Below are 71,878 nucleotides of genomic sequence, written 5' to 3' on the forward strand. Positions count from 1 at the left end.
ACCGGTCCAGCAATCATATTACCAAACTTGTTGATACACTCTAAATGTGTAGCTTAGTTGTGAAACAATAGCTTTCCTCCTCTCCAAAGTTGCTTTAATCTCAGTGAGTCTGCTAAATATACCGCGTACCTGGGAGTGAGCATGGGTTTCATAATGGTTTCATAACACAGACAAAGTGTCTTTGGTTTGTATTACTGTTACTTGTATAACTGTTACCAATACTACATCTGTTTCTAATCTATATCTGTGACGACAGCAAGAAATAAAAAATATTTATGTAACACAGTAACAAAGTGCTTTACTGTAAAACTAGAATCAAAAACTGAAGCAGGTCTACTGCCAAGTAGGTTTTCACGTACGAGGAATTTGCCTTGGCGATGTGGTGCATGACAATCAAAATAAGCAGGACAAAACGCAAATACTGCAAAAAAAGTGATCTAAGACCAAAAATAGAAATGTACAAATATGTGCAATATATATATATTGTATAGCATAAAGAGCTGCACAGTGATTTAAACCAAAGATGTGGCATGTACACAATTTTGAGTAAGGAATGTGCAAAGTTCATAGTATAAAGAATATGTGCAACAGGTGGCGATACACGTGTACTGAATTAAGTTTTACATGATGAGAAATGTTTGCTATGGATGGAAAAAAGATGTGCAATAATAATAGTAATAATAGGAATTCGAGTAATACGGATGTTAAGTCAATGTGTGTAGTAGACACTAAACCAAAATGAGGAGAAAGCAACATCATCTTTTTACAGACTGTCTGGTAAATGCTCATGTCGTCCTCTCCTCCCTTCTCAGAATCTCTTATGTTGTCTCCAAGTCCAAGCTGATATTACTCGTTCAATTAATTCCAGATAAGATCACTTGACGAACAGACTTACTAAAGCTTCTCTAGAGTTTCCACAGGCTGGTAACTTCCTGAACTTTATTTGTAAAACTCCCCTCTATTTACTGACATCCCGTATTATTTTCTTATGTTCGATCAACTTTAGAAGTGAAACATTCCCTTCAAGAGAGACTGATATGCAGTGTTTATCACGTGTTGAAATAAAATCAAGGGCCACGTCAGCTAATCTTTTCAGTCTGAGCTGTGTGTGGTAGAATATTAACAAAACAGTTTAAGACCACCAGCGTTGGATTCTGCATGAAGACACATCTGTATTCCTGTCGTGCACAACATGTAGCCAAACATTTTGGTTTAATTTGACGTTTGAATTGTTAGTTCTCCTGAACTAAACCTGCAGTCAAGCATAGCTGTAATTTCAGGAAATACTACATTCTCTGGAAACGTGCCAAGCTGCAACTTGAGCAAGGACGACCCAGATTGAAATCTGTAATGCAGGAGGACTCCAGGATAGGTCAGCCATGATGTGACCATACTACAAGCTGCTGTATTAATCCATACCTGTGTCCTAGCTGCTTTTACACTAAAATGCTCTTGTAAACATTTCTGAGTTTAAACTGAGAGCATGCGCCTTAACCTACATACATGAAGAGAACAGGTCAGTGCCACAGACCTGTGATTTGAAGTGGAATCCTGCCAGAGTACCGAACATGAAGCACGTGCGATGGCAGCAGAGCGGGACAGAGCTGGCAGAACACTGTACAACTAAAAACACTGACTTTTAACCTCAAGCGTGAAATCAAATTTGGATCAGTGAACTTTGTTAACCACTCTTTCACACGTCTACACTGCAACACGCTTTTACAAACTGAAACTATTGTTTATGTGTAGATGGTGTGGGTCTTTTTTTAATGGGGTCTCCCACACAAAGACACCTGCTGTGGGTTGGGGATGACTCAATTACAAAGTATCTCAAGCTATGAGTCAAGGGTAAAATGGGCCATGGCCCTACTCGGATAACAGGGGTAGATCACTCGGACACATATGCATTTGCTTTCTTTACAAGGTTTATGCACAAACAAACAAAGATACTGTACAAAGAAAACACCTCTTCATTTCTTATTGTTTTGACTTACAATATTAAAGAGGAGGATTGTGCAATTGACTGACAGATTCAATCCCCTCCTACTCTTTTTCCAAATTAGTAAATACACCCACCCCACTCCCACATGAAGGAAAACGAATTCACTTTCTTCCCGTGTCATGAATTGCATTGATTGTCGTATCTCTGCTTCTGCTGTCTTGAGTGAGTAACTTTGACAAAATCAGCTGCTCCGTTGCCTCATGTGACAACTTTATGTATTCACAGCGGCCTGGTATAACAATGTGAATTCATGCAGTGCTGTTCACAGAAAGACCTGTCCAGTTTTAAGGCAGTCCACAGAGGACAGCACAGCTACAGCAGAATGGACAGGGGGCATAACGCTGGCCTTGGCTCTGTAAAGACCTGGTCTAAAGTGCAAGAGCATTGAGTTTGCGGAGAGTCGGCTTGGTTTTGGCAGGCCTCCAGAATCTGTTCATCTGGCATTGTGACAAAGGTACAATTTTTTTTCTGTCTTAAATCTGGATGTTAATAACAGCAGCAGTCAGAATTATGAGCTCAGAGGTGATTGTCAGCCTTACTGGCCTTAAATGCTTTGACTGCTCTCAGAGACAGATATGGGTCCTTATAGACTTCTGAAAAAAACAGTGCAGGCAGTGTACAACCATAACTTCTCTACATAAAGTATTCATGCATTCATTATGTGCTTGATGAGAGAGCCAGTCACTGCTATCTAAGTGAACTGCATGAGCAAGCTATGTCGGGGACATCGGTACAAGATCAAGGATCAAAAGCCAAGTTAATTTGCATTAATTTTGCAGGTATTCATTCAAAACCAAAGGATAAATTAAAAGGTTGACTTGATCGTGGAGTTCGATGAAAAGTTAAGGCATCACCAATGTCATAAAATTCCTCACCTGGGGACCATGAATGGACCTCTTTGGAGTGACATTTAACAGTTCAAAAAGAAAAAAATGGTAAATTAAGTGACATCTGCTGTAGGTCACCGTTCTTTTTCTGATTTCCGGAAACATAGTCATGGGCCTCAGTTGACGTCTACAAAGGAAATATTGTTTTGTTAAGCAGCAGATTCAATAAAAAACTACTCTGTCTCTCTCTCTTGAATTTCCCATGAAGCAAGACCACAGATGCAAAGGAAGTCCCATTATGACTTCTTCTTAAACATGTCAAGAAGTGCTCACTTGTGGTCTCTCTTAACCTCTGTATCCCACAATGCATCTTGTTCTGTACAGCATGTAGGTCACTGGAAACCCGACTCTCACAGAAACATGACTGATTAACCCTGACTGACACAGCAGAGTCAGAGCTATTAAACTGCCATCAGGCTTTAACCTGTCTTTTATTATCTGCTGCACACGTTGCATCAGAGAGTCACTAAATGTCATTTAAAGTTAAAAGTCTCTGGGAACAAAATGCAAGGTCAGCAGGTTACATCAGGTGGAGTTCCAACTGCGTGACAGAAAAGGAAAAGAGACATAAAGAGAAAAAACGAATATTGATACCATATATATATTCATGCAGGTATACAATCCTGAGGTATACAGCGCGTACTGTCAACCAACACTTTGCATTGCGACTGTATTTGAAAAGGTAGCCTATGACAGAAACATAGACACACACACACACACACACACACACACACACACACACACACACATACACACATGCACACACAGTAGAAAATCAGTGCCTTATCCAGCCCAAACCAGTTTCTGTGAGCCCTGAGATTTGGCTTCTCAGCACGCAGGCAGAAAAAAAAAGAACAAAAGCATCATTGCATTAACCTGCTTTTGAGCACTAATACTTGTCAATGAGCAGCCATGAAGAAAAAAAGTCCATGACTGTTCACCGATCAGGGGAACAAACAAGAACAGCTAGACCCATCCAGAGGCTGAAGGAGAGCTTCACTTCTCTTTAAAATGTGTAGTGGAATGCATTGAAGACGCAAAGCTGGATTGAAGTGTGGTAAATATTACTTTACACCTTTAGCTACTGTAAGCACACGATTATGTGTCAGCAAGCAAGCAGCACAGAAAACTATGAAAAAGACAAGAATATCTTGAGGTTAGATGCCTGCTTAAAGTAATTATTTTGGGCTGATTTTGGTTAATTCGATTTAAGATCACAGGTTTGTATTATATAATTCACATGATGCAGCAGGACACTCAAGATGATACACTTTCACCTGTAACCTGTGTGTGAACTCACTGCTGTGGCCATGCTCTCTGAATTGATTGACAAATGTTCAGTCCTGTTTTATTATCATTTAGACACGTACGCTGTTGACTGCATGCACGTACACCCACACATAAACAGATGAGGATTATTTATGTATAAATACACACTCACCAAATCTAAGCAGGCATGCTCCCACAAGACACACACACACAGCCAGACACATACACGCTGTATAGTCATGCATGCGATTTGTGATTTTCAGTGAAAACCCCCAGTGGACTTTGGGAAAGGCACAAATCAATGTCTGAGCAGGGTTCAACTTGTGGTCATGTCACTTTGAATGACCTCTGCCTGCAGAAACACACGAAACTAAAGATTAAAGAAAAGATTGAGACTTACAGACTAATACAATCTATGTAGTGAAGAAAGAATTTAATAAAAGGCATTAAGTGTATTTTTTGGTGCAATGGAAGTCATCATTATATTGACATGTATGGTTCCAGTGAATCATTTCCAGTGAGAAACAAGCTGTCTTCACTTAGAGACTATGTTCACAGAGGAGCACAGAGGACTGATAGAGAGCTTCATCACATGGAGCAACGACCATCACCTGAAGCTCAGTATCAGCAGAACCAATGAGCTTGTGGTGAACTACAATGCTTCAAACATGGATGTTGCTGTCTAAAAGCTAATAATTGTAAAAGTTGGATGCTTCACACACATGTTCAACCCAGCAGCAAAGAAGATCTACACAGTCAACACAGCTTCAAGTGGACCCCCAAGATTAGTGTCACCAATTCAGTATCTGACCAAATGATATGGTCTTCTGTTCCCGAGTTATGTTGTTGAATAATGACCAGAAAAGTGTTTTTTATAAAACATTAAGATGTCACCGTCAAGCTGACCTTTGACCTTTTGGATTTAAAATATCATCACTTCATCATTTCATCCAATGAGACATTTGTGTGAATTGTGAATATGTGAATTTTGTGACAATTAGTGTATGAATTCTATTCTATTCTATTCTATTCTATTCTATTTGATTCTATTCTACTGGTGCTGCAGAGGCACACTTATATACTAACCAGTCGAGGCTACAGAATGATCAAACTTGCATCTATAACTCGCACACAACCTTCCAGGCTGCAAAAACCAAGCTTGCTGGAGTAAACAAGACCTAATATGTCAGCCTGCAGATTTACTAAAAGAAATTCGCCTCTGCGATATCACATGACTCAAATCTCGTTAATTGTGTACGGTGGCCCTGAGAGCTCAACTCACTGCAACATAAGAAAGCACATGGAAATAGACAGAACAGAAGGAAAAGCTACAACTGAGAAAAGCACAAATACAGAAAATGCAACCACATTATCTGCAAATAGCACAGATGACAACAGGAATGGTTTCCAGTGTGTCCCAGCCATGTTCATTACTTCTTTGTGTCTAATGGAAACAGTCTCCACGGTTGTCTGTGCGGCTTGTTTCTGCATTTAATTGTCTTTTCTCACTTTTTTCTAAACGCTGCCTGTGTTGTCAGAGGGGTGAAGATATATTCTTACTTTGCTCGCGTTTTGTCTGTTTCATTTTCTTCAGTTGCAGTGCATTGAGCTCTCAACGTGTAATTATGGTTATTGTTTATGGTATCTTTTTCTAAAATCTTAAAATGACACATTTCCTCATTATTATCACATTGCAATTTATTCAATTTAACTTTTCTAATCACACTTAAGTTAGTCTGTCATTACAGCAGGATAGGATTCCATATGGTTTAACACAGGCCATATGTTTTATTGAGAAAAAGACAATTCTAACAAAACAATCTACATTCTCCTTGTCTTCGAATTCAGAACAACTTTCCATTTCCATTTTTTTGGTTTATATTGAAGAATTCAATTTTCTTTACCAATTGGCCGCAGAAAGGGGACCCTTTATGTTCCTCTCACAGCAAAGTTGGGTTGGTGAGTTACTCTGAACTACAGGCTCACAAGCTTATTTATAGCAGAGACCAATCCTTTACTGGCAACAGCATCCTATAAATTATCATTATACCCTTCTCTGTCACCATTGGCCAGCTCTTTATGTATTTTATGTTTATTCATGGAGTATATTTGGTGGTATGGTAAGAATGGGTGCTTCATTCAAGTTTTCTAAATTTTGAAGCAATTAATTCAAAATCAACATTATTCATCTTTTTGTGTGTGTTGCATCAGCAGCGGGAGGAAACATCAGCCGCAGACAAACAGTGATGAGCTCTTCCGTTTTCATGCTGTCTTTATATCTCTAAATAGCTCCAGCTCTCCCGTCAAACCACAAAGGTGACAAACAATGCAAATGACTGTACTTAACACACCACAGACACAGAGGCATTTTGTTATGTCCTCTGTTACAGTGGGACCCATGAGGTAACAAAACAATGGCTCAGTCTTTGGATTTATCTCCCAGTGATAATCAGCCGGGCAATAGATTTCTGAAAAGCCAGCTTACTCAGGCTACTGGTGCTGCAGAGGCACACTTATACACTGACCAGTCGAGGCTACAGAATGACCAAACTTGCATCTATAACTCGCACACAACCTTCCAGGCGGCAAAAACCAAGCTTGCTGGAGTAAACAAGACCTAATATGTCAGCCTGCAGATTTGTTTATGTGTGTGTTTGCCTGCATGTCTGATTACCCTGTGTGTGTGTGTGTGTGTGTACCCAAGGAAATGAGCATGCTGGCTCATAGAGGTTTTTGCCTGCATGCTTGATTACCGTGTGTGTGCGCGCGTGTGTATGTGTGTGTGTGTGTGTGTGTGTGCCTGCATGCCTAATTTGCGTGTGTGTCTGTGTGTACCCAAGGAAATGAGCATGCTGGCTCATAGCGGTTTTTCCCATGTCTGGTTGGAAACAGCATGGAGAGGATTTACAGGAATTGGAGAAGAGGTGAAGCAACAACGGTTCTGCAACAACTGATGCCACACCTACAGCCACCTGGTGCCAAGAAAATTAGGAAGCTGTATTGTATGTGTGTTTGTGTGAGGGTGTGTGCTTGTACTGTGCACACACATCACAGCCTCTGGGAAGGCAAACAAACAATATCTTATGGTCTGTGCACATTCATAAAGAAAACACTTTTCCTTGGACACTCTTGTTTGAAGGTACAGTGGAAGGAATTTGCCACATTTATCAACATGACCGATTATCTCCTTGTCCCTTTGTCTCACTATCCTGCCTCAACAGGAGAGAGATTATAAACCAATTGTGCTGTACTCACAAATACTATGGTTCTCATCAAAATTGAGTCATGTGAAATGCTTCATTTTGAATTTTTTCCTCACAAATCCTAAATTAAATAAGAAAAAGAGCATCTGCACAGCTATGTGAACTCATGAGGCAAAAATAATAAAGAATGATTAAATATAAACACATATTTCCCTCTGTGATTTACAGATGTAGAAACTGTACGACATCAAGACAAACAAGAAAAAAAGATAAGAGTATATAACTTTATTTAAGTATTCAATATTTTGGTATATATATTTATTTTAGGATTGGCCTTTTTTTTCTATAACTCAAACTGCAAAACATTTCTCATTTTCTTTCAGTTCAGTTTCAGCAGCAAAATATTTTCTTGCTCGCTTTGATGTCTGGAAACCATGCACGTGTGGCGCAGTTTTGTTGTAACAACATTTTAGTGGGAACCAAAACCTTCTCATGTGAGCAGTTCAATCACCCATGCATGCAGGTGTCATTCACTGAACAGGCAAAGCCCGCAGCTCTCCTGCTGATAAAGTACATTGACTGAAGCTGAAGGCAAAGTGCTCCAGGATCGGCCAGGTGAAAAGTTCTTCTGCATAAAGTGTGTGCACGTGTGCAGGAGTGCCACGTATGCATGCATCTGATGTGCATATATGAGTGCGGGCGCATGCATGTCTGCTGGTCTTTGCACATACTTTATGCATGTATACATCTGTCTTTTTAAGTGTGCATATCTGTATATCTGTGTTCCTGTGTGTTTACCTATTGATCTTGTCTGTGTGTCAGACCGGACACTGTCTCAAATTGATCTCCTTCATGATATTTCTCTTGTGTAAGAGCATCTTGACTGATTGTTGACCCCAGAGTGTCCATATTGTAATCTCCTGAACTGATATTGGAACATGAACAAACCTGTGTTTGAACACTGGAACAGCTATCATTTTGTAATTTAGAAAAATATAATCCTGTCATTGTAATTTATGTAACTTTGAAGATGTTGTATGTGCCCGTTTGCTGTACATATCCTGAATCAATGTGATACAGTTCATCACATTCCTTCATAAAGTGAGTCCTGATTAATATGTGCTGAAGAAGAAGAAGAAGACTGTAGAAAGACCTGGTCATAAAAGTAAAGAAATTCAGAAATAACAGGTTCACAGCTGCTCTCACAAATAGGATTACTGTTACAACAGCTCGGCATGTTCAGATGAGCTGGTCCACTGAGATGTGTGTTTGTGTTAAGCACATAATTCCAGTGACCACAGACAGAAGAAGCAGACAACTCAGTGATTCTGTCTGAGCATTACTGGGGAGAGACAATAGCCAGCACTAGAAATTGATCAAGTTTGAATGGCTGGTATTCAACATTGATTATTTATGAATGGTCAACAGTGCAATCAAGGTTTGCTGCTTTGATTAACTCTTGATGTGAAGGCTTGAGGCTGAGACTAATCATGACAGAGTGGATACGGTTAAGATAAAGGCCTCAAATGACAGTTGGAGGGGGACAGAGTTTCGCTGAGTTTTTAGAATCATCCGTGTCATTGTGTACACTGAAACCCACTATCTGAAAACACAAAACACACGTACACACACACCTATATACAGTATAGACACAATGAATATGAACAGTAGTTATTCTGCTCTGTATTAAGGCAGCGCATCCCCATCAAAGGTGATGCAACAGCAGAGTATGTATCATCAAAACTTCCTGATGTTGCATAATCCCAAAACTCCCAAGTTTTTTTCGACCCTTGCTTTATGCTTGGTCTTTAATACAAACCACAACCATTCCTTCATACGCTGGTCACTGTTCTCTGAGAAACTGACATTTTAGACCGGCCAAACAAACTGTTGATCCCTGCCACTTTTGGATGATTCAGTGGAAACCTGAGAGTGAAAGAGTGGCAGGCAGGCTGCAAGAGAGAGAGAAAGAATCAAGAGAATGTGAGAGAGATAAATGTGTTGGAATGTGGAAGAATGAGTACCCTCAGCCTTTGAGTACAAGTACCATTACCACAGTCTGAAATACTCAGTTAGAACCTCTATCCCAAAAAAAGTTGGGACGCCGTGTAAAGCATAAATAAAACAGAATGTGATCATTTGGAAAAACCCTTTCTGACATATACTTAACTGAAAACAATAGGGTTAGCACAACAATAGTTGTGGAATGTTCCAAAAACACCTGTTTGGAACATTCCACAGGTAAACAGGTCGATTGGTAACAGGTGATAGCATCATGATTGGGTATGAAAGGAGCTTCCCGGAAAGGCTCAGTCATTCACAAGCGAGGATGGACTGAGGTTCACCACTTTGTAAACACATGATTGGATGAAGGAGTTCCCCGGGTTGGGCAGGGCCTTTCTGTGTGAAGTTTGCAGGTTCTTCTCTCTTCTCTCTTCTCTCTTCTTCTCTCTGGGCACTCCGGCTTCCTCCCACAGACCAAAAACATGCTCATTAGGTTAATTGGTGACACTAAAATTGTCCATAGGTGTGAGTGTGAGTGTGAATGGTTGTCTGTCTGTGTGTCTGTCTATGTTGCCCTGCGATCAGCTGGCGACTGGTTCAGGGTGTACCCAGCCTCTCGCCCATTGCTAGCTGGGATAGGCTCCAGCCCCCCGCAACCCCGAAAGGGATACGCGGGTATAGAAGATGAATGAATGAATGAATGAATGTCTGTGCTACAGGTCTAAATATGAAGGTACAGACAACAGCCAGTTAGTTCAGCTCAAACTCTGAAGAAAGAAGAAAAATCTGCACTGCCTTTTATTAGCAGTTTCACTTCCCCTCATTCACTTCCCCTCAGCCCTTGGTATTATGTAACAGCATATGTTGCACAGATGCTACTTGGAGAGCAGAGGGAAAGTGGGCAGTCGGGGAGCAGGTGTTTAGATCAAACATACCTGCCCTTGTATACTTTCAACCCGAACTAGCATGGATCGACCACCAGTCGTGGGCTTAGCACTGTGCTGCTTTTTACAAATACCTGTAGAGTCATTTAAGTGAGGCGAAGGCATCTTCTGCCGATAATTGCAATATGTCAACACTTGGTAATTAGCTGACTTGTAATGTGTATCATGATTATCAAGTATTATGGGCTTATGGTCTTGCAAAACAAGAATTTTTCCACGCATTTATAGGTCGCGTTGGGAATAAAGAAATCACACAAGTTGTACCACAATGTACGTAAATATTAACTTGACTTAGTTGACATTTTTTAGTAAAATATCAAGCTAATAATGAGATTAGTTTAGTTTTTATTAGTTTTAGCATAACTGCAATGCACTGTGGGTGAAGTAGAGCTCTGGAGTGACCATCATTGTTGACTCGCTCCCCTCCGATTGAGCTCTGCAAGTTAACACCAGTTTTTTAGACAAATGGAATGACACTTATGATGGCGGTAGGGATTCCAGTCAGTGAGGGCGTGTTGAACGGCTAATGAAAAGCAACACCAACCTGGCTCTGTTCAAAACGAACCACCTACCAGCACCTCTAAATCTCACTGATTAATGCATTACATCTTGTTTGTACAAAAACCACAGCGAAAATAACAGAGTTATGTACAAGGTGAGCTGTTGGTTGTACGCACTGACTTCCTGAAGACTTAATTTGGGCAGAGTCAGGTTAGCTGTTTCCCCTGTTTCCAGTCTTTATGCAAACCTAAGCTAACAGATTGCCGGCTTCATATTCACCATACAGTTTTCACATATTCTCATCTAACTCGCACCAAGATGAACTAGTGAATAATCATTATTTCCCAAAATGTCAAAATACAAGCATAAAAGTATTATTAACACAGAGAGAGTAACAAAATGGTATTGAGACATCAGGTTTATGGTAATTTATTCATCAGTCCCAAAAACCCCAAATGTTAATGCCAACTTGCTATGGGTACTGGAGAACAAGATAAAACTTGGTCATGCACCGCTACCTGAACACAACAATAGCACAACGAAACCACACAATAGTGCTGGGGCTGAAAGTGCTTACAGTTATCACATTACACCACCACATGCAGTGAAGGGGAGCGGGGCGCCAACAGTACACCACCCTGTTCGTCTGACGGGAGCGCCAGGGAAAAAGGGACAGAAGGTAAGAGGGCTGAGGTCTGATCATTCAATAAAGGGAAAACACCTAAGAAATATTAGTGAATAGCAGTTGGCACAAATATTCCCATGATCCATTCACCTATTAGGTGAGACTAGTACAAATCCATGCACAAAATCAGATAGCAGAGAAGTAGCTATGAGCCAAAACAAATGACAAAAATTAGAAAAGCCAGTTAGTGCAGTTTGGCTCAAAATGTACTAAGTAACTTAGAGTTTAGATTATTTATCTGGCAGTATCTGGAAACCCAGATCTGGCTCCACAGAGAACTGCTACCTCAAGCAACTGCAGCATGTTCAAGGCAACTGCAGTATAATGTCACCAATGCTACACGTCACGGACAAATACACACACCCACACGTAAAGCTAAATGACTAAAGGGTAACTTTTACCTCAGTGGGGTATCAACTCCCACTGCAGTGTCTGTGGTGAGGTTCAGAACAGATGATCGTGCAGAGGCTGGGCAACAGGTTGCTTCAGTGCCTGTAACAAACAGGTAAAGCTGATCAATGAAAGTCTTTAAAAGTGGTCAGCATGATTGAAACAATGCCAGCATATTCATAAAATGGAAAGGAATTAGTAACTGTAGCTATAAGATGAATGTACTGTAAAAAGTGCAACATTCACCCATAAAATGCAGTGGAGTGGCAGAAAATGGAGATACACCAGTGACCTACAAGTAGCTCAGAACTCACTTAGATGGAAATATAATTGATTTACTTTTCACCACTGATGGGATGGGAACGAGACCAGATATCCGGGAAGACTGAAAGACAGAAACACAGACAGGAAGGCACAATGAAAAGACAGTCAACCTGACAGACAGACAGACCGATAGTCCTTTACCTCTCTGTCAAGCCATATCATTCAGTCACTGAGCCACTACCTTGACACACTAACTGCCTGAACTCGAGCCAAGCTTAAGGACAGGGACCTGGAGCAGGTCAAGTTAATGTGTCACCACATTTGGCTTTCGGGCCCCATTGTGAAATCCTTGTGTGAGTATGTGCAGGCCGTGTAGCACTGTCAGGGGAGAAAGGGAGGGTTTATGGTCAAAGGGGCTTATCTCAGCGATTGATCCTCTGGTATAAAATGCTGCCGATGGCAGAGACTCAGTGTGGACATGCTGCTTCAGCACTGAGGAACCAAACCACCACCCCTCTCCTTCTCCTTACACTTTACCATCAACGCTTTCCTCCTCAGTCAGCCATGGGAGTTGCATACAGCGTCGGAGAGTAAGTGAAAAGAACCATCAAGATGTCTGTGAACACTGTTACGCTGGCTCCTGAAATCTGGAGTTATCTGAGGTTGAAATAGACAGTTTTTTGCCTTGCTTGTTTCAACTATTTAAAGCAAGACAATGCAAACTTAGACTTGTAAAGACCATTTAATCATGAGAAGATGTATGTCAAATCCAGTTTTCTAAATGTATACGTGCAAAAGAAGCAGGTTATTGTCATTCCGTGCAGAGCAGGCTGATATATGTAGGCCAAAGAGTTGAAGATTGTGTGTGTCCGCATGTGCGTGTGCATGTGCGTGTGTGGAAGGAAGAGAGGGAGAAAGGGAGGGGAAGAAAAAGAGAGAGAGGGCGGGAGCGAGAGAGAGCGAGAGACACTCAATTGAGGTTAAGCATCCCGAAATTCAAAGTGGGTTCAAACTGACTTCCAGTAATTCAGCACTGAATTACCCTGAAGAGGTTCTCTTTGGAGAAACTGTGAAATGAAGCAGAATCCAATATAAAAAATAACTCCAAAAAAGGGGCTCCTAATTTTCACTGACGTTCTCCCATATCCTCAGTCTAGCATGATTAATGCCTTCAACATTCAAAGCATGCAGCACTTTCCTGCTATTCATGCCCAGGCGTGTCTCAACAGATATTAGAGTATGTCAGTGGCATTTCTTCATCTTTTTGTGTGTGTGTTTTTTTTCTCTCACGGGAAATAGAGGTTTGGCCAACTGTCATTTATACTTGCTGCAGCAACATTACATGCCAATGATGTATAAATCAAGACTTATTTACAGTATTCTGGTTAAGATAATGCAACTTACAGTGGCTCTGCTTTAATTTAATTAGTTTCTTGGGTTTTCTAACATTGCGTAATTGTAACTTTATTCTGGTGTTTGAATATAGAAATACTTTGCTTTTCATATTCAAAGCTATTCATTTCTATAGCAGGCCTTTGAATAAACCCTATCCATTTAAATCCAATATTTGATGATTATCTGTAAGTTAAAAAAATGTACTTTGTCCTTTTGCTTCTGCAGGGTTGACCACCTCTACACCTTCTTTGTGCAGTGGTCACCAGAAATCTACACTAAGGGCAACAAGAAGCACCACCACGCCGACTATCCTCAGAAGCGTCAGAAGCGCTATCTGGTAGTGGAGAAGAACAAGGCGACTGTGATCAACAAGCTCCTCAGTAACCCTACCAACCCCCCTGCTAACAACTGGGAGGTAAGAACGCAACTTAAGATGAAACAATAGCCTCTGTGACTCTTCAACTGCAGCTAACATTAAGTCAAGACATGAAGCTCTACACAGTTCAAGCATTAGACAAAAATCATCAAGTATCCCTGACTTACAGTAAATGAGGCACCAGAGTGCTTGGCAGTTATCCCAGAGGTTGTGGGAAATCCAGCTGTCTCTATATATGGACATCCTTTCTCTCTCCCTCCCCTCACTTTCCTGTTTAGACAGAAAAGAAACTGTTCAGTGTCAGAGCTAACCAATGAGAAGCCCCTTCATTCAAGCCTTCAACCAATGGCATCTCAGACAACAGAGAGTGAAAGTAAACCGGAGGATACAAAAGTGATGAACGCTGCCCGGTGTAGTTAACAGACATGTGGTATTGCAGAGTGCAGAGCTTGACAGATAAATCAGGAGCTATGAAGCTGCTGCCAGAGAATATCAAAGTGCTTTACTTTGCCAGTGTGGAGCCGTATGTTGAGGTAGGACTACTATGCCGCATGTATTCATGTTGGGAGTATTCGGGGTATGGGAGAAATATCTTTAACTTTGGGGTAAAAAATGTTTTTGTCATCCATCCACCCTCCATCCTTCCTAGCCTGCTCGTCACTTGCTGCTGTGCTGCATCTTCAACTTACTGGTGCAATAACATGTTTGTGATTCAGATTTTACCTGTGCATTGTGTGTAAATGAGTCACTCAACCGCAAACCACAGACCCGCATGTAACGCAAAGGGAAACGTCGGTAAAGCAATAGTAGGATGCGTGTAGAAAGGAAGAGTGTGAACATGTTTGATTTTGAACTGACTTATTGCATCTTGCGCCCTCCTCCAGATTATCACAGTAAAGGACCCCAAGCGGCGCTTGAGTCTGTGCAGTTCCGAGGACTCTGAGGTAGAGGAGCCCGAGTACCAGGAGGAAGATGATAATGCTCCTGTCCTGGGAAACCACAGCCTGCTGCTGGATGACCACCACCTAAAGAGAGTAAGTGGATGACTGGCAACGATTACAGCCATCAACAAATGCCGGCCTTGATGAACTGTGATGATTACTTTTCCTTTTATACGTATACATGACATCTTCTGAGTGACGATTCCTTTTCCAACAGCTTGCTGCTCACCTGCCGGCAAGGACCCAGGGCCATCCATGGCAACTGGTCTACAGCACAGCCATGCATGGGAGCAGCCTGAAGACTCTGTACAGGAATATGTCTGGTCTGGACAGCCCTGTGCTGCTGGTCATCAAAGACATGCACAAAAAGGTTTGCATCTTGATCTTTTGTCTGCATCACTTTTCACTACATCGATGTAGTCAAACTGATCAGCAGCATGGCTGTGAGTACTCCTTTAATGACCTGGTGTCTTGGTCTTTCAGGTGTTTGGGGCTTTTTCTTCCGATCCATTCAGAGTCAGTAAATACTGCTATGGCACAGGAGAAACCTTCTTGTTCAGCTTCAACCCTGACTTCCAGGTAAAAGCAGTATTATTTTGTGATCCTGATAGTCTGCTCTACCAGCAAGTCTGACAACTGGTGTACTGTTATTAGAAAAGATTTCCGTTTACAGTAAAGTTTGCCACCACCATTTAAAAGCAATTCTCTAGTTTAGATAACTAAACACTATCTCAGGAAAGGGCTTACTTTCAGAAAATGATTGTTGTGTATGAATTTCACATATTTGAAACATGTACTGGGTGTGAGGACAGGTTTCTTATGTGCGACATTTGCCGTTTGTACAGGCATACAGGTGGAGTGGTGAGAACTCCTACTTTGTGAGTGGCAATGTGGAATCTCTGCAGATTGGTGGAGGAGGGTAAGTTATATGGTTATTGATTTCCCCTCTAAAATCTAGATATGCTCAGCAAAGAGAAATGCAGCTTTTACGTCTGTCAGTGTCAGGAAGGAACGAAAAGTAAGACCATAAAATAATTACTGCAACTGCCACTGTGAGATATGCGAAATTATAGTATCTGTTATCAGAATGAAAAACAAACTTGACAATTCAGTGTTGTTTTTTTCTTGGTTTGTAGGGGTGGATTTGGCCTGTGGCTGGATGCTGATTTGTACCACGGTTCAAGCTTTTCCTGTCCCACCTTCCATAACGCATCTCTCTCCTCCCAAGAAGACTTCATTGTACAAGACCTTGAAGTCTGGACTGTGCAGAACTGAGACAGAACATCTGATGAGATGAGATGAGATGAGACAAAAGAAAGTAGAACCCACTGTCCTGTCTGGAGGTACCAAACTTCTAGACCTCAAGGAGTATGTGTGGTTTAGCCACTACTGTGCAAAACCTGATAGAGCAATTGCTATCATCTGAGCACTTGCTTCAGATTAGCCCACATACAGTATGAAGTCTGCTCCAAGAGTTCTTGGGCTGAACTTTCTGCTTATGCCGGTTTGATCTGTGCCTGTTAAAGACAAGCGGCTGGGTGAAATCCTGCGATTCAGGGTCCTGCTTCTTTAAACTACCGGCTATTCATCCGTAGCCCTGTGCTAAACCCAGTAAGTAACTGGCATCTGAAGCTTTAAGCCCTCCATGCCCTCCTTTGGCTGTGGAAAGCATTATGATACAAAGTTCACAGGAACACTGTTGGATAAAAAGTTTGTAATCACTGTAAGCACATTCAGAATGTCAGGAAAATGCTGTTGTTGTTTTTTTTTTTATTTTCTGTCCAACAACCAAATGTGTTTGTGAAATTTTAAAATGTGTGTTTACAGTACATATCTCTGTGTGCTCATGTTCTATTTGCTCTCATGGCCCCAAACGTTAGACATACTTGGTGCATAGGGGTCATAAAATATTTAAGACAAAAAAGGTTCACTGTGATATGATAGGATACACACTGGCCTACCTGAACTCTAATTGAGTTTTACATGAGATCTGGTTTAAATGTTCTCCATTTAAAAACTACAAGACCTACCTATTCAGGCTAAAAAAGAAAAATAAAAGTATAGAGTTGCACTATAAACAATTTACGATCTGTGATGTGTGCTATTTGTGGAGGAAGGGACCTCAGCTGTTAACTGTCACTTCTGTTTTTTGAATGTGACACACCTGCCTGTCTATTTGCATACATGGAGAATATTTTTCAGGAAGACTTGAGATGGCATTTCAGATCTTTGATATCTTTTACTATCTATATATTTAAATATATTTTTATGAAAATGCAAACAGGAAAGTGAAGTAAAATTTCACACTGTTCCTTTTTGTTTGTTTTACATTTCTTTGTGTTTGTGTGTAAATCAGACTCTGCTAGGCAGTGCTGGCACTGCCAATATTGTTTTGTGGAACCACATTGAAAGTTTGTCTTTCCTGGTGAAAAACAAAGTTTTCATAGAATTCATATTTTATTATGAATAAACCCTTAAAACACCACCTTTTCCTCTGAGGAAGCTGTTTTTTCTTGTTACAAATCATAAAATAGAAATAGACCAGTTCTCATATTTGTGTTACATAATCTCTGCACCTGTGTCTCACTGTACTTGTGCTATAATGTGGCATAGGTACAGACAGAACAAATACACAAGCATATATTAGGATTAATAAAGCAGGGACAAAAGGCATCTTCCCATTAAAAAATCGCACAAAAAGAGGGAACAATAAAGTAGAAGTTGAAGTAAACTGAAAAATTGTAATAATGCATCTTGCGGTCCCCCAAACAATAGGTAGCTGTACCTTTAAGAACTTCAGGGAGCTGAAAAGAAACTCCAGGACCACCAAGACTAGGACACCATACATGGAACCGATCCTGTTCAACGGCCTGCGCTCGTCAGTACAAAACAACCTGAAAACTATTGACACAAAGCAAATCAGTAAATAAATGCTGGTGGTACTTTATGTCACATGTTACTGTTCATTTATCCATAACAGCATGCACTGAGTTAGAGGCAGAGTACGCTCCAGATTGCACGTCTTTGGACCAACGCGTTTAGAGGAAACACACAAAGACACAATGGATCCTAAACGAGCTGAGGGGCTGCACAGCTTCAAGGAAGTCCCAGGGCTCAGTCAAAAATAAAGATGTTTGATCATGGGTTTTTATTATTATTATTATTATTATTATTATTATTATTATTATTATATTTGTGTTGATTTTCCTCTAAAATGGCTTACAGTGCACACACACAAACAGACCACATTAGAATTCGTAATCCAACTAATATCTAATATCTAATAGTATAAATAGGTTCGACGGGAGAATGGGCTTACTTTCTCGCATCACAGATTTCCTTTGATGCTTTGTATAGTATGTTATATTGTGCCGTAGGATGTGTGGACGGACGTGTTACTTAAAATATATGAAGAAATGTGTAAAGGATTTAGACAGCCTCTTTTCATGTAAAGTAAAAACAAAACCATTTCAGACGACAGCAAAAGTTTACAGGGTGTTGAGGTTGACAAGCAAAATACCACAGAAAAAGATCGAAAACCACCGCGAATTTCCCAGTGATGTAGGTGCTGTGGTCGTCAGGAGGGGCGCCCGTTTGATTGTAGGCAGGTGCTAACTGCCTCATTTCCTGCACGGAAACAGATACCGAAAGGCTAAAATCATTACATTATAAAAACCAAACAAACTATTTCCCATCCTTAATGCTGTTGGCTTCAGACGTCATCTTTACGGCCACTGTCAGTGTCTATTGTAAGGTCTTTCTTTCTGTCCTTGCCAAATGAGCCCTCATTCTCACTGTTTTTAACTGAACATAGTCACAGGAATTGCTGTTTTTGTCAAAAAGTCTTCAAATGAAGAACCTTTAAGGAAACAGTCCTATCCATAGAGTCACTAACCCTCATGACAATGTGACTGATTTTTTTTTTAATTAAAATACAGAGGAGAATATTCTGCCTCATATGTTACACTGGTATAATATGTTGAAGCACACCGCTCTCTGGTGGTACTTTTCTTTCCTTATATTTGCAATCTAGATCGGTAATCTTTTTGTTTCCCCTTGTCAGCTCATGATCTCTGGGATCGACTGTGCAGGTCTTACTTTTGAAGGTGCATAACAATGGCAGAGGCTGAAGTTGCAGAGCCTACCGAGGTGGATGTTTCCAAAACTAGCAGTGTGCAAGTCGAAGAATATGACAAAAAATGTATTTTCTGCAAGATTATAAACAAAGAAATCGCCACGGAGCTTCTTCACTGTGTGAGAATATTGATATAATCAATATTAAGTGCCAAGCTAGCTAGCTAGCGTTAGCCTGTAGCTTTGTTTAGAAATAGCGTAGTGGGTTCTGTAACAGATTCACTTTGTAAGCTAAGTGTATATTAGTTTGACTACCACATTTTTATTGAACATTTCTCCTATAGTAAACATCTTTCCAGATTTGCAGGGCAATTGCTTTGTCATGTATTAAATACATGTTGTCGTACAACGTTATTGGCGTCCAAACCTGCAGTCACGTGCTAGCTTGCTCCTGTGTTACGTCGCTCATATTTGCTTAAACTTTTACACACCAGTGAGCCAAAAGACATTCAACCACATATACTTTGCCTGACATGCTCTCAGTGGAGGCTCTAGTTTGAAAACCACAGCTGTAGAGGGGATGAAAAAGAGTTGTAAGTGCCTTCAGTTAGGTGACTAGATCTGCTATTTAATTAGGTAACAACAAAAAGTTAACTAACAAATACTTAAAAAAAGAAGTTTTACTAGTAAAAGCTAGAGTTCGCAGCCTTTTACCCGCCCAGTCCTGAAGCTGATTAATTGTTTTATATTTCCTGACTTATTCATCTATCTCTGCTGCAGGATGAGGAGCTCTCTTGTTTCAGAGACATCAAACCTGGAGCTCCCCACCATTACCTGGTTGTCCCAACCAAACATGTTGGGAACTGTAAATCTCTCAGTAAAGAACACATACCTTTGGGTGAGGTTTTAACACCATACCTTATTTCTGGTGCTTGTGGTGTGGTTGCACTTTGACGTATGTATGCTATAGATGTTGCTGTCATCAATTTTTACCAACTCAGGCAGTTTCAGTGACAATGCATTGCTAACTGATCCCGTGGACTGGAACTGGTATCTTGTAGTAATTATTCAGCACCTGAATAAAATATAGTGGCAGAATAAAAGCAATCATCTTTTTTTCAGAAAAAAAAATCTAATTTTAAATGACAAATTGTATTTTGCTTGAAATGGAATTATGTTTTTTTCGCCACATCCAGTGAAGCAGATGGTCAAGACAGGGAAGGAGATCCTCCAGAAGAACAATGTGACGGATCTCAGTGATGTCAGGTGGGCTTCATTCAGTATTACATGTTGTATTTCACAGCGGTAGCTAATAGTGGCTCATGAATGTAGTTGCTGCAATGTGATAACTACAAAGGGCGCATCTTCCAACATGTTCAGTGAAGCAGCTTTTGTCACATGACAAAAGTGCAATCATCACATCTACTTTAATAAAGTTTAAACTGACCTGTTTACTAAGTAAAGAGTAGCACTTAATCGAATGAAAACTGTAACAGATGATCTTTAAAATGGTAGTGTCATTGTTATTGTTTAGCTTCAGTAGCATATGTGTTGCTCTGGTGATGGAACAACTGAGCAACATCCTTCTTGTGGCGCAGTAACACTCTGTGACCTAAAGACTGTCTCTTTGTCTGCAGGTTTGGATTTCATTGGCCCCCATTCTGTTCTGTCACACACCTACACCTTCATGTCCTGGCACCTGCCAGTCAAATGGGCTTCATGTCCCGCCTCGTCTACAGACTCAACTCCTATTGGTTCATCACGGTAAGCCTCCCCTTCATTATGTCTATTAGAAATGCAGTTGTAAAAATATGGTGGCGATTTAATGGCTTACAGTTCATTGAAAATCAGTCAGGCTCTGCCTCCTGCTGCATCAGGACTCAACAGTTTTAAAGTAGGTATTATAGAAGTAACTGACTAAAAGGCACTGTAGATCTAGATATTGAACACGTGAATCTCATTAAGTTCGTTATTCTCAGTAATTCTCTTATTGACTCCAATCCTGCGGTGCCACCGTACTTAAGTCTATCCTGGTGGAGTTTTATAGCTGGGTAGTATTGCTGTCAGTATAATATCTGTTCTGTCCACATCTGTTAATGTTTTGCAGGCAGACCAGCTGATTGAACTTCTCAGCTCTAAAGGAGAGACCAGCTGATCACTTTGGATCCAGTTCTTACTTGACTTTGAGGAAGTGACTGAAACATGTTGGATGATGCACACTAACATTAAGTTGCTGTCCGTCTGGTCAGAGCCTATGACAGTATTTTAAGCTGGTGACAGACTTGTAACAAACAGGCCATGCAGGTTTTTATTTTTACTACCAAAACAGAGTAGAAGCCAAATGAAGGCTTGAATGAAGCCAAATCTTAATTCTTGCTACCTGAGACATGTCACACAAATGTTCTCGGATCATAGATGAATAGTTGTTAAAATGCTTTTGCAGAAGATGTTAATTGAATCTGCATTAATTCACCACAGTAAAATGCATTTACAGTATGGACCAAATAGCAAATGGCGTGACTCGCAACTATTAATGTTGAAGACAATCTTGCTTTTTGCTGAATGTGAAGGTAAGATGAGTGAAACAATAGATGACCATAATGAAAATGATCTATAATTTTCATTATCGTCATTTCACAGCCAGGGACAGCCATATAATTCACAAACTGATTTCTTGACATGGAGGACTGCCTTAATGCTTTGCAGGTCAGATTTTGTGCATGTGTAGCTGAATTTCATTTAGATTCTGTAAGTTCTCTGCTATGTTGACTCACCTCTTTACTGATGGGCACTTTGTGAGTCAGAGCACAGTAACATATTCATTAACCATTTATAAGATTCCTTTACAGTGAAAGCAGCTCAGTCATCCTCTGACACTGTAAAGTATGCTCAATGATCTCAGCAAGCACTGAAATAAGTAGAGTGGAGTTTTTGTGAATACACGCTCATTTGTATTTGATCTGAACTAATGTGTCCAGATTCTGACAAGAGATAATTCAAAGTGACCGGTTGGTGCATGAAATGAATATTTATGCTATACTGTACGACTGTATACTGGCAACGTAAAGAAAGAAAATCATACTGTCTGTTCTGTACAAAAGGGAATGCACTTTAATAATTGAATTTAGAATAAATAATATATTGCTGCTCCTCAGTGTGTTTCTAATGTAGTGAGTCACATATATCAGTTTACACTCGCTCTCTCCCTGTCATTAGTTTACCACAACAGTCAGTGCTTACAGTTCACAAAGCACTCACAGTCACAGAAGAACAGAGAGGGCACTGATGTCTCACCTTCTTTATTATAATGCCACAAGCATTACTTGCTAATTGATCAGTATGCTCCTGCCTTATTCTAAAAAAAGTTTTAGTTTGCATGGCCGTTGCTTTTATTAGCAGCAGATAGTATGGCAAATATCAGTCAGTGCATAGTTCACGGTGTAGTTCTCGCTCCTTTACAGTGGCATTTTTAATTAATTGCACATCCATCTCAGTGAGGTTCAGGTATACAAAGTGTCAAACTATAATGAGGTTGCCTGAATTACAAAGCACACTTGTAATAAATACATGCTCTGAAGCATCCAAGCCAAGTCAGATCATGTTCATCCTATAGCACCATATTGTCTGTCACAGGCAGTGTAATGTTCTCTTTGGCTTTGGTTCAGTCTCATTAACCACTCTGACTTCATTTCAGCTGCTCACTCCTCCTTTTCCCCCACATTAAAAGCCGGTGAAGGAAACATAGCAAACTGGATTTGTTCAGCTAAGATCTCAACTGTTATTTAGACGAGGGGTGGTTTAGCAACACAGTGAAATCTAGTATATGAAATCATGTAAAAACATGAAAATGTACATCTGGATACCAAGTCATCCGATGGCAACAGCTACAAAGGTGGGCAGTATGACCCTTACATATACAATGTGCATTACATTTGTCATATCTCTGGTGACAACTTTCTTATCCTGCCATGATTCTGTTCCTCATGACATATAATTTTCTTACTTTTTGACTGATGCATGTGCAGTTTAGGTATAAATGGTTTGGTCTTTTTTGGATTGCTATTAATTGTTTTGAAAACTCAGATATCAACAGGCTGATGAGTTACTTTATTGCCGACAAATGCTGCTAAATTCCTAACAGCATTTGTATTTGAGATCGATTTAATGTCAGTCCGTTCTTTCAGGTTTTTCCTTTTTCTACCTCCTGCATGTATCTGCAGTGCAGACAGTAGATATAATAGATCTTTTGTTTTTAATGGATGAATTATCAGCCATTGAGGTTTTTACTTGTGTGAGCAAGAAAATAGCTTTTTTTGTAAATAAAATGTGATGACATGGCCATATTACAGTGACTGCAATTCCCTTGGTATCTGAATACTACAGTGAGTGCTGCCATCAAGTAGCTCTGTACTGTCACCGCATGTACTGCATGAAACATGAATTAGGGCATAAATGCTAATCCAAGTTTCTGTTCACTGCAACAGAGTGATAGTGACATGGTCATCCTGCCCCTGCCACAGCATCTCCCCCTCAAACTCAACCAGCCTCTGCTTCCTTGCTCGAAGAAGAATCCCCACCAGTTTATTAGAGATAGTCACATAATGCTCAAACAGTTTCCCAAATTCTACAGTGATCACTTTCCCATCTCTGCCGCTTCCAGCCCTGTCTCTCAGCTCTCCGATGTTCCTTATCACCTCACACAGCTCCTGAACCTCTCTGCTGATGTGCGTGTGAGCGTCCTTCCCCCGCTGCTCCGTCATGGAGCCCTGCAGGGGCCTCCCATAGTCGTCCTGCCCCCTCTGAGGGACCACCACACTTGGCCTGGTGTCATGGCTGAAGGGGTTGTGCTTCTGGTACTCCTGGTGCTCATTGGACCACTTCTGCCAGTTCTCCTTTAAGCCTTTCACAGAAGCAATGCACACTGCAGTGTCGTCACTAAACTGAGCAGGAGCTGGGGAATCATCTTCAGTTTCCATGACGGTGGCGCTCTGGCTGTTCGTCCCCATCACTTGATCCACTGAGGAGAACATTATATAGGTTTAATCTGGAATTTCTGCGTACAGGAAGACAAGGCCGTACTAACTGAATTATAACCCTTTACTGTTTTTGTTGCCTTAATATTTAAAAAACAACTAGAAAACCATCTAAAAAAGCTCTGGATTCAGAGCCAAACACTATATTTCACCTAATTATTGCCGTCCTGTTAGGTATTCAGTGTGTTTCTGTATATAAATCTATGGTAACTGATGACTAAGTGTTCAGTGATGCTTGTTTTAGCCCACAATCAGGACAACAAATTCAACTGACAAGTCACTGAAACTAAAGAAAAGTGAAACTGTAATTTTACAAAATCACTGTCAGTTCATCATCAGACCTAGGAGTGAATATCCTGCTTTGTGAAGTAAGTCTATACGACCTTTCAGAGATTTGGAGCAAACGATTATCAAACATGATCCAACTTACATGTCACACACTGACTCGATCCTCACTTCACCTGCAATATTTCATTGCGGCCAAAGTGCAAACAAGTCCTGTGGTTACACTGTAACTATGTCGGGTCCATTTAACAATACTGCAGCACTGCTGACAGCAGCAAGAGTGCGGATGCTGTTCTGTCCCGAGGCAAAACCACTCTGATGGACATACGTTTCAGCCAGTGGTCTGTTAGAGAAGATCCGGGCAGCCAATCAGTGATCAGAGAGGGACACAAGGTGCCTCTGAGTTAAAGCAGATTATGGACTGGAGAAGAGTTTATCCGGGCACGAACCCGAGAGCAGAACAGTCAGTTATTGTTAACAAAGCATTGCTTATATGTGACATATTGTTGCTTTGGTAAAAGCAAACCAAACAGCAAACAAACAATATAGCTAGTATTGAACAAAGTCACTAAATTATATTAAAAATCTCAAATTAACATCAGCCAAGAAACGCTGATTATCCGCCTGGAAAAAATGCTCAAAGGAACAAACGGAGCAATTAAATTTCAGGCAATGTATTATATTAAACTGAAAGATAATACCACATTCTTTTCCATTTATGGTGCTTTAGTCACCAGGCGGTACTTTCTGTACGAACTCGGTTTCACGTCGGACATGTTTTGAATCCGAAACAAATATGGCGACCACCTACAGTCGATCATGCTTCAAGTATCTACTACATCTTGCCCACGATAATCTGGACTTCAGGTTACCGGTAACCTCCTTAAACTAGAGCTCAAGTCTAGATCTTGATGTGAATTTTGAAGTTATTTGTTTCCGGGAAAAGATCAGAATTTGACATATGAGACAGATTGGTGCTACGTTAGCTACTTGCTAATTCAAATTGTAAAAAACTCACCTGTTAAGTCACTGTAGCGGTGCGATTAGATATAGTGAGGATTCCTCGATGTTTAATCACACTTTAACACATTTTTACATCTGACCTCCCTCTGTGAACTCTTATCGAGATGGTGATAAACTGGTCATTCACACTTGCATGACCTGTAGCCTATTTCTAATCATAATTGTGTACCCATCTGGAAATCTTGCTTTGTGAATAAGTACAATATGCATGGAAGCACACCTGGACAAGTGGACATTATAGACCTAATCGGCTGTAATGCAAAATTGTATGTAAGTGTGCCAAATGTGCCAAAAAAAAAAAAAATTAAAATAACAGGGAGGAAGGGTATAAAAAAAAGATGGTCAGTTGTATGACCTAGCAATGAAACGTATTATCAGGATATTTCTGCTGCAACAAAATTGACCATTCTTTCTTTAATCCGTCACTCTTAAGTCCCCCTCCTTGATGAACATGCATTACTAAATTTCTTCTCTACACCTTTGATTATGTCTGTATGTGTGTTGTTTTCTGATAGACTGTAATTCGTACAACAGTATTTATGATTTATGTACTCATTCTTGCAGGAGATTGAGGCTTTGATAGCTCTCAGAGGAAAACCATTCCAGCCAAGCGTAAACTTCAAAGAAAAGGTTTGCAAGTGAAATGTGCTTTCCCTGTTTTAATTCTTCTCCTTTTTCTTTTGATGATTTGACAACTGCCACATCTTAAGGTTTCTGTCCTGTTGACTCCATTTCCCCACAGTCACCCCTCTTCTTGCCTCTTCTCTTTAGTCTCCTTTCTGGTCTCTGAAGGGTTTGTCTGAGGAAGATGTCCGCGGCATCATGGCCAGATCTGTTTGTGCAAAGTAAGTGTTTTAGCTTTTTGTGAAGGTAAGTGATGGCCTGAACATGCTGCACATATACCTCGTTATCTTGGTAGTATTTTCTGTAGTACAGCGGCTGAGGTGAAGCTGTAGTTCATGTTGCGTTATCGTTTCAGGTCTGCCTTTGAACTATGGGGCCACGGAAAAACACACAGTGAACTCAGAACATCCCTCTTGAGCTACCCATCAGAGAACATGGTTCGTGATGCTACAACTTACAGCTTGATTCCACCAGGCAGGACTGCATCGCGGCCCAGCTGCAACGCAGCTGCCACAGCCGATTGTGGCCATTCCAGATAACGCTTGTGATTCCACCAGAAGCAGCGCAGCATGTTTCAGAAGCTGCTCTCTGCTCTGCTCCACTGCAAATATGTAGCTAGTCTGTTTTTGAATGAAGGTGCATCAGTCTGCGCGGAGCAGATTGAGCTCGACGAAGTCAGACACAGGAACAGCATAAAGCATCCGGTCAGCTTTCAAAATTAAACAACTTGTGCAGACTCCCGGTCGTATATCACATCAAAATGGACAAAAAAGAAACGTTTAACTATTTAGTCTACTTACCCATGGTATGATACAGTAGAAAGGCAAAATGGTGGAAGCACAGAAAGGAAGGAAAAATCTGAGTAAGTCAACAAAATCAGGCAGGCAGAACACTCCCTCTGAAACTCTCCTGTTGGGGTGTGAAGCTGTGCATTGCAGCCAGAACGCGATGCAGCAATTAGACAGGCTGAGCACTGTAATTTTCTGAAAACCTCTCATCTGAAACATACAGAGTCTAATCTGATACGTTTCATTTCTGCTCGTGATCTTTCCCTACAGTCACCGTTCATGCACAAAGACTCAACTTACAGAATTAATGTCTACACTTTCAACAAGACTCTGGACTTTGCAGACAGAATCAAAAGGATTGATGTGAGTGTTTCGATGTGTATGTAGAAATGACTAAATGAGTGCATGTGAATGCACAAAAATGTGTGTGGTGTACATGCATCTTTCAATGTGCGTATGTGCAGAATGTCATGTTTTTATTCTCTCACCAGGCTATGGAGTATCTTCCGTTTGAAGGCACGGTGAGCCTGAAGAGCCCTCAGCACATCTTCTGCTTGTTGGAGGATTACGGCACAGACCCCAACAACATCCCCGAGCATCCAGACTACATCTATTTTGGCAGATGGGTGAGAAACAGTAGACTTTTTGTTTTTACATTTGACTAATAAGGGGTGGTCGGCAACTCAACACTTTTTTAATCTTTAAACGCTCCAGATAGCTGATGGGCAGCGTGAACTGATTCGCTCCCACAGTGTGAAGAACAGACACTTCATAGGAAACACCACTATGGATGCTGGGCTCTCATTCATCATGGCCAACCACGCTAAGGTCAAAGAGAATGACCTCGTCTTTGACCCGTTTGTTGGCACAGGTGAGATGATCCTGTTACACACATGTCTGTCTATAGACTGTCACACATTCTGGGAAGTCTGTGTCACTAAATGGTTTCAGTTTGTTCTTTTTCTCCCTTGATGTGTTTCAGGGAGCCTTTTGGTAGCATGTTCTCAGTTTGGAGCCTATGTCTGTGGAACAGATATTGATTACAACACGATTCATGGCAAAGGTAAGATTTGGGCTACTCAGAGCTTAAGTGGCACATCAGTTGCAGTATTATATTTTAGGATTGTGACTACTTTTTAAGCTCTATTTTAATTCAAGCTCACAAAAATTGCTCCCAGTCATTCCTGTGTTCAGAACCAGCAGTGCTACCTGTCTTTCAGGCCGGTCGAGCCGTAAAAACCAGAAGTGGCGAGGACCTGACGAGAATATCAGAGCCAACCTGCGGCAGTATGGAACAGAGAAGATGTATTTAGACGTCATGGTGTGTGATGCGTCCAAGCCAGTGTGGAGGAAGACTGCACTGTTTGACGCCATCATCACTGATCGTAGGTGTTAAGTGTACTCTTAACAGACCATTATTAACACTTCGTGCCTGCTGAGTGTGATAAATGTGTCGCAGCTTTTGTGTGACGACCTTTGTCTTTTCTCCTGTGCTCCTTCTGACGTCAGCTCCGTATGGTATTCGTGAGTCCACAAGGAGAACGGGGTCCCACAAAGACATTACCAAACCCCCTGATGGCAAGTAGGTTCACCTGATACTCTATGACTTAGTCACAGAATAGACTTTAATTTGTTCCATTTAATTAATTATTTGCCTACAGACTCTCGGCTCTCACAGCATGTCACGTGAAATGCTTTGTTTGATTTATTAAACCATTTGTTTCTTCCGCTCAGCTACGTCGAGTCTCACGTCCCCGTTTCACAGGCGTACCACCTGAGTGACATCTTCACAGATCTGTTAAACTTCTCTGCCCACCACCTGATCATGGGTGGGAGGCTGGTCTATTGGCTGCCTATCTACAGACCAGAGTGAGTGTACTGACTTATTGTATGGTGTCCTTATTGGATGATATAAAACGTCATCCCCTCACAGTAACATCCAGCTCTGTTAAGCTTACTGATTTCTCTTCCTTTAACATTCAAACTTTGCCCATGACAAGTGTAATGTTGCTGTTTAAAAACATGCCCTGCTCTATGAAAAAGGAAATATTTTGATACTAGATTTGAAGTGTGCTTTGTCCTCACTGGCTTTGATTGAGAGCTCCTTTTGTTTAAATGGTGCTTTTCCTCAAATAACACTTGTAATCAATAGGGGGCAGACTGATACCATAAACCAGAACTCCACAGTAGTGGCTTATGTGAGCACAACCTGCAACATTTAAATCTGTTGTTAATCTAATTAATTCACCAAGTACCCAAATAACATGAAGCAAAGGGTTATGAGAATGTAAACATGATTGCGTTTTATAAAAGCTAATTACTACGTATAATTGGAATTGGCTTTGTAAATGAACTGAGGGAAGTGTATGTAAATGTGACAGAGACAGAAGTGAATGTCTGTTTATTAATCAGTTTGGACAATTGAGTTAATGAGCTGCTAAAGGCTTTTAAAACCCTGGGGTGCGTTTGCAGCTCTTTCACTTTGAGTCCAGTAGGCTGGCACACCAAAGCCTTTTCCACCAACGCTTTTCCACTCGGGTTTTCAACCTTCCAGCATTTCCCTGTAGCAGTATTCCATTCCCGCTCCTATAAAACATAGTCTTGCGTGTGTAACCACCTGCGTGAATGACAGTGTTTATACAGAATAGTGTACAGGTGTGTTGAGGTTTTCCTGCCCAAACAGCTGGGTTACCGTAAACCACAACTGACGGCTCCTTTGTATGTTGGCTCTATAAGACGGCTCCTCTGTGACACACTTGTGCATTGTTAGATGTTCTGTGCATTCGCAGAAAGTGAAGTGCTGACTCTAAAATGCAGGTGTGTGACTACAAAGGTACGAACCACAACAGACAGCGGCAGCAAGGGACGTTTAGGGAAGAAAAACCCGCCGCAGGGCTGGAGCGCCTTCTGGTCACTTATTATAGGACCGGGAAGGAGATGAGATAATCATGCGCCCTCTGGTTTTCAGTGTGTGTGTGTGAATGTGTGCGAGAATCAAGCGCATGCACAAACACACATGGCAAGCCTCTCGACCTTTGCTCGTGTCACTGTGTTTCTGTATGCCGTCGTACATATGCATGAATGTGTGTGGTCTTGTGTATGAGCCCATGCATACATGTGTGTCATCATGTTCACACATTTGTCTTTGCTACTCATCTACCGGTGCTTGACTCTGTGCCTGTCAGAGCGCCGTGCCAAAATAAACGTCTGAGGCCAGGCGAGTCAGATATGTGAACTATCTGTCTCTGCAGTCAGCAGGCTGACCTGTGTGTGTGTGTGTGTGTGTGTGTGTGCGCGCGTTTTGTGTACAATCGCATGTGTGCTTTGGAATACGTGTGTCTGTGTGTCTAAGTGCAGACGTAGCCTGTCTCCTGGGCCTAATCTGGGGCTCTACAGGGGAGATATCGGGTTTCTGTCACCCCCACATATGTGTGTATCTGCGTCCGTGGCTGTGGTAGACACAGTGGGGATTGTGTGTGTGTGTGTCTGTCTGCGTCATGAGAATTGTACGTGTGTGTGTGTGAGAGAGTGTGTTGACAGGTGACACACAGTCCTATCGGCAAAAGGCTGCGTCTAGACCAGGTCAGAGCCGTTAAACTCTCTTCCCTTTCTCTTAATAAATAAATGAAGGAAGAAAATGTATCAAGACAGATGATGGAATATCAGTCATCACCGCCATAAAGTGACCTAATTACAACATAAACAAGTCAAGCGAAGAAAAGAAGTGGTTGTATTGTCAGAAGTTAGGTGACACGTCATCAGTTTAGTAGAAATGAGCCATGTTTTCACTTCCAGGTCATCATTTTTCAACTTTCTGGACACGTCGGCAAATCTCTCATTTAGAGGTTCTGCCACTTTTACAAGAGGCCGCCGTCCGCTGCTTCAGCGCAGGCCTTTGCCTGCTGTGACACTGAGAGCTCTGTGGGTTGTGGGTCAAATAGTGCAATTTGAAAATGTGTTTGATGCATTTTAAATCACGTGTTTTGTTTAAACAGTTTTCACCATATCGTTTTGTGTCCTGTGTCCTAATCACCTCCTGCCTGCCTTGCCACTGTTCTTAAAATGGTTTTTATGTTCTTAGCCGAACAAAGACAAATGTTGATGTAATTAGTGGGACACAAGTAAAGGTTGAGAGCAGCAGTGTTTTGTGTGAAAGTGTCCTTTACAACAAACAAAAAGAAGCTGCGAAGGTGAAAGACGACCCCTCCCTCCACTTAGACGTGAACACAGGCTCAACAGGTAGGCCTCTCCACTAATGACTCCTGATTGGCGGGACAGAATTATCTCCTGGCTGCATCACTGCCAGTCACCATGACGACCAAACATCCCCTCTCCGCAGAGGCCCACATGTAGCCATGACAACAGGGCAGACAAACAGTGACGTGCAAATCTGGCTCTGAGTCGGGGCTGCTGCCACTGTGGTGGCGGTCAGGAGAAAGCGCTACTGACACAAATATGCAAACACATACATCATCCGCTGTTAATAGGCCCTAACCTGGCCTGGCCGTGATGACAGAGCCAGCGGTCGACCTGTCGGGTCAGAGTCACTTTTTCCACCTTCACAGAATGAGTTACCTTAGCTGCGGTTCCACTGCGCTGGTTGAATGTTTAGCGATTTGATTGGTGAGGGAGAAACAGAACGAGGCGTGGAGGGAGGAGGGAAGGACGGGAACGGGTGGCAAAGAGAGTTGGCAATAGTTAGATAGTAATTTTGACAGGATTAGTCTCTGTCTGCATCCCAGCAGCCTTTTGTACGGCCTCCAGACAAAATAGAAAGTTGATTGTTTTGAGAAGGGCCTTAAACATTGCTCTCATGTAGTTCTTTAGGTACGTACAGTTGAAATCTTTATGCCCTGATGAAGGAAACTGGTCTGCTCTGTTTTTCTGTCTCTTTCCTGCTTTTTGGAGACTGTTTTTTTCTGTTAATTAGGATTTTTTACAGTGTGTGTTTGCAACCTCCAGTGGTAGCTCACGCTCTGTGCAGCACATTGTGCTTCCACCTGGGATGAAATAAAGTTTTACTCGTTTGCTTGATGTGTAACTGTGTGTGTTGTGTGCCCCTTCTTCAGGTACTGTGAGGAGATGGTGCCTCTTCATCCCTGTCTGCGGCTCATCAGTAACTGTGAGCAGACGCTCTCCAGCCACACCTCACGACGCCTGATCACCATGGAGAAGATCAAGGAGCCTGAGGTGTGTGTGCGCGTACGCTTTTGAATGTGTGTGCATTAGAGCTGAAACAATTAAGTCAATGAAAGGTCCATTGTGTAGGATTTAGGGTTCTATTGGTAAAAATGGTGTATAATATTCTTAGTTGTGTATTTAGTGTATAATCACCTGAAAATCCGATACCTTACAGTAAGCTCTTTATATCTACGCAGGGACCATGTTTAATTGTAGTTCAATCAAAGGTGACAAACATCCTCTGTCTCCAGTCTGTAAGAGTTTGCTGCTTTTCTTTGTCATATGTTAGTAAACTGACAAAGAAAAGCAGCAAACTCTTACTCTTTGTCATATGTTATGTAGTGCACGTGCCTCACAGCAAGGAGGTCGCTGGTTCGATCCCCGGGTCGGGCAGGGCCTTTCTGTGTGAAGTTTGCATGTTCTTCCTGCGCATGCGTGGGTTCTCTCCGGGCACTCCGGCTTCCTCCCACAGACCAAAAACATGCTCATTAGGTTAATTGGTGACTCTAAATTGTCCATAGGTGTGAGTGTGAGTGTGAATGGTTGTCTGTCTGTATATGTTGCCCTGCAATCGACTGGCGACCAGTTCAGGGTGTACCCCACCTCTCATCCATTGCCAGCTGGGATAGGCTCCAGCCCCCCGCAACCCCGAAAGGGATACGCGGGTATAGAAGATGAATGTTAGTAAACTGAATATCTCAGAACACACTTGGTTTTGGTCGCTTTGGGCTCTGGGAAATTATAAAACAACGATTTTCTGACATCAAGAAAATAATTTGATGCATTTGCAAGGGCTTGAGGATGTGTGGAGATTTCTTTTTCTTTTTCTTTTGAGTTGGTTGCTTCATTAGCAAACGCAGCGATTCTTCATTATGTTTTTGTTTTCAGAACTGTATTTTTTCCCTCAGGTACCGTCATGGGTCTGGTCTTTCTGCTGATGTGTGTGTGGCTATAAATTTGACCATATAATCACATTTTATTCATCCACAACTTCTTATTGCGTTAAGTTATGTATTGTGGTCACATGGTGATAAATGACATCTGCGCAGTACCAATCTGTGTGTGCTGCACAATTTGTTTACTGTTTTTCTATGTGTGAGCATGAACAGCAACACAGATATGACTCAGTAAAACGAAAGCATGTGTGTGTCCGTTCTTTCATGTTTGAATGTGTAGTTCATCGCAGTTCAGAGTTGTTTGTATATGTGACCACATAAGTATGTGTCATGTTCATGTATGTAGTTTGTGCATATGTGTGTGTTTTTTACATGTCATCCCGACGCAAGTGATGGTGTCTCTCTGTCTGTCTGGGGTAAATCCTCACCATCTGGCTATGATTGGCTCATTTCTTTCACACTGGAATCCTAAATGGCTTAATCACACATCGTATGGAAAACAATCCATCTTTGGATCTGACATCCATTCCATTTCAAAACCCCAAATTGCTCCCATAAAGGCCCTTGTATGACACGCACACACAAACACACAGTTGTTTGATCTTATCTGACGGATATCTATCTCAGGTCACAGAGTTTTTCCTTTCCAAATAGGCCTCGGTCTACACCTATCTGCACTCAGTCACCAGGGTTCACTGCTTGGTGTGCGTGTGTGTGTGTGCGTGTGTGTGTGTGTGTGTGTGTGTGTGTGTGTGTGTGTGTGTGTGTGTGTGTGTGTGTGAGAGAACACTTGAATGTGTTTGTATGCCCGTGATACACGTGCACGTGTCCACGCTGTTTCTGTGTTGTGACAGTAAAGGGGCCAGCCTAATTGCTGTAAACGTTTCCCGTTAAACTAGTGCAGAAAAATCTCTTTCAAACCTCACATTTTCTTATTTATGGGGTGTGAAAAAATGTGTTTGGTGGCCATAAATTACTTATTTGCCCAATTTAACACTAAATGTATGTAACCCTCCACCTGTATGGCTGTTGGACTGAGCGGTTATTTCCACTGTTTTCAGTTATTTGCAGGCATGGCTCTCTATCCTTATTCATTTTCGGGTCGTGGTGATGCTGTCAGTCTTGTTACCTGGACTTTTTCCTCAGAGTGGTCATGGAAACCGTTTCCAGGTTGCTTGGCAGCATGAGCAAGCAAAAGAGAGGTGTTGCTGACAAATTACAGGCCCAGCACTGGAGTCATCACTTCCAACTCAACTCACCTCATTATTCCTCTTCCCAGCATCTCTCTTCCTCCCTTCATCCCTCCGTTGACCAGCGGCTACCTTCCAGCCAAGACAAACTGTTTAACTGAGGGATTCATAACAGTTCATATACAGTGTTAATATACACGAGTTCAGTCCTGTTCCTACATGCAAATATGGAAAAAGTATGCGAACCTTGTGCTGCCAATATTCTACTGACATGTAGCTTCATTGACTGGAAAATGGAAGAACTGTTTCAACTTTTACATCTAAATGACCTTATATTAATAAAGTGTTATCACATTTGTGGTCTCAACACATGCTCGACACATGCTCCTTTTGGGGAGGAAGCATAACTGGCAGCTGCCTGTTTTTATTTCTTTTATTTTTCTCCTAACACTCTTTAACAAGCTGTAAATGTGAATAGCAAGATGTATCAGGAAGCTGGATAAAGTCTTGTTTTTTTAACATTCAAAAAGGTGGAGGGTGAAAAATAAATACTTGTATTCCAGTGCGTATTGTGCTAACAGGCAGCACTTTTATAAAGCAGTCAGGTTAAGAGAGTTCAGTCTGACAATCTCCAAATTTGTCTCTGTACAGGAACTGGACAGCGTGGCCCATCTGGCAGACCCGTGCGTCAGCCCCTACCAAGGACACAACTCCTTCAGAGAGAAGTATTTCAGTGGTCAAAACAAGAGGAGTGGCAAGGAGGACAACAAATCCGATGTCACTGGAAAGTGAACGGCGAGAAGATCAGAGGAAGTCTCTTCAGAAGAGTGGAATAGAGAAACCGGACGTGAGGATCCCTGAATCCACAGTCAGTGGGTTCAAAGAGGGAAACAAACGGATAACTTATTTGTTACAGTTATAATTTTTGAAATCTTTTTCACTTTTAATGATGATTTTTATGCCTGTACTTATTGCTTTGCAAATAAATGGATAAAATACAAGAAGTGTTCTGTCCTGAGGTCTGACTGTTAAAACTACAACTACTTACTTACTTACTACAACGAGACACGTGACTGTCTGAATGGAAAATGCAGCTTTTGTTAATATTTTACAAAGGAACATTTGTGTTGGTGTAAAGGTTGAAAGAGGCACTGCAGTGATTTAGGAGGAGACTTGCTCATAGTTGGAGGAGAGGCAGATTGAAAAAGAAGGAATGGTCATAATCAAAGCAGCAGAAATTTCCTGACTTTCTGTTTGCACTGGATTCTAAACTTCGATCTTTCCATCTATGCTGGGCATCTTTTGAACCCCACCTCCCTGTTTGTAACAAGCTTTCTGTTACAATTGGTGAATTTACTTCATGTCTGAATGAAAAACAATTCAGTTATTAAAGACAAAAGCAAACTGATTTTCATTTAATAGGACAGAGTAAAAGCATGCATAAAAGGGAAATACAGATTAGAATGTGTACTTTAGTTTATTTCGCTTTGATTTGTTTGCATTCAGGCATTTAAAGTCTTCCCTACGGTGACAATTTAATCTAAATCTAAAAACACTGAGTAAAATTTGAGCTCATGTATTAATCTCCATCATCCAATCATGTGTTCACAAAGTGGTGAACCTCTCTTTGCTTGTGATCGACTGAGCCTTTCCAGGATGCCCATTTCATACCCAATCATGATACTATCACCTGTTACCAATCAACCTGTTTACCTGTGGAATGTTCCAAACAGGTGTTTTTGGAACATTCCACATCTTTCCCAGTCTTTAGTTGCTCCTTTCCCAACTCCTTTGAAACATGTTGCTGCATCAAATTCAGAATAAGCAGATACAAAAATCAATGAAGCTGATGAGGTCAAACATGAAACATATTGTCTTTGTGCTGTTTCCAGTTGAGTATATGTCAAAAAGGATTAATAAATGATCTCTTTCTGTTTGTTTTCCACAATGTCCCAACTTTTTTGGAATAAGGGTTTATAACTACATGTATAGTCATTTAGAGTCCTGCTTTATTCAGACAAAGGGAGCATGTTTAGGCGAGAGAGGCCACTCGTTGCAGCAAGAGCGCAAATGACAGGGCGTCCCCACCTTGCCACACACCACTACAGTTAGTCAGCAGCTTTTGTTGTTTTCCAACCACAGTTTACATGCAGCCTGGCTCATTATTCATCTCCTGAGAGTGGCGCAGCAGGCCTTTATGTACATTACCGCTTTGCTCTGTTTATCAGTTGGGCCTCTGCCTTTCCACCACACTTCCCCGTTCGCCCGGCTTCACAGGGAGAGTTCCAGGCACCATCACATGATACCCGGCTCGCCATCGTTTGCGGTGCGTGCTGTTTACAGTTCCCACAGTGCCCTTTTGTTGTCTATCATCATCAAGCAAAATCAAATGATTCCACAAGACAGTTTAGAGACCTCGCGTTTCTTAACTTATCACTTCTGTCCTCTCTCTCTTGATATTTCCTCGCTTGTCACATGTAAATGAGTAATGTGTTTGCCACAACTGAAGACCCCTCTGTGCTGAAGATGGTAGTTTTAATGCAGTCCCTCTATTATTGAGGAGTGTTTGCTCTGCCACAATACAGTGATAAACCATGTTCTCGAAGAGCCCTCAGTCTCCAATGATGCAGACTATAATTAGGGAGGGGGGTTCTCACTACACCACGTAATGCTGTCCAGACGTTGTGGAAATTCTGTTTGTATGTGTGTATACATGTGTGTACTTGTGAGATCTGGTTTTGTTTTGCGTTGGATGCTAACTGCAGCAGAACAGTTTCCTGGTGTAATTCAGTGGCAATAAAATGATTTGTGACCTAACCTGTAAATAATAGTCGTATTTAGACAGTTGGTTTGGTTCATCCTCATTCTCCATTCCTTCCTGCTCTTTTCTCATTAGCCCTCTTTCTCTGATTTGTGTGTATATATGTATTTTTTTTTACATTTATTAAGTTGATACTCCTCCATTTTCCCCCCAAATCCGTCATCACTCTCCACCTCATCTCCACCAGATCTCCCAGCCTCCCCTTCACCTCCTCACCCGCCTCACCTCTGCCCTTTCCTCCCCTCTCCTGTCATCTACAGACCTCTCTTTCTCAAAGAGGAACTCCCTGTAGGAGGAGAGGGCCACTGTTTTGGAACGTTGGCTCCTGATTAAACTCCCCTCTGTCTGAAAGTGGCCTTCAGACTGCTGAATCAGCTGGTACACCACGAGAATCTTAGGACACACACAGATACACAATCAAGATGAGAATTTACTTAAACCTAATTTAAAGCTCAAACTAAAATAATATACTAGCCTTAACATCTCCTTGAAAAAGAGGACCGGCACAGTGCCCAACTTCGCAAAAAAACAGTGTAAAAACACAATTTTAAGACCTTGTCCACGATGTGTCACAGGGCGAGGCTGGCTTTTACCAGTCTTGATGCTAAGCTAAGCTAACCAGCTGCAGGCCGTGGCTTCATATTTACCGTAAAAACATTAAAGTGGTATTGATCTTCTCATCTAACTCACTGCAAGAAGGTGAATCAGGATTTTTCTGCCACTGTTGAACTATCTTCTTAACCAGTAGAAGAAGAAAATGCAACATATGCACAACACACGGTCCTCTCAAACCTTTAGGGAGGATCCCTACAATGTGCAATCAGAGGCAGGGGTGTATCTATCATGGCGTCCTTATCAGATTTGATGCAAAGATGCTCACACATCTGTTAACCATCTGATGGATGGCAAGTGATTAAGCACCTTTTGACCTACGGAGCTATTTAACACATTGATCCTTTTCCACAGAGGTGAGTGTGGCGTACCTTACGGAATGTACTGTACATGTAAGAGTGTGTGTCTCAGGGAGGTTGTATGTGAAGTGTGTGTGTGTGTGTGTGTGTGTGTGTGTGTGTGTGTGTGTGTGTGTGTGTGTGTGTGTGTGTGTGTTTTAGGAGGCAGGGTGGTAAGTGTGTGAAGGCGAGAGAGAAACTTCACAGTGCACAGCTGGTAGTCAGGATTGTCCAAGCTTCACACACACGCACACACACACGCACACACACACACACATGCACACACACACACACGTAGACATGTGAGCGACTGAACATATGTGGCACAGGTGCAGTGCACCTGTCCATAGCCAGGGGAGTTTGGACACCTGCAAGTCCTCCACCCCTTCTCGCCTTGCCTCCCCCACCCTCAGGTCACCCTGCTGCCCTCATCAACCCCTGGAAGCCCTCCCCAGCTCTCAGTTGTTGATTGAGGTAAGGTGAGAGCTGTTATCTCAATGTCTGGGAGGGGAAGCACAGCAGAGGAAGAGCCGCTATACTGCTACAAATCACAGCAGGAGTCCCATCTCACACTGCTGTGTGAAACTCAAACCATGGTCAGAACAAAGCGGACGAGGATGAGGAATGAGCAGACAGAGAAGATAGGAGAATATTTTGAGATTATAGGTTTTGCTGTTACTTTACAATCATGGATACAGCAACATCTGTGCATCGTTGAATTCAGTGCCACTAGATGACAGCCTTGAGCAGAGGAAGCACTCAACGTATCCCCCAAAGTGATAGCCAGCGTTCCTGTGTGAGCTGTGTGTACTGTACTCCAGCCTACAGACTGTTCGCCGCACAATCAATGCCGCGCAGCTTGTAAACAAACAGTTCAGGGGCTAAGCTTTTGAAGTGATAGAGCTGTGGTTGAGAAAGTGCAGAGCAGCTCCGAACACACAACATCCTCTTTAAAGATACTTGCCTGGAAGTGGTGAGGGTTGTTGGCCCAGGAAGTAAAAGGGGTGACTGAACGGCTTGTCACACAACTTCCTCATCCTCCTTTCACCTATCCACGGCCCATTCACAATGACCATATTTGACTGTTACTTCATCATGCCAGGTTTTATTACAGAGTAAAGAGAGAGGAAACTAAGCTACAACCACTCATGCTTTACTTTAAATAAACCACCAGATATCCCACTTTGTGGTTTGTGCAGCTCCTTGTTTTCCTGTTATTTTTCGAACATGTGACCCTTAAGTCCTCCAGAGCACTTCACACATGCATTGTTTATTTTGTGAAATTACATGTTTGTCTGTGTCTGGATGTATTTATGGGGTCATCACACTTAATACGACCGTAAAGACGATGAAAAAGAATGTGTTTGTAGCAGAGAGCAGCAGGGAGCAAAGAGCCAAAGACAAACAGTCGATGGGTGTATTTGGATGTGTGCATATGTGCCTTATTTTGTGTTTACAGTGTTTGTGTGTATGTGTGGGTTCTTGCTTTTGTCAGTGCTGTTCTTCATTAATGAGAAGAAACCGCTGGATGGCTCCCTCACGCCCTTTTTTAATGACTCTTAACTGCCAAGTGGGTACACACACATTCACATGCACATACACACACACACAGCCAAGATGGCAAACATGGTGGTTGTGACACATTTCCTCTTCTACTCTTGCAGGGATCATAAAGCACTCATGTCTCTAACTGGGCCTAATATAAGACACCACTGAGGATAAAGCCGTTATGAGGGCATTTTTCATTCATTCATACATTTTCTGTAACTTCCCATTTATTCAGGGGCCTATCCCAGCTCGCATTGGACTGGAGGCATGGCAACAGCCTGTATAGGTTACTAGACTGTCATAGAGCAAATACAGACACACCCCCTCATGCTGAAATTCACACTAATGAGCAAATCTGAGTCTCCAGTCTCACCAGACTTGCATGTATTTGCAAAGTGGGAGGAAACTGGAGCTGCCAAAGGAAATATCTGAACACGGGAAGAACACCACAGAAAGGAAATATCAATATCCTCTGCGCTTTACATGATATGATTTGTAGCCGTTATAAAAATGACTCTCATCCGCTTCATGGCAAGTACCTCTCCGTAGAACCTCCCTTCTGCATTGTAAGACTATATCATCCACGCTCTAATATGCAAGAGTACCAGTAGATTCCTCCATTTCTATTTACACCTAAAGGCTCCTCTTTATCTCTCCCACTTCCAGCCCACTTTGCATGGTCCCTGCACCCCCCACACGTCCCCTCTCCCTGAGAAATTACATCTATCGGGACGAACTGCTCTGCCTTTCAGCAGTGAAAAGTGCTGGTCTGTGCTGGGTTTGAATTTCAGCGATGCACCTCAGTGCCTCTTGAGAGGGTCTGATTCAGGTGTAGGGGTACTCTGTGTGTGTGTGTGTGTGTGTGTGTGTGTGTGTGTGTGTGTGTGTGTGTGCGTGCGCGCTACAGGAAGATGTAGTAAGCGTCCCTGACTGCAGATACGTACTTTGCCGATCACACCGACTGCTCTCACGGCTGTTTAGCTGAGTGGAATGTGTTATCCATGGGGGTGTGCGTTAGTCAAGGCCAGGATACACGCATGACGCTCAAATGTTTTCTCCTCTGAGACCCGCGGGGACTATCACACCCCTATGACTGCTTGGTGAATTTGTGAAGTGCCTCCTGGCTACTAACACACTCACACCTGTCCTTTCTGAGGTGAGGCTGCTGAGGACCGGCTGAACCCGGCTCACCTGCACATCTGTCTGCCCGGCATGTTTCGCTGTGTGCCAGTATGCAGTATCTCTACTTCTTTTGTCCTGTATGTGTCTATTTTGAAGAACATTTGCATGAAGTGTAACAGCAACAATTTGTCATCTTTCATGCGGTGGACAATTTGTTGCAACCACACAGTTATGACAAGACTTATTTTTCCACTTAAGTTCTTGCATGGTTTAAACAAACACATATTTCCCGTCTTTAAGCTAACTTAGCTAGCTGACCGGCTTCATATTTAATGGACCGAAATGAAGAAATAAACTTATTGGAAATGAAACTGGATGCAGAAAGGTTACATGAGGTAATGGCACAAAAAAAATAGTAAATATTCACAGTCAATCATATTTCATGATCTCTAAATACAAAACAAGAAAAGAATTACTTTCTATGTAAATTGTGTTCAGTATTTAGACAACTTAACCATATTTTTTCCTCTCAGCTTTTCTGATCTGATCATCAGCTCATATAAAAGTGCTTGGATGAAGCACTTTTCTAACTTCATTTTCCTCTCCACTGTGCTGTGTGGCCAAAAACGGCCTCGCCAGTATCTGACAGTGTGGAACTCAAACCAAATAAACCCTGTAGTTTTGAGTTAGTGCTTGTTCTTGTTGTTACAGCTTTTTGGCTTGGCGCAGCCCAGGACCAACACTGACTTTCATCCATGCAGCACTCAGAGCTGCCCAGAGCTGTAGCAACTTTTATACTGCAAGGCAGCAAGGAAAGCGACGGTATAATACAGGTAAAATGTCCTTAAGTTATCTTTCCAGATACACAATAAAGAACATCTCAAGTTTCAATTGTCTATAAGGTTTTAAGGGGAAAGATGCTCAAATCCAACTCAAGTATTTTCTGAAATGTGTGTTGAGGCTCTTTCCGTCTGAGGAACAACAGACGTGGTGCTGAAGGAAGACGACTGTTGAGGCATTTAAATGGTTGATATAAAATTAAGTGTTATGGGCAGATTAACACAGAAACACAACATTCTCAAACAAACCACAAGAAATGATGTTTATTTTCATTCTTTTCGTGCTGTTTTTAAGCCATGTTGCTACGCTACCTCTTCATGCCGTAAACCATAAACAATTTGCCGACCGCTGGAGGATCAGGGCTCGCTTGTTGGGCTGCCAGGTTGCTGGGATATCCAGCACATATAAAATGCATACATTTGTTACTTCTATTTTCTGAAGTTTCTGGTTCTCCACAATTTATTGATAAATTTGAATGAGAGAGGGAACAGCAGAAAACCTTATGCACAAAGCCGAACTCACTCTTTCACCTGGAAACCAAAAAAAAAAAAAAAAGGAGCTTTGAGTGGCATGGTACAATCTATAGTGTGTAATACGAGGCTGGTGGGAAGTCCGTTTCATTTGTTTATTTTGTGTGTTTGGATATTGCATGATGAAAAGTTTGTTGCTGTTGTTTTTTATTTCATTCTTGCATAGCTTTTGTTGAACATTTTGAGGTTTTATGAATCTAAATAAATAAAATGTGTGTTTGTGTAAGCTTCTGCGTGTGCATGCAGGAGCATGTTCGTGTGTGTGTGTGTGTGTGTGTGTGTGTGTGTGTGTGTAGGTGTCTGCACAGCCATGACTATGTTTGTGTGTGTGTGTGTGTGTGTGTGTGTGTGTGAGTGTGAGAGAGTGATTTTGACTATCTGTACAATTTGTATCATGGGGGCTTTCCAGAACATCTCTCTCCTTCCTTGCAAACTTTCCTTCCAGCTGCGCTCACTGAAATCTGCTCTCTTCTTGCTCTCTTCCCCCCTCTGATGCTTTTTACCTCCCACCTGTCAGACTCAGGCAATGATTCAGAATCTGCCATAAAACAACAACCAGCCCCGGCAGTCTGAGAACCACCACTCTGTTTTATTATGATTTGATTTGAAACAAGGTGTAACATGGTCAGTCTTTGTGGCTCCGGGTTTTTCCACATGTCATGCAAAAATCTTTTCACACATCTGGCCTTTGATCATTATTCCTTTTAAAACATTGTCATTGCATGCATTACATTGAGTTTGAAATTAAATCAGTTTCTTTTTTCTGTTATTGCCATGTATCCTTCCTGCACACATCCCAGCAGAAAATGGCTGGACATTAAGCTTTTGCATCTATACCTGCTTTGAATATTCTCTCTTGCAGGCTGTTCATTTTGTCCGAACTCCGTTTGACCAAATCAGTTTCAAACTGACTTTTGTTCAACCTGTGCACTCTGATTTAATCTGACATTTATTTTGAGCTCTCTTATAGGTCTGTAGGCTCCTGCAATCCCCACACTTCAAAGTTGGTGATGGTTCCTCAGAGAACTGAGCCAGATGGTTCTTGATTCCAGCAACACAGCAGGATATTGAGAGAGACATCATGAAGGTGTAAAGACGGATGTTCAGATAAAAGCACTCAGTCATTCTGACGGGTTCTTGGAATGGCCATTTGATAATATATATATATATTATTTGATGTAAACGTGAATTGTGTGCATGTGTCAGTGATGAAAAGCTTGATGTCATTATTCTAACCACTGAAGTTTCTTCACAAAATCTTCAAATTGAACCAGAACTGAACTCTCCATTTTCTCATATGCAAGCATCTCTTACTGCAAACAACGGGCAGAGAATGGATTTCCTCAGTTGTACTTTGTGGGCCGTTCTGGAAATGCAGTTAACAATAGTCATTAAGTGACTTGACTTTTTACTCGCCAACCTCTTGATGAGCTGCATAAAAGGAGAGAACTGGAGGCTTTCAGAAAGCCTCAGCAGTAACTAGCCAGGTGACGGTTTAGTTGCTTAAAACACAGAAATTTAAGTGGGTCCAGTGACCATCTGTGCTGCCAGTTAGAATTGGACACATTCCTTGGTGATAAAGAAATTGCTAAAGGAGTATGGAGGGAGCCTTGTCCTGATTTCAGGAGTTTTATCTCACCCTTTATGAGACACTTAGCACCTCATCAGAACTTTCCAGACAGAGTTGCTGTAAAAAAGGATGATTGGAGGCTTGCCAACCTGCAGCCATAGTGAGCATGACTGGCAGGTATTGGTGGGTGTTTCCACTGGTGGCATTTCCCGGTACAGTCCACACCGTACTGGGAACAGGCTGCATCTGTTTTAAAAGCGGCCGTGCCAAGATCTGAGTGGCCAACACAAAGGCGCAGAAGGCACAGGTTGGTTCTTTCATGAGGTATAACAGATTTTAATGATGATGGCAGCCATGCTCCTTTTTTTGTCTTTCACATTATCAGGTATTTGAAGTCGGCCTGAAAAACTCCTGGAAACAAAGAAAATCAACCCAGGTCTACAGCACTCTGCTCCACACATTTAGACCAACACCACATGTGAGGCAAACAGTCACATTAAAGGGGGTGAGTTGGGTGAGAAATTCCTCTCTGACTTCATAAGCATTGAAGTCATTTTTCTTGAAATCTGCTCTCATTCAGTCAAATAAACTGACCAATTTACCTTCTGATGACTAATTGAGATGGTCTTGAGGGAACCTTTTTTTTTTTAAGGGCGAAAAGTCGGACTTCATCCCTCTTCCACCTCACCAGCTTCATACCTCTCATCCCTCCCTCCATTCCTCATCAAAGGTACATGTGCCCGCAATGTAACACCGTGTGTGCCTCCAACAGTCATTTATCATCTTATACTTATTTTCAAAAAGAACCATTTGTGCAATGAAAGCTCTGAGGGGGAAAAAAATGGAAAAATGAGGAAAAAAACTTTTAACCTGTAATAAAAAACAGACATGCCATGTAGGAGGCGAGGAGGTGACGTCTCATTTGCTGCCAGCACTCCCCAAGGTGGTGGTGATGGTGGTGGGGGTGGGGGCACGTCACATTATAAGGAATGAATTAAGGCTTGGATGCAAAGAGAGAGCTTTAGATGCTCTTCGCTTTTATGAGGCTGCAAGCAGAACCGAATGCACCGTTGTTGGGTTGGCTCTTAATAGCTGAATGCTCTTGCACAACGGCATCACCGCTGACTGCCATGTTCCCAGAACTGAGGTATATTTTTCCACTGTTAAGATGTCACCAAACAAAAGTTGAGAATGTATGCCCAGCAGAAGCAGATGTCTCTGGAAAGAACGTTAGGTTTGGTGAACATCTGCAAGGAAACAGTGTTTGTGCTGAGATTAGTGACGATGGATATTAAAGCTTATTTACATTTTGCAAATTTGGAGAAATATCAATTAATAATCCCTTTTTCAAATACAGCTCATTATGTTACAAACAAACCATTATTTATTAATTAGAATGACAGATATTGTTTTTAAGTGAAAAAATGCTGATTATAGTAGTTGCTGATTGATGGTATTTCTGTTCATATTAAAGACCATGCTGGTTTAGTCATATTGTGAACATTTCCCCCGTGGCAAAAGCTGCATAATTTCAATAAAATACATCAAAGAACTAAGTGTAATGACAGAATAACAGTGGCACAAAAATGAAAACATCTTTCAGTTGTGGGCCTGGCTTTCCTCTGTCTATCGCTCACGTCTGCTGTATTGGCTGCAGCAGTCTGTGTGACTGCTGGGTTGCTGAGATCTGTCAGTGGACTGGCTGACTGGCGAGCTAGCTGCCCCCAAAGGTGCTCATGGAGCTGCTCATCTCCAAAAATGTCGGAGCACATTTTCCATTCTTCATCATTTTTCTTAAAACTGCCAATATTCGAAATCTTCGCAATTGATCATTTTCTCAAAAAATAATCATGGGAGTCTAACGTAAATGTGACATTGTGTATTATTCAACATCATTCCTCCATAAACCTTGTTAGTGCTTGCATCTTGCATGATGGAGAAGTGTGAAATTGGAGTTAAAAACTGAGGAGTGCTGGTCAGGGATGCGAAGCAGACAGGAGTGGAAGCGCGGGTCATTCTCATAAAAGTGACTTACACACGGTCAGGTCAATGCAAACAGATGTGCGGAAGTGTCTTTGCCCAACGTGGACTTTTAACTCGATTACCTCAGATAATCCTGACCAGGTGAGCTGTAGTTTCTACTGAAGTGTTGCAAAGTTTGAGCAGCAGCCACAGGGGATCACAGAGCTGTTTATGCAGGGACCCCCATGATAGATTAGAATATGATTTAAAGTAGTATTGGAGGAGTTACCTATAAGATGAAAATGTCTGATAAATCCTGTTCAATCAAATGATAATCTCATGCAAACAGCCACATTCAATGCCATTATTGTGAGTTCTGATTTTCACCTGTAACCACACTGACTCTATGAAATACCTTCAGTAACTGCTATAAAATACCCTCTTAAATCCACATTGTGCCTATTATTATAAGCTTTGAAGTCATAGGGTTATGAACTACTGTGCTGTATTTCTTCTTGACACCCTCTTTATCAGGCAATCAGATCCAGCACATGTGCCTGCAATGAGAGCTCAGTGATTTAACGTCCAGTTAACTGTCAGTAATGGTTTGTAATTGATCGATCCCGTTATTTATCGAGCGTAACGAATGAACAATTTGCGAATTCAGCCACACCTTGTTTTCTTACCTGCTTCTGCAGAGGGCACTGACCCATGAATGTGCATGAAGTGGGCAAATGCTAGACTGAAACACACACACACACACACACACACACACACACACACGCACACACACACACACACACACTTACTCTATATGCCTCTATATGCACAGGCTTCGCTTTGTTTGCAATCCATCCATAATGTCTTTCAAGCTTTCTTTGTTTCATTTTATGCTCCAACTTGCAGATGATAGTAACTTTATTCTTGACGTACAACTGCTTTTCTGGCAAATTTCTGTCTCATTTCATCCACCCATATTTTCTTGCTATGGTTCCCTTCAGGCAGCAGGTCCTGGATCATTTCAGCAGTTGTCCCTAAAATTTGAGTGTACACTCGGTTACACTATGTGTGAGGGTGAAGTAAACTGATCCAAGTGTGGCGCTCAGCTGTGGCAGCAGTTTTGTTTCAATCATATGCCGAATATAGAATTGCCAAGACACCAACATTGACTTCAGCTACATTACATATTTGTCTTTGTAGAAACACACACACACACACAAACATGTAATATCAAATCACTGTTGTTTAGTGTTCCTCATTAGGGAAAAACAACAGATTACATCACTTCTTGGGCTCAGAAGGAGGACTTGTGGTGAAGGTGTCTATGAAAAGAAACAATGAAAAAAAAAAAACCCATTGTGCTCGTTATGCATATGATGATTTTATTCTTTTGTTTTATTCTGTGACTGTTGATGTGGTGGCATCATGAGGCAAAAACTATTACAGTGTCAAAGTAGAAGCTGAAGGATATAAATATATCATAGTCAGGAACGCATGAGAGAAAGTGGAGCACTTATGGTTCTACTGTTGAAACCTCTGACAGTGGCAGGACATTGAGAGTCAGCTCCCACTGATATGATGGCAGGCAGATCATGACAATATATTCGTATATCAATTTTGGATGAACTCCTCCATCAGTACAAAGAATAAGACCAACACATGACACAGATTCTTCACATGCACTGATGGTTACTTTTAGACCTGGATTTGTAGGGGAGAGACTTGATGTTCACATCGAGTCTCGAGTTACAGCAGGTTCACTGGGTTCATCTGTATGATACAATGTGAGAAAACCTACAGGGCGGAGGATGGGTTGAGGTATGGTTTGTTTTCATTTGCACACTCTGAGGTATCGCAGACACATAAACACATCTGACCCGTATCACTCAATCTCTCTGTCATATTGATCTCTAATAAGCAGAGATACCCTGCCTTTTCAAGCTTGTAAAGCACTGTATTTTCCCAACGGCCAAACAGAAGCATGCTCATGAGCAGCAAAATGCTTTTTGTTTGCTATACATTAGCAGATTAGGCATGCAGACATTTGTCCTTGTGAGTGAGATATGGTATGTCTATTTGCATGTGTGTCGTGCCTGCAAATGGTGTGTGAAGCAAGCATTGGCGGCTGCTATGAAGCACCTGGCGTACCCTCACTGTCTTGCTAACAGGGCCTGACAGGTCTGCTCCATGCAGGTCCAGAGGTGGAAAACACTTTAAAAAAGGGTCTTAAATTATGATGAGTTGGCAGGTCATTAGTAGTACCTCCATAGGATCACAGCCAGAATAGCTATGGGCAAGGGCAGAACTTAGGCATTTTGGCCTTTTGCATGGCAGGAGTATAGATTTTTTTGAAGCCTGCATCAACAAGGACGATTACAAGACTGTAACACACAATGAGTGAGAGAGACACATACGGGATCACTATATCGCAGGCTTAGGTTTGAGTGACGGAGAGCGACCAATTTGTTTAAAGTGGTGCTGGGGACAAAAAAGGGATGAGTTACATAATTTATGCTTATAGCACACACACACACATACACACACACACACACACACACACACACGGCTATAATCTTTTGCGCTTATGCTTGCCTGCTACGCATAGAGGTGAATCTACATGTTGGTGTGCTCCTGACTCCATTTGTTTGTGTGTGTATTGTATGTGCGCACATACATTCTTGAATTTTTTACAACTTTGTGTGTGCGCATGTGTGTGCTTGTATTTTGTGCTCTCTAAGCCCCCGTCTTTGATGTGCCCTCCCTGAGTTGAAAGGGTAACATGAGAACGCAGGACCCACAATGCTGCTCTCACCTGTGTCCTTTGATGATAGGACAGAGGCTAAGTAGACCAAACCATGGATGTCTCTCTCATGAAACACACACACACACACACACACACACACACACACACACACACACAGATATTCTCCATGACCTTTTATTGTTGTGAGTGCACAGCTCAAACCTGTCCAGCTGCCTTTGTTGGTTGTCGCTGTGATGCGCTCCTGTTACGACGGTGGATGGATGGGTGTCATGCAAAGGTGAAGGCCGCGCTCTCCTCTCTCCATCACTCAGCCCTCGCTGTAGGAGCCACTGAAAACTCTGGACAACACTATTACTTCCAGACCACTGCTCCTTCACCATACATCACTCTACATTACAGCACTCTTCATGCCCCTCTGTGCATGTACAGTATAACTCTTTGTCACCTCCCGCTCCCTTTCACTCCAGGCTTTGTTTAAGGAATGACCATTACAGATATATTAATCTCAGAACATATTAAAACAAATGAAACAAACCAATAACCAAAATATTCAGTCTCACAATATCTGTACAGGTAAATTGGACAAGATTGACAGTCTGTCATATGTGACTTCTTTGCCCACAGGAGGGAGCAAAAGGGCCATTTCTCATTATCAGGCCCCCCCCCCAGTTAAAGTTAGGTGTGTTGCTACTGTATATAATCACACCTGCAAAGCTACTTTTCTTTTGCAGTGCTAGTGTGATTTTTCACAGTCACTGCTTTACACACTTTAGCAGGTGTGATCAAAACATTTCCATGTAAAGCTAGTATCATTAGAGGCTTATCTACCTGGCTCTCCTGAGCATAAATTCATTATCTACATCGTTCAGCTTTACCTGCTTAGGTTTATCTCGCCTGTTTCACTTTTGGTGCAAACTGGGGTTAACAATAGCTGATGGTCCCATTTTGCTGTCCAGTGTGCAGCCACAGAGGTATAATGGTTGGACAGAGAGTGATGAGCTGACAGCAGGACGAGGAGATCCCCTGTGGACAGGTGAACCAGATACCGGCTCAGGTCAGTACAAGGTCAAAGCACACAACGAGAGAGGGTATCTCTGTGTGTGTATGTGGAGGAGAGTGCTTCCATGAGGAAACAATTCTTCCTCCCTCTGCCCTGCACATCTCACACACACACACACACACACACACACACACACACACACACACACACACACACACACACTCACACACGCACGCACTTCTGTCCCCTCCCTTCACACACAAACCCACCGTTTAGCCAGGCAGAAGCAACCCATTGTCAAACCAAAGAGGCGCTGAAGGGTCCTGTCCTGCGGTCACTTCATCCCTCCCCTCAGCCCTCCACCCCTCGGTGGGGGTGACAATGACCTCTGTCTGAAACAGAATAGGTGCTGCACCTGTGGAAAGAGAGGAGGTCCCATGTAGGTTGGTTTGAATCACTTCTCTTCTTTTGCCATCATTACCAATGTCATACAGCACTAGGTCTCCAGTCCACAATAGATAACAGACCTTCCTATGTTGGATCCTTTGCACAAGTGGAGTACTTTTCTCATTGCTGAGTGCAAATACTTTAATATTTTCTACTCCCTTGGCTACACTGACAATTACACACAACATGAAGTCCGCAATTCACACATTTAAAAAAAGCTAGAGATATCAATTTATCACATTTTCACAGAAACAGCAAACTTTTGTCCTTTGTAAATGTCCTGCCAACTCTAGGAATGGATTAAGAAATGCAGATTGATGAACAGAAGATGAAACTTTTCTTAAATTGTCTGCATGCATATAATAAGATCTAGAGAACAGATGTACAAGTATTGGCCTGTCGCTTTCTACTTACTGTCAAACAAATGCACTGTAATGTCTGATCGACCCAAAATCCAATCAAATTAATCACTGTTCATTTCTCAGCGAGACAACCTCTCTTCTACTGTGTATCTGTTTGCACATCCTCATCACTTTCTCCTCCCTCTCATTCCTCCTTTAGCCAGTCCTCTTCCTCTTCTTCCTCCTCACCCCCATACTTCCTTTCTTTTTACCTATCTCCCTCCTGCCCCCTGTCCACCCTCTCTCCCTCCTGCTGCTGTCTCTTTGCCAGCCCCAGGCTGTCTCCAGTGACCCAGTCTGAACCAACAGAGATCTAATCCCGGGATCACCTCTCATCACTGGGTGACAGAGAGTGGGATCAGCCCTCTTTCCACCTCCAGGAATCTCCAGTCCAACTCTCATGGCTGGACCTCACCACGCAAAGGTGACAGGGGGGACAGAGAGAATGGCAGAGATAGACACTAATACACGTGTCATATATTGTCTGTGTAATTAGAATGAAAGTAGTTGCTGCTATTTATTGACACAACTGAGCCTTTGTGTATTGTGTGTGCAATTGTCAGCCTGGTACTTTGGGGGACAAGGTGAACAAGGCTTGTGGCAACATTTCCCTCATAGCTGGCATGCTGTCTGTGTCCTCTCTTCTGTGATGATGAGCTATACTTCACACATGCACTTTAATACTGCAGATCAGCCTGCAACAACAGACTGAGGCTTAACATGATGAATCACATCAGACACACACATCAGCTTAAAAGGCTGGCATTGGTCAAGCACTGACCGCAGTCCATATCCTTCAGTTGATTTTGGTATGTTATCTTACTGTTTTGTGTTGGTGCTACATGCAGAACATTCACTTATACTTAAACATACTGTGTTATGTACACAAAGCCATGAGAGCACACACAAAGACCATGCAACTCTGGAGCAAACTTGACACACGGTATTAGATTTCCAATATTAAGCAACCCGGTTCTCTTTAAATGGCCCTACAACACAGAGTTAATAGTTAATAATGGGTCTGGTCATCCCCCCTATTGCACTGACAGCTGCTGTTAATCAGGAAACTGTTAGATCCGTCACGGACCACAAAGGAGGGCAGCAGGCAGGCGGGCAGGCAGGCAGGGCCCTCTGAAAACTGAGGGGTTGCCTTTGGTAGCACCGCAGCATGACGAGATAACACACATCTGCTTTGTCTCAGCACTCACACACTATCATAATCAACCATTATTTTATGATGCTGAACAGATTTCAGGCCCTAATGGCTTTATATATGTTTCTGAATGTTCCAAGACATTTTGTTAACATGTTAGTAATCAGTTCACCTAAATAGCTTGTTTAATTGTCTACGGCAGAATAGTCGGCCAGCATCGTCACGTTTTCCGTGGTGTGGCAAACAGGCTTATGATGCTGCACGAGTGGTGAGAATTTAACCAAAAATACCAAGCCTGAATCTGATTTCCTGTAGGAAGGAAGCTATGTAAGCTTACCTCCAATTGGCATCTGCTCAGTGTCAAAGCTCAGTCATTTTGTTATCAGATTATTATATTACCATTACACACAACTCTGCAGTTAATGAGGAATCAAGTAGTATTGAAAGTCAAATTCAAGCTGAACCACTGAGTCCTAAGGGTTTCCTTCAGTAGCTCTGTGTCATGACCAGATAAAACGCAGCACATCTGCTTAGTGTCAGCGATCCGCCACGGCAGAGGGTTGGAGGGATGAACTAGCTGAGGGGAGTGTCGGGCAGTAGTGGGTGATTTAAACTCATGAGCTGATGGCTCTGCTTTTGCTCTCTCAGAAAACGGGGATGGCTAAAAACACAGAAGGTTTAATGCACAGGGTTGGGTTGGGTTATAATGGAATACTTGTAATGGTGCTACATATCCTAGTATTGTGTTATATTTATAAGTTAATTTGATTTCTGATTTGCGATGATGCAAAAATGAATGACTGACATAACATATTTTGACCTGGTTGTCTGGGGATGCTTTGCATTTGACTGTGTGTGTGTGTGTGTGTGTGTGTGTGTGTGTGTGTGTGTGTCTCTGTATGTACTCATAGTCTCTCAAACACATATTGCAATGCAACCACATGCATCCTGCATGAACTGGTCAGAGGTTGACACAGCACAGTACAATCATCTGAAGGAGGAGCTGCATCCTCTGACTAATAGGTTTAGGTTTATCACTGTGTCATTAGCACTTCTCACCACTCGATGATTCACACACTCAGCCTCTAATTAAGTCTCTCTGGAAATAAACTGTGTTGGTTTCCAACCACAGACCTGTATGGGGAAATTGAGTTGTATTTTCCCTTTTACCTCCATGACCACAATGGTGGCCATGACCAAGGCACTTTATTCACTGCTTCTCATTTGTAGCACTATTTGCTGCTCAACATACATGAAATGAACCACATGAACCAAATGAGTTAATCTCTCATACCTTATGCCAACAGGCCATACATACGTATACATGTATGTATGTATGTATGTATGTATGAATGTATGTGTGTGTGTGTGTCTGTGCGCGCGCTTATGTGGTTATAAGCCATATAGTCCATGGTATATAACGCGGAAGCTTCCAGTGAGTTTCATTTGATCATAGGAAGAAAAGAGCAGACTACTAAGCCACAAAATGAAGAACTGATCTATTGAAATACTGATATGATGCTCCTTCAGTAAAGTCCATGTAGTACATGCTGTGTAATATGAGTGCGTGATAAAGTATAGATATAGCGATAAGATTGTTGGCCAATGCAATAGGATAAATGAGGCTGTTCTCCAAAGAAAGCAAAGTCTTAAACAATATGATCACGTTCAGCTGACAAAGCCCTCTAGTGGCCCTAGGAATTACGAGGGATGTGGAAGTCAGGCAATGCTATTGTACACCAACAAATTTTTATTTATTCATTTTTTTTTTTAAAGATGAGGTTCCTCAACCTTAGCCATGTGGCTATTACTGCATCGTGATGACTGAAGACCTGAATATACTCCCAAACGAACGCGTGCACGGACAGCTGCAGACACCACAGACATGTTGTAGTTCTGTTTATACAACTTATTTGTCAGCTTGGACTCATGGGTAGTACATCTGCACCTACAGAATCAGCGTGTAGTGACAACAGAGGTATGTGGATGTCAGCACGGAGCCTACACGTACAGCTAATGACGAAATTTACATCACGCAATCGCAGATGCGGAAAGAATCATTCTGACTTAAAACCTGCAACTAAAGCTTTCTAAAAACAGTCAACATCGACTGTTTAGGCTGACAAAAGGCTGCGCAGTAGATGTAATTATAAGAATAAGAACCGTTATGCCATACTTTTTAGAAAACTGAATTATGTTTCAGTCAAATATGCAGTTTAAATGATCACCAACTGCAGGTCCTAGGTTATCTACACTTTCAACCATATTTCATGTTGGAATTGGTTTTTATACATGTTCTCTATGCCTTGTGTATATTGTTACCCCCTCAGCAATGTGAGATGGAATGATAAAGAGGTCAGCCTGGGTGCAGCCTAAGATTTCTCACGGTGTGATGAAACATAAAAACTAGGAAAAGCTTTGCTCCCCCCCCCTTCCAAAGGCAGGACCTCTGCCTTGCACAACATCCCAGGAGCACAGTGCTGCACCGAGGGGCTTTTTCTCTCCTTCATTCTCTCTCTCTACATCTCATTTTACTGCATTTGCTTCCTCCATCGTCCAGCTAATCTTTCTGTAACACAGCTAAATTACTTGAAAAAATGGGCTCTTGTGTTTTAGTCATCATTTTGGTCTTCAAAATGTCCATGATGGTTATCATTTTATGAGTATCCTCTTCTTTTCCTTAAAAGGGTTGTTTGTGAGTCTCCACATGTGTGTCTGTGTTGTGTATCTGCTTGCATGTGCAATCATGGGTCTACTTCTGAACAAATTTCCCATCCATCTTTCAGTGTATGTGTATGTGTGTGTGAGTGTGTGTGTGTGCATTCAAGAACTGTACCTATGCATCTGTGTATGCCGTGTATGTGTGTGTTTATACGGGCCTGTGAGCGTGTGTCTCTGTATGTGTTACCTGTGGTCGTAACTCTGCCCAGGACAGTTTTATAAAGTGCGGTGTGGCCAGCGAAGCGGCAGTAAATCAGTTTTATTTGCTGTGTGTTGGGGGTCAGCTCTCTTGACACCCCCAGACCATGACACCACAGGAATGGACTGGCTGGATTTTGCTATTGCAGCTGTGTTGTTGTAGGCTGGTAGTTAAGGGGGATTTATTCTTTTACGGACCTGATTCACCTGGGGGAAAAGATCGGCTGCCATTGCTTTTTTCAGTATTTTGTTTAGCTTGGATGGGGCACGTTTTTTTCTGCTTCATTTGATGAATTCCTATTTCATTCTCCAATTATTGTGTTTTTCTGTTCGTTAAACCGGCAATGGATGAGTTTTTTGCTTTAATGTATCGTACCGTTGTAAACGTTGATTGCACAGTGTAATGGCTATAGAAGAATGACACCATCAGCATTTAGGCTGGTGCCCTATAAGCCTCACTTTCACTATCTAATTTTGTCTGCCACCATGTATGATCTCCTGAGAAAATGAAGGCTGACTGGTGATCCAGTCCAGCTGGCACCGTTTCTATCTGCTTTCATGTCTCCATTATATACTAAATGAATGAATTAACTCAACTCAAGTCTTATTTTTTCATATCTTATCTTATCTTCTATCTTATTTCCAAAGTGGTGTTGATTGTTTCTTCACGGAAATTTGGAAACAAATGCAGTGTATCCTGTTTTAGTCAGTTTGTGAAAGCGATCCGCCCGTCTGCAGCGGCAGTACAACAGTACCACTTGGAAATGCTCGGTGTCATTAGACTCTTTTGGAAAACTGCTTATTCGCTTTCTTGTTGAGCGAGTTAGATGATGAGATCGATACCACTCATATTTGCTCAATATAAAGCTGGAGTCAGGAGATTGTTAGCGTAGCTTAGCACAGAGACTGGAAACAGGGGGAAACAGCTAGTCGTGCTCAGTTTAAACGTTACAATATCTGTCTACCAGCACCTCTAATCTGTTCATTTATGAGCTTTAGAGGTTTTTGTTTTCCTTGGTTGAAGCCGTGCTAACATTTTCCCCTTGTTTCTAGTCTACATGCTAAGATAGCTGGCGGCTGGTTGTGACTTCAAAGTGAATAATTTATTTTATTTCATTCTGATTTTGGTCAAAAACTTGAGTGTTGATGACTACCATCCAGAAATTCACATTTAACACACATTCACATGGATTTTTGAACAAAACTATTGCAACTATTGCAAACAGACTGAAGCAGACCAAAAGTGCATATCTGTTGGTTTTTTTTATCTTTGTATTTTTTTTGTTTTTGGAACGGCCAGCTCAGCAATTAAACTTTCATTTTTCTATGCTGTTTGTGGAGTCGGTCTATTGCAAACCATTCAAATTAATTACTACAAGACATAAACTTTCAAAAAAGTCAGACAAAATGAATAAAGTAGATTATGTTCTAACTTGCTATAACCATGTTTCCCATAAATGGGGAGTAGACGTTTGTTGTACAGAAAAGTAAACTGTATTGAATTTTGTGAATGAAATGTCCGTTGTCCACATCTTGTCAGGTCTAATGGTTTCACTTTGCTGTCAGGGCCTTGCCCCAAATCCTAGAGAGAATGATTCATGATTCACACACACACACACACACACACACACACACACACACACACAGACAGCAGGGCTGTGCTGTGTGGCACACTGATGATATAAACACCATGTGGGAATGCAAACAAACTGCCTCACTAGTTCTCTCTTTCAGCAAACCTCTTGTCAGAAGGTCGTTTTCTTGGAGCTCATTTCTTTAAGTTCTCCATTTCAAAGTTACCAGACCTAACAAAATGTCTTAGCAACTCAATACTTTTCTCAAACAAGCAACCTTTTGATGAATTGAATTATACAATTAAAAGAATTGATGATGAAGTATGAAAACTGTCATGTGCGCCAGTGGATGCAAATGCAGACTATTTTAACATGCATGTAAGCTTGAAATGAGCCGTGGGTGTATTATACACGCTTGCTGCCAAAATTCCAAAAGTCACCCAAAATACATTTCATAGTTTAAACTCAAACTCAAATTTAGGACAGTTCATCTGTGAAAACTTAATGGAAACTTAAAAACATCATTGGAAAGTATTCTTATAATATATCTATATTGGAAAATTTTGAAAGGCAGTAACAGGCAGATGGAGACGGTGTGTTGGATTGTTTACAGCCTCTTCGATCTTCTTCATCATCTTCCTCTCTTGTTCTCTTCCTTGATGGTCCAGGCAGTGGGCTAAAGGAAGGTGCTGACACCAGGTCTTCAGTGTCTCTGTCAGAGATGGCGGCAGATGATTCAGTCCCATACCTCAGATTCTTGCCTTCGATTTTTGCCTTTAAAGTTGGGACTTTATTTTTTTCATGTTTCCTTTTGAAAAAAAACAAAAAAACAAACAAAAAAATGTAAACATATTTACTATATGTTTACGAATATGATTTATGTGGAAAAATGTAGTAAGCGTACACGATCATGCAAGTTTTTATTTTTACCATGAATGATTTTCATGCTAACTTTATTAATGCAGCAAATTCACTCATTTGTGCACGTTTATTATTACAACATACAAACAACACACAAACATACAAAATTTTCATTTGCAATTTGATTCTAAGTTGCAAGCGAAGTGATCATAAATGAAATTCAGGAAGCAGGTGTTTGCCTCAGGACTATAGTGTGTGTCCTGCTATCTGTGTTGCTAAGTCAAAGTCTTAACTAAGTCAACATCATGCCTAAGAGCCCTCTCTTTCCTGCCATTCTTTGATATATGTTATCTGGTAGATAAGAAAGCTGAAGAAGGCATCTTCACACTGGAACCCCTGCTGTTCCTAAATCCATGACAAATGGCTCTCCCTGCATTCCTGATATCTGCAATAGGCCATGTCGGCCTACTATAGAACTACATATACACCATGCATGCTCAGCAGGGGGTAGAGAACCATCTCTCTGATGCTGTAGGCTTTGTGAGATAAGATTAATGAAGCAGCAGTTTATAAGTTCGCCCAGAGCTGCAAAAAAGGGAAGATAAAATGCTATACAGTGCTTTAACTCATCTCACATTTCATTTGAGCCTGATGTGTGATGTACTAAATGTTGTAAAGTGATCTGAATTATACCCATAAGGAAATTTCATGATCAAATGAAAGAACAAGCAATAATGTGTATTAAACTTTTTGGTCCCCTGCTGAGAAAAGAGCATTAGATTAACAGCATCCAGCATCCAACTTCCTTCATCAACGTGTTTGCCTCAGCCCAGCATCGAAAAAGTGATCAGCTGGACAAAATGAAGCGCTCCTTCACAGGCTGATTCATCCACACTTCCATGTGGTAGTCCCATTCCACAAGCAGCACCGGCTAAAAACACTTCTCACCCCTTTACATCAACATTGGTTGACTTTGCCACATGCAAACAGTGGTTCATACAATGCCCACACACCTCTGCACATGTGTTTTGGTGTTTAGAATAAGATGCATTGATATTCAGCAGGACCAGGAAAAATCCCCCTTCACACATTCTCTGACAGAGTCTGGGGGCCATTTCCTCCCTCTTTCTGAGTGTGAGTGTGTGTTTGCATGCACCTGTTTTATGTTTCTTAGCTTTCAACTCTGGAGGTCTGTCGAAGCAGGTTGCAGAGTGCAATAGTCAACAGATGCCTCCGCACAGGTCAAGATCAGCAGGTTGTGTGTGTAAGACAGAAAAATATCATCAAGAGCGCCATCATCCTATTCATGCGTGCGTCTGACCATAACTCTAACAAAACAAACTCAAACAAAATACAGCAAACTTAAAACATTACACGTACGCTGCAGTAAGTACAGCTCGTTTTTGCATATTTAATCGTTGTTTCTGTGCTTAATTAGGATGTATGTATGTATTTTGATAATCATGAGACCAAGAGAGTGAGCTGCAGTTTCATCTGCTGGAGGTGTCTAATTGGAGGAGACACAGCACTTGTCACACATTTAACCAATCAGTTAGTGGCAACACAGAATCCATGGTGTGTGTATGTGTGTGTGTGTGTGTGTGTGTGTGTGTGTGTGCGTGTGTTTGTGTGTGTGTAATGTGTGCCCGTGTGTGCTTGTGTGTGTGTGTGTTTGTGTGCCTGTGTGTGCTTGTGTGTGCTTGTGTGTGTGTGTGTGTGAGTGTGTGTGTGTGTGTGTGTGCGCGCGCGCATGTATTACTTACGTTGTGGGGACAAAAATCTGTTTAAACAGTCACATGTGGGGACAAAATACAGGTCCCCACAAGTTAAATCATGACATTTTAGGGTAAAGACTGAGGATAGGGTTACAGGTTAGGTTAGGTATAAGGTTAGGAATAGGCAAATAGTGGTTATGGTTGTGGTTAGGGTTAGGGTAAGTCTCCAGGAAATGAATGTAAGTCTATGTAATGTCCCCACAAGTGATGAAAACACCATGTGTGTGTGTGTGTGTGTGTGTGTGTGTGTGTGTGTGTGTGTGTGTGTGTGTGTGTGGTATGACCTCAGACTGCCAATTCTTGGACCCAAATGACATCCAGAAGAGCCCAATCAGGCCTTTCACAGAGGACTGGAAACCATTTCACCTCAATAGGCCCAAAGTCAAGAGCAGGAGGTTTTAACACCTCCTGTAGAGTGAGGGAGCACTGCTATGGACGTGTTGAAAACTGAGTTAAATCATGTTTGGATTCAGAAACATGCTCCATAGACTTTTGGGGAAAACTTGGACAACTATAAGTGTTAATGTGTAGTATTTGTCACCGCTATGAAGACTATATATTATGTACATTATTACAACTGAGTTTTCCACATTATACTGTTTATGAACCAGCATCTACTTATTGGTATTTCACAGGAGGAGTTATAGTTGTTGGCAAATACACTGATAAACACTTTTATCTACTTAGAACTATATCATAGTCTTTTAAAGATTTTTTTCTGCTGTTTGTTTGTAATAGTATACAGCATTTTTAAAGGTTCTATGTAGTGCTGAGCTGTACTACTGTCCTCCGTTCTCTTTCCAAAAATTAGATTTTACAATATCTGGCAACATCATAAAGTTGTCCAAACATTGTCCAAATTCCCCCCAAGTACTAACCAATATGCAACATTTTAAGATTTCTGCATGAGATTTCATCTTTCGTAATGTTTCAATATCAGTTGTTCTATTAAACAGAGTTTAATTTTTTTCTTTTAAGCCTTTATTTTTACCTCGAAATTGATAAATGAAGTGTTCATGCACAACATTTGGCTTTATTTTCAAAACATTAGCATTAAGTTTGTTAGGGTTAGATGCGATACACTTGACGTTTCATAGTCTAATCAAAACTTGTGTGGTCCGAACTTGGTGTAAGAAAACTGTAGAAGTTATGCTGACGTATCATCCATATCAACACTATTCAGCAGCCCTTTAATGCATGGTGGGGTGGTAGAAGTTTCAGCAAGCACAGTGTGTATGCACAGACTGCCAGAACAGTTAATCCACCTGCATACCATCACCTGTTTCTACGCAGAAGCTATTAAGCAGCTATGGGGAAAGTCAGTGTTTGCTTCAGCTTGGGCTCTTTACCTCAGGGTTAGCCAATGGCATCACTAGCCAAGTCACTTAAAAACTGTCTGCTTAAAGTGTATTTCTACAGTGATATCGATGTGTATTTATTGTAAGGATTTACATAATCATGGGAGCATAAACACATACAAAAGAATACAATCAACACGAGGACAAACAGTGTGGCCGTATGATGAGTAATATCATTTGCATGCGAAAGACCATGTGAATGGATAAAAGCCACCATAAAATGATTTATTAGATTATACTAGTTAGAAACTGGAAGGTGTTGTTGAAATGTTCTTTGTTAAATACGGAGCTTGTTCCATTTGTTGCACTGCTGGTGTTATTATACACCAGATCTACAGTATGACTAAGATATTGGGTGTATCTGAATAGAATGGATTTATTCTGCGATAGAACACGAATCCAGGAGAATTCAGGAAGGGTGTCAAAACTGGCAACAGCCTAGAGTCGTTATGGCAGCACTTCCTGGTTAATGGTGTATGAAGAGCCTTTGATCGCCTTTCAGAGCCTAAAGCTACCATCACTGCAAAGCACAAAGTAGAAAAATATGTTGAGGCCAGCAAATGACTTGCTAATTACCAAAAATACCCTTTTTTGTATTGTGGTTATCTACAAAATGAGCTTAAAATGGCTTCCTTAGTCAGTCCAAACACACACAAAGTGAATGAATTTAACTCTAACACCCTCTTTAGAACAAGCAAGCCTGCCTAAGTGCTTCTGATCTTTTCTCAGTTTTTATTTTCAGCATCACAGTTTACTGTTAGAAGCTTTGAGTCACTTTTTGATTTACGTTACAGATAAAACACGACTAGCAGCTGCTACCAAGCTGTCTTTTCTTGACCAAACTGAGAAACTATTTCTGAACATTTCCATAACCTTTCATCAGGAATATGGTATGTGATGCCATCTGTGGTGTATAAATGGCCTTCATTAAAAGGCAGGTTCCTTTCTTCTGCCTGCTTATAAAAGTTGCATCCATATAAAAGCAATGAAAAAAAAAAGGAAACTGTCACATAAGTATGAGATCTCTCCACTCCACACGGGCCTCTCGGATATTGCATTATATCACAAATATCAAATAAATACTGCCTTACAAATTATGTATGAAACACACAAAATCAATTGAAAAGCTTTCAAAGCACCAAGTGTTGGTATCAGTAAATCTTAACAACAGTGCTGGAAGTTGAAGTTTTCATGCTTGAGCTGTGTTTCCGTCAGAGCATTAATGTCTTATCAGGCTTCTTATCATCCACCGCTGGTATGCATAGCTGGAACATTATATTCACACTTAATTTAACCCCTTACCAGACACGGACACATTTGCACTTCAAGCTCAGTAATCTAGGATGGAAAAAGTGAGGTCGGAAAAACCTGCAGCTCCAATATGTATTTTTATTAGTAAATATGATGTATTTTGCCCCAGGCCAGTCTCTTTCATTTCAGCCTGTTGCCAAACGCCAAAGCCCAGGGTAAATTAATACAAACCATGAAGCCATGTGCCATTAAACTGGACTCAAAATCCTGGCAGAGCACCAGACGCCCATTATTATTTATTAATTTATTTTTAATTCTGCAAATGCTTTGCAGATGTTTCACATGCCTCATGTGTTTTGGGAGCCGATGTGAAAGAATAGCAGTGGTACCTAACATGTGCTGAATGCTTTTTTTTTTCCTCTCACTTACTTGTAGCAGAGAAAAATGCTGCAGCTTTTAAACGTAGTCTGTTTTAGTTTATTTTCAGGTGCGCGTCTATCTGGAATTCCCTTGTACCATCTGCGATTGGGTGAGGTAGAATTTGTAGTGATCTAAGTAAGCAACCATAAATAATTCTGGCTTTTCTTTCTCCTCTGTTTCTTCGTGTTTTGGACATAAGAGTTGATGTCAGGATTAAAAAAGAGCTCATGAGTATACCATGTGTCTGTAACGAAGACTGTATTCATCACATCTTCTATAGGTCTGAAAACCACCTCTCCTCTGAAAAGGTTGGATTGGGTCATTAAATTCATCCGGCAGTCCGTCTACGTGCTTATATACGAGAACAAAAACACATTAAAGTCATATACTGCCTACACAAACACACAGAGATCCAGTTAAAGTACAGTACAATCATGATGACTAACTTTACCACATTAATACTGTAGAACAACAATCAGACCACAACAGTCCAAACCAGAGCTGTTTATAGAGACCTTACTGTTTTCTCCTAAACCAAAGCAGAAGACCGCTTCTGTAATGGAGACCGTTTGAAGTCCTTAATCAGTTTTTAATGGTACGGAGTGAGGTGGATATTAACTACTACATGTGTGGTTTTATGGTTACTTGCCATTGCAGTAGTTTGCGTGCTATATTAAGCCATGCCAGATGCACTTCACCCACAGCCTCTTGTTCAGATAGCTGGCTAATGACAGTAATAAACAGGTGCTCTGCGAAATATTTTCTGTTTTGTAAAGCAGAATCTGACATTTAGTTCCTCTAAATGGCTGCAACTGTTGGCCTGTTGACTTGGAAGAAGAATTGAGGATGCGGTCTGTTGCCATATGTGGCCTTCAAAGGTCAGCCAGGGTTTCAGAATGTATTTTTGTCTTTTATTTTATACATACAGGTTGTATGATTGGAAGGGCAGTGATGACTCAAGTTATGAGACACATTGCATATGTATTACTGATGTGGTACATGTGGCTTTTGTTCAGCATGGATGCATAGATACGTGTCCACTTTCTGACAGTGGTCAGTCTTACTGGAACTTGTGCAAAACATAGCAAAGACTAGAGCCATGCTAGCAGCTCTGTTAGTTGTCATTAAGCACAGTGGTTCTTTGAGGTATATTTATCATATACTCTGTGCCTTAGTGTTTTAGCGTGTTAACATTTGATAATTGAGGCTGATGGGAAGGTCATTCATTTTCAGATGAGCCGTTAGGATTCATCCTCTGGGGACAATGAATATCTGAAACAATTTCACGGCACTCCGTGGAATAGTTGAGATGTGTCAGTCTGGACCAAAGTGGGGCACCAATCAACCACGACCAGCATGGTTAATAAGGCTACTTATGATACGTAGTTACCTGTCGGCCTGTCAGGCTCGGTTATCTACCTGCCTGCTGCTCTGTTGTTTCACCTGCTTATTATTTTCTCTCTGCCTCTGAGCCCTGTCTTTCTGACTTCCTTTCTCTTTGTAATGTAATGAGTTAAATTCATCTGTCTAAGGCCAGCTGGCTGGACTTTATAGGCCTTGAGGTGGAGACCCCTGTTGCATGTAAAAGGAGACCCTGTCTGCAAGGTGTAGTGCTTCACAGGAGTCTAATCCAGCAATAAAGGCGTAGAGAGAGAGAAACAGAGAGAAACAGTGAGTGTTCTATTACATCGGCCCACTCTTTCCTTCACACTGGTTTGATCTAGCCTCTGGTGCCATAAGGTTTAACATATTTTTCCATGATTTAATTGCCATTTGTTGTGCCTCCAGTTTTTACACTGAGGGTCATGGGGTTTGTTAAAAATTAGCAACTGTTCTGTCCATTTTTACCTCTGTAGTACCTACCTAGTAAGACCTATCTCTTCCCTGGCTACAAGCATCCCCCCATAAATATAAATGTAAGGACATATGATCTTGTGTCAGAGAATAGCCACACACTCCAAATTTGTCACTGCTGTCAGCCCAGCATTTGTTTTCATTGTTATTTGACATGAAACCTGAAAACCTGTTTTAATCAATCATTTCTAATTTAATAATTTAGCAGATTTCCCTCAGCATCTGCAAAATGAATTGTCATAATCCTGTGCATTTAAAATACACAATACAATGACCTGAACCAGTGGATGCTTCAGATGTGAAGTGAGAATTTGACTTCTACAAATGAGCAAATGTCACAATGCAGTCTCCCATAGCACACATTCATCTGAGTCCTGCAGCTGAGGCCTGTCCTGTGTGTTTACACATGCTGAGCTTTCAGGGTGGTTACAGCGGCTTTGGGCTTGTTCTGTTGTTTTCCCTCTGCACTGGCATGGCCTTGGCCACGTTTGATGGTTGATTGAACACGAAAACACTTGGCTACATTCTGCGAGGAAGCCGTGAAAATGTCAGCCTCCCTTCCTTCTGTGCAGTTGCGGTAACACTGACAGTGGTGGACAGACCGGTGATCTTCCAGACCAGGGCTTCTCAGAGTCCAGACCTCCGTTTGCAAATGAACCAAATAGCAAGAATTCAGACAATTCAGAACCAGCTCAAAACTCACCAATCATTAATTGGTTGCCAGTGGGACATACATTAATGAATTAAGAAAATGTTCACATCAAATGTTCCTCACCAGTAGAAGAGGCCCAGTGCATCCTAGCAGTGATCAGCAATAAATGAAAAAGTCTGTAATTCATTGTTCACCTGCACAACAGAAATGGATTTTTGTGCAACTCCATCCTCCCTGCTTGTGGACCTACCATCAAACTACTTAGCTCCCAGGCTGACCATTCCCCGGTGCTGACAGCGTCACACTGGCCAGGCTACAGGAGGCAACTCTGGAGTTGTCAGAGGTGTGGCTTGGGTTTATTGTTGTCGGCTGTTGCATTGAGTCTCAAGTATTTTTGTTGCTTTCTGGGATCCTAAAGAGGAGTTTTTTGTTGAGATAAGGACCCATCCATTGGTAGTTATACTTTAGGTTTTGAGCACTGACTGCTGAATAGATCAGAACAAGTCTGAGAGCATTTTGTAGTTATCATGAGGGATTTCCCATGTTTCCATGTCTGTTCACACTGATATAGGCTAATAAAATAACCCTGACTTTATAAAATGAAAATATTGAACAATAATAGGCACATTAGGCCTATTTTGTACATTTTTATTTGAAAGTCTGGTTCCCACAGTGTACTGGACAAATATAGTTGAGTCATGTTATGAACAGGCTACAGTTATGATGTTTTCTATTTTGAAAACAAAATTCTATTGATCAATAAATTGTTAGTGACATTGAATATGCAGTGCAGCTGGAGGTCATTCACAGCCATCATGTCCACAGAAGAATGTGGTTTTAATGTGGCAGCCTACTTCTCAGGGTTCCTCACATTCAGTCCTCCCTCGCTCTCTCTCCATGTGCAGGTCATCTATCACACCCAGGTTAATGAGAGTTTACTGAGGCCTGTGCAAAGGTGTAGTGCTGCCAGAGTACACCAGAACAACACTCTGCCACTTTTTTCACCAAGGCAGGAAACAGAATATTGACAGTCCCGTTGAAATCCATACGCATTTTTTAAGTGCAAGATATATAGAAGAGCTGCCATACTGACATTTAAGGTGAGTTGACCATTCACGATGTCAACTCATTGAGCCAAATGCTAAAAAACAGCCCACCTCAGAGGTAGCTGGTAGCTGCTGCCAGTGATTTTTTTTTTTTTTTTTTTTTTCCCAGTCTATACCTACCTAACATTAAATAGTGAAGATGAAAAGGCAGCAAACATCCTTTGATTCCTCATTCACTCTCCTGACAGATTCTTTATTTGTGATGCATTTGCAAAGAAACATTACAAAGCCAGCCTGTTAAGCTTGGCCGGCTTGTGTTGCATCCACAAAGCCTGCAGGAAATGAAAGCTTGCTTAGCAACATTTTCATAGTCTGTCTGCACTCCAATTTTTCTTCAGGATGGATGTTTCAAATGCAGCTTCATTTGCTTTGCACAAGTAAACAAAATCATTAAAAGTCCAAACTACTTACCTATATGTTTTATCCCCCAGCGATTACAATCTACCATATCCATGGTATCAGCTACTACTACTTCGCTAGATGTTTGGCTGACTGCCGCATAATAATAATAATCTCAACATGATGAAACTGTTCATGAATTCAGTCTAACATTTGATCATGTGGTCAGTTGGAGTTGACTAATCTGTGCAAACTTTACACCGTAGAAACAGTGGTGACGTTACCTTTGAAATGAGCCACGGCCACTAGGTGTCTCTAAATCAAAACAATGCAAAAAGACAGAATTCAATCATAACTTGATGCAGTTTGTTAGACAACCATCACCGCCGATGAAGTCATACTTTTCTTATTCAAATGGGCTCAGTTTCTGTAGATTTACAGCTATTCTTGTCACCCTCATCTCGCCTGCCAGTCTTCATTGTATACTTTGATAAAACACGTGCCAAAAAAATCACCTTTGATTTGACGGCGTAACTCTAACCAGACTCCAAGCTTTGATTATCTCCCAGGCCAGACTAAACTAAACTTTACGTTGCAGCCAGCTGTTGGGGAAATATCCAGACACCCCAGAGATGACCCCACAATTATGAAAATGAAGTATTAATAGCTAGAAATTGCACCCAAATGGCTATCATGCAGGCACACAAGAAAAACCTGTTTGTTTTTTCTTTCCATTGAAATCATTAGCAGAGTTTGGAAAATTTTCTTGGATGAGGTTCAGAGGTATTCTGGACATTTTGCAGTGTGTTAAAATGGGGAATGTGTGTGCACATAAACCTGTCCCGTATTTTTTCAGTATCTAACATCTCAACCTTAAAGCTCAATCTGACAAATATCTGGCAACTACACTGTTGCCAAGTTAGTGTCAAATTTGGACGATTTGTGGTTGTATGTGTTTGAGTGTGTGGGTGTGTGTGTGTGTGTTTGTCTGTGCATGCGTGTGTGTGCATGCACTCAGGGCAGGGGGAGGCCTGTACATAAATTTACCACAGCTCATGTTGTTTATCTACATATTTTCTCTATCCATTCCATCCAACAAGCTTCAAGGCTAATGCAAACTCATAATTGAGAGCATGAGAGGGAGTGTATTCAACTTGTTCAGCTCAATTTCTGAATTTGACGGATCAATGAAAATGCATTTGCAAAGCAAAGAAGACACATTGTTGGTCTATTTTGTCTCAAAACCTCAAGTGAAGCAATGTGAGGCTTCTCGTTTCCCCAGTTGCAGAATGAAAATGCCTTGTTTTATTTTTGCAGTGTTTCAACTCAGTTTCAATTAGCTTTGTGAGGCTTCAAAGTGAAGTAATAGAAGAGAAACTTTGAAGTTTAAGAGAACATTCAAGAAACCCCAGAATAGGCCGGGGAGCAGACTCTCACAATATAATGGGTAGCACTCAGAGAAAAACCTCCTTGGACATTACAAGCCTTTTCATCTTTTTTTTTTTTTTTTTTTTTTTTTTTTTTGGCAATGATGCATTCCCATTTGGCTAGATATTTGGTAACATAGCCCTGACTTAAGATCAAACCTGCTTTCTATCTTCATTCTTGCAATATAAAAAGTCAGAGAGATGCACTCTGCAGCATGACTAAACAGTCTTATCAACCAAATTTTATCCTACTGAAATGTATTGAGTCAAAGGTTAAACATGGACCTTTTTTATGCTCACCTCAGTGCTGCTGTCTTCTGAACCAGAGGAGGGTTTGGTTTATGACTGGAAAGACCAATCCAGACAGTTTGATAACAGAAATCACTCATGTTTTTTGTTGTAAACATGTATTTGAGTGGACCTGTATCTGTGCGGCTCCTGTGTGGACCCCCAGCTCAGCCTCTCGTGACGAGCCGGGGTAAAATGGATGAGACCCTGAAAACAAGACAATTTCCTGGTCTAATCCCAGGTGGAGGCAAAGAATGGTGAGACTGGAGGAGATCCAGTGTGTGTGTGTTTGTGTTTACTAGTGTCTTTATGTGCGGCATGAGAGGCCTCGGTTTATAGTTTTTAGTTTTATAGTATTAATGCAGACCACCCAAGGACTGAAAAACATTGAGGCTTAAAGCAGTAGCTTTGCAATTTGGGAAATAGGCTTTTTCGCTTTATTGCCAAGAGTTAGATGAAGGTGAAGATCAATACCACTCCTCTGTTCATTAAAATATGAATCTGCGGCCAGGAAACAGTTGAGAGGAGGAGAGGGAATCAGATAACCTGTCTTTATCCAAAATCTACCTATAAGAACCTCTAAAGCTTACCAATTAAGTAAGTAAAGCGGATTACGTGCAGGACTGTTTCTTAGCCAGGTGCAGTGACTATTTCTTTAAGTAGTAGCCTACCTTCTGATTAAAGAGAAAATCCTAAAAATAGAAAGACATGCAACCTTAATTACAGTGTTTAAAAGTAAATTCCAATTTGCAGCTTAAGTTTTGGTGCCATTTAGCAGAAATTCTAGTGGTTAGTTGGAATATTTCAGTCCCAGAGGTGAAACCCACAACACACAGGTTTACAGCCAATAAAACCTCTTTTGATTTTGACTCAATGATATGTTCACATTTAAGTTAACGGCATTCCAACTACAGCTAATCAGTGAGAAAACTTTACAGGCAAAACACCTGGATGCTTGGTCATTGTGTCTGCTGTGTGAACATGCTTTGCAGACTACAAAGACTGATGCTGTATCTGATGTGCATTTGTACTCTTTTTCTTTTCTTTATATACATATATATATTTGAACACCGGGGCTACAAAAGGTGAGGTTACTATGATTTTATGACCCATTTCCTCCTTTCTGACTCTCTATTTCACATCTTACCCCAAAGCTCTGAAAGAACACGTTGCATCTCAACCGGGACAGACAGCATTACCTTCTATTCGATGGCAGCTACCTCCAGCAAAAATGGCCAGAGAGAGAGATTGAGTTTCCAAGCCACATATTAATTTAATCATGCAGCATTGTTAACAGATGTCACTGTACGGTGCCTGGCCCATTGATCCTTCATCAGCATGCGTTACTGCAATCAATACCCTCATTAGTGAGCTGTCAGGGCAAAGGAAATGCTTAGAGAGAAGGCCTTTTTCATGTTCGATTACACTGCAAGCACTGAGCCGCTGTCCAGCTTTAGTGCTGGCTGAGCTTTCATTGAGCTCTGGGAGTGTTTCACGTCGCACAAGGGATTTCAGAACGAAACAAATAGCATGATTTTACATTTGTTGGAGACTCTGAGAAATGGACGATGCTCACCCCCATTCTGTGGCTGATTGTGGCTGAATGGAGTCTCTGGTGGTTCCTGGGGTGTCCCAGACAGATGCAATCACACATACACACAAACACATGCTTCTCGCATCCACTGCACACACATGCACAAAAACACTAAAAATGCATGCATAGTTGGTGTTTTGGTGCAGACACAGACTCTAGCCCAACTGTGGAATACATTTACATACAGTAATGTACATGTGGAACACATATAAACTCAAAACACACAGGCATGTTGATGCCAATATACACAAACATGAGCTGAGACTGTACTTACAATAGTTTTTGAAAAAATATACTTTTATATTTAATTTATGATCTGCCGCAAGCCCTACTGATAAAAACACATATTCCATCACCCTATAAGCCTGCACACCTGACGCTCAGTATCTCTGTTTCTTATCTCACTCTAATCAGCGGTTCACTAAATCCTTTTATCTCAGCCGAAAGTCATTTGATTGAATGCCTTCAGTTTTTGGACTTTATACGTGAGGGCTTCTACTGTGTGAATCTCAGTTTGATTGGTTGTCTGGAGCAGATGTGTGAGTTGGCCAGGCCCTGTTTTGATGTTCGACTCTGAAGTCACATGAGGATTCTTCTGCTTCTGCAATAACAAAACAGTTTTTTTTATTACTGCAGGCAAAACGAGAGTGTCACAAACGCCTGTGTCCTCAAGAACTGTCAGCGCATGTACTGCACATGTGTACATGTGCATGCACTCTTACCTCCTGATGGACATTATCAGCTTTGCATATCTGCAGGTAGCTTTATATGCCCTCATGTATTTCGATTTCACTATTACTTAACAGCTGCTAATAAACAATTTATGCCACTAAACTGGGATAACACATTATATCCTGACACGCGGTTGAGTAACCACCTTGACTTTCTCTCCCTCTCTTCTTCCAGTTATGGAAAACAAAATATTTGGCACTTGTCCATAGACAACACTGAGGCCCATTATCTTCTGCATGCTCTCTAAGGCAGCTTTGAAACAAGGAAAAGTTCAGCGGGGCCTCTATTGCTGACCACGTATTAGGTATTGAATAACTGACCAGCACAGTAATGAAATATGGATAGTGTGTTGCTAATGAAGCATGGATACTGCTGCGGTTCAGTGAGGCTGCAGGCACAATCACCACCACATTTTGTAGATTTGTAACAGACTTTGCAGCAATTGCATAGATTTAATATCACCGTGATAATTTGTCAGCATGTAATGGAAATGTTAAGTGTTATTATAGCTCAATAAGATAGACGTAACTTGCACGTGACATGAATTTGAAAACATATCTCTGGGCGTAAGTTCCAGATGATAGAAAGTTCTAATGATAGATTGCAATGATATGATGATGGATTATATGGTAATTTAATATACCTGAAGAGGTCCAGAGGATTTAGTAGAGAGGGCAACATATGCATGTTTTCAGCTTGCACCAGTTCACATGTATGAACGAGCATGTCTACACAGACACACACAGACACACACAGACCATCGCACACACAAATTCTCCATCCAGCACTCACACACGTCTAAGGAAAACAAATGATTCCTCCTGTACTCCCCTTACACACACATGTACACACATGCACATGCACACACACACACACACTCTCACACCAACACACACACACACACACACACACACACACACACACACACAAGTTTGTACTTTAATCCTTGTGAGGACCCTCATTGACATATTGCATTCCTTAGCTCCTTATCCTTACCTTAATCCAAACCCTAACCTAAACCTAATTCTGACCTAACCCTTAAAACCAAGTCTGAACCCTCTAACAGCTCTTTGAACATCTGTCTGAATGTGAGTGAGTGAGTGACTGGGTGAGTGAGTGTTTGTACTTACTCACTTTCCAAAAATGTCCTCATTTCCAACGTCTAAAAATTCAAATTGGTTCTCACAAAGATAGCTGTACAAGCATACACACACACATGCACCCACACACACACGTTGACACGCACTCCTCTGTGTGCTATCAGTCCTGTGTGTGTCTCCAGAGGGAAACTGTATCAGACAACAGAGTTCACGTGACCTGGGGAGTCAGCCTTCCTTAATCCTACTGTCAGCCCTAATTGGGCAGTAGGGGATTGATCTAGTATGCCCTGTGTTTGTGTGTGTGTGTGTGTGTATGTGTGTGTGTGTGTGTGTGTGTGCACGCGTCCTAGATGGCCTCATTGCTGAAGTTCATTTACAGATGGACTCCTGACTCCGCAGTCCATGAGAATCTAGACAGGAGTAAAATAAAGACAAAGAGGTGCCTTTTTGTCATTCGGTCATCTTTACTTAAAATCAAGTGTTTAGTTCAGCTAATATCTTACTTTCCTTCCACGTCTCAGGTGAAATTTTAAAACTGATCAATAAATATATATAACACAAGGCATACTAGAATGAAACAAGTACTGTCCCTCGCAGGAAGAGAGATAAGTGTAGATAATTAGTCTTAATTAGTTGATATGTTTCCTTCCTACAAGTCAGTAGGTAAGACAGCTCTTCATATTCTCTTCCTCAGAGTCTAATTTCTGCTATCTGTCCAACTGATGGTTACCAGCACAATGTATCTTAAAATCAAAAGCCTATTGCACTTCACCAGTAGAGGGCAATACTGCTAAAACTACAGTGACTGATGTCCAACTCCCTCCCAAACATACTAATCACATCCATTATCTCTGTTGTTTCAGGAAGGTTAAAAGCAATGTTTTCAGAGAGGACATGTATTTGTTGAACAAAGACGGAAACTAAAACAAATGGTGCTGTGATGTGTCTTGTAAGAGCAGACAGAGGTAGGGGAGGTGGCCGTAAATCATGACACACATGACCCATCAATGTGTTCAAGGCCAAAGGAATTCATAATTCCACCTAAGATCTTCCCCATCCCCGTCCCCTGGATGCCATTCATCTGTGTGCTCTTTACTCTGTGAAGGAAGTGGCTGTGTCTCAGCCTGAATTATGCATTTTTAGAGAGCTAAAGGTGAGCCTCTTAAAGTAAGTCGCAGTGCAAGATGCAACAAAAGGAGAACTGGATGAAGAAGTGACCAGCTGGGTGAAACTAACCAGACTTGGCACTGCGAATCGCCAGAGACATCCATCAAAAACAGCAAATTCCAGCACGTATGTTTTTACTGCTTTTCTTTCTCCTCTTTCACCTTTTGGAACATTTTATTCTGTGTATAGTTTCACAATTTGGCGAGAGGGCAGCAACTTTAGTCATACAATAAATATCAGGACCACTGAGCTTACCACTAAAACAGGATCCTTCCACTTCATGTCCGTCTGTTTAATTATTCTCTTGCTACTACATTTATTTCCTTTGCTGTTTCATCTGATGCCTGCAGAGATTCCATTATACGCCCTGCGAAAGCCAGTATATGTATGACATCATG

General features: G+C 41.5%; 4 protein-coding genes across 5 annotated transcripts; 3 read left to right on the forward strand and 1 right to left on the reverse strand.

Moving 5' to 3' along the window:
* The first annotated feature begins 12,634 nt into the window (after positions 1–12,634).
* On the forward strand, positions 12,635–17,346 carry ncoa7a (nuclear receptor coactivator 7a). 2 transcript variants are annotated; one of them, XM_076737416.1, is made up of 7 exons: positions 12,635–12,739; positions 13,770–13,959; positions 14,805–14,954; positions 15,079–15,231; positions 15,345–15,440; positions 15,707–15,780; positions 15,998–17,346. In XM_076737416.1, exons 1-7 carry the CDS (start codon positions 12,714–12,716, stop codon positions 16,134–16,136), a joined length of 828 nt encoding a protein of 275 aa, XP_076593531.1. In that variant the 5' UTR covers positions 12,635–12,713; the 3' UTR covers positions 16,137–17,346. The 2 variants fall into 2 exon arrangements, with proteins under 2 accessions (XP_076593531.1, XP_076593532.1); XM_076737417.1 differs by lacking the exons at positions 12,635–12,739; positions 13,770–13,959 and adding an exon at positions 14,354–14,453.
* A 1,611-nt stretch (positions 17,347–18,957) lies between these two features.
* hint3 (histidine triad nucleotide binding protein 3) lies at positions 18,958–22,089 on the forward strand. The gene is made up of 5 exons (XM_076738163.1): positions 18,958–19,115; positions 19,716–19,833; positions 20,132–20,201; positions 20,573–20,699; positions 21,043–22,089. Exons 1-5 carry the CDS (start codon positions 18,978–18,980, stop codon positions 21,088–21,090), a joined length of 501 nt encoding a protein of 166 aa, XP_076594278.1. The 5' UTR covers positions 18,958–18,977; the 3' UTR covers positions 21,091–22,089.
* Positions 22,090–22,218: 129 nt separating this feature from the next.
* Positions 22,219–24,554, reverse strand: LOC143325216 (actin-binding Rho-activating protein). Its single transcript, XM_076738162.1, has 2 exons — positions 24,399–24,554; positions 22,219–23,952 (listed from the first exon to the last, which is right to left on the reverse strand). The coding sequence occupies exon 2, from the start codon at positions 23,939–23,941 to the stop codon at positions 23,408–23,410; it is 534 nt and encodes a 177-aa protein (XP_076594277.1). The 5' UTR covers positions 23,942–23,952; positions 24,399–24,554; the 3' UTR covers positions 22,219–23,407.
* A 486-nt stretch (positions 24,555–25,040) lies between these two features.
* On the forward strand, positions 25,041–34,947 carry trmt11 (tRNA methyltransferase 11). The gene is made up of 13 exons (XM_076736193.1): positions 25,041–25,127; positions 25,841–25,906; positions 26,048–26,121; positions 26,256–26,337; positions 26,959–27,051; positions 27,180–27,314; positions 27,403–27,559; positions 27,671–27,751; positions 27,909–28,073; positions 28,198–28,270; positions 28,423–28,557; positions 31,758–31,878; positions 34,607–34,947. Exons 1-13 carry the CDS (start codon positions 25,050–25,052, stop codon positions 34,745–34,747), a joined length of 1,401 nt encoding a protein of 466 aa, XP_076592308.1. The 5' UTR covers positions 25,041–25,049; the 3' UTR covers positions 34,748–34,947.
* Positions 34,948–71,878: the final 36,931 nt, after the last annotated feature.

Source organism: Chaetodon auriga, chromosome 8, assembly GCF_051107435.1.
Source record: "Chaetodon auriga isolate fChaAug3 chromosome 8, fChaAug3.hap1, whole genome shotgun sequence".
NCBI classification, from domain to species: Eukaryota; Metazoa; Chordata; class Actinopteri; order Chaetodontiformes; family Chaetodontidae; genus Chaetodon; species Chaetodon auriga.

Coding starts and splice junctions, on each gene's coding strand:
- trmt11 (XM_076736193.1), top strand. CDS start 25,050: ATGGCGACCACCTACAGTCGATCATGCTTCAAGTATCTACTACATCTT. Junction 28,271..28,422: donor ACCAAACCCCCTGATGGCAA/GTAGGTTCACCT, acceptor TCTTCCGCTCAG/CTACGTCGAGTCTCACGTCC. Junction 31,879..34,606: donor AGAAGATCAAGGAGCCTGAG/GTGTGTGTGCGC, acceptor GTCTCTGTACAG/GAACTGGACAGCGTGGCCCA.
- LOC143325216 (XM_076738162.1), bottom strand. CDS start 23,941: ATGGGGACGAACAGCCAGAGCGCCACCGTCATGGAAACTGAAGATGAT.
- ncoa7a (XM_076737416.1), top strand. CDS start 12,714: ATGGGAGTTGCATACAGCGTCGGAGA. Junction 13,960..14,804: donor CCCCTGCTAACAACTGGGAG/GTAAGAACGCAA, acceptor GCCCTCCTCCAG/ATTATCACAGTAAAGGACCC. Junction 15,441..15,706: donor GCTTCAACCCTGACTTCCAG/GTAAAAGCAGTA, acceptor CCGTTTGTACAG/GCATACAGGTGGAGTGGTGA.
- hint3 (XM_076738163.1), top strand. CDS start 18,978: ATGGCAGAGGCTGAAGTTGCAGAGCCTACCGAGGTGGATGTTTCCAAA. Junction 19,116..19,715: donor CCACGGAGCTTCTTCACTGT/GTGAGAATATTG, acceptor TCTCTGCTGCAG/GATGAGGAGCTCTCTTGTTT. Junction 20,700..21,042: donor ACTCCTATTGGTTCATCACG/GTAAGCCTCCCC, acceptor AATGTTTTGCAG/GCAGACCAGCTGATTGAACT.